The sequence below is a fragment of the Dermochelys coriacea genome, chromosome 7 (assembly GCF_009764565.3).
Source record: "Dermochelys coriacea isolate rDerCor1 chromosome 7, rDerCor1.pri.v4, whole genome shotgun sequence".
Classification (NCBI taxonomy): domain Eukaryota; kingdom Metazoa; phylum Chordata; order Testudines; family Dermochelyidae; genus Dermochelys; species Dermochelys coriacea.
Window position 1 is genome coordinate 79447020 of NC_050074.1, and position 72089 is coordinate 79519108.

The 72089-nt window shown below is 40.3% G+C and overlaps 2 long non-coding RNA genes across 2 annotated transcripts; one reads left to right on the plus strand and one right to left on the minus strand.

Annotated features, from left to right (window-relative positions):
* Window positions 1-4496: 4496 nt before the first annotated feature.
* On the minus strand, window positions 4497-16814 carry LOC122460896. Its single transcript, XR_006282505.1, has 3 exons — window positions 16698-16814; window positions 5575-5712; window positions 4497-4747 (listed from the first exon to the last, which is right to left on the minus strand). It is a non-coding gene; the product is annotated as an uncharacterized LOC122460896 (long non-coding RNA).
* A 5496-nt stretch (window positions 16815-22310) lies between these two features.
* Window positions 22311-52655, plus strand: LOC119859475. The gene is made up of 3 exons (XR_005294226.2): window positions 22311-22891; window positions 51228-51340; window positions 52056-52655. It is a non-coding gene; the product is annotated as an uncharacterized LOC119859475 (long non-coding RNA).
* Window positions 52656-72089: the final 19434 nt, after the last annotated feature.

Genomic DNA, 72089 nt, shown 5'->3' on the forward strand with positions numbered 1-72089 from the left:
TATTCCCTCTCTCTGATATATGGATCCTACAATATCCTTTAGAGGTCAAATAACTTGAACTATGGACTATTTACATAGGCCTCAATCCTGCAAAGCCTTACACGTGTGCTTAATTTTATGCATGGTGAGTAGTTCCAATAAAGTCAATTGTCTATTTTTAAATTTAATAGGATTATTTCTTGATGAATGAAGTTAGGTATGAGTGTAAGGCTTTGCAGGATTGGGAAGGTGCATTATAGACCATAATATTTATTAAATCCTGAGTTAAATTTACAGCTGGACTTTTATGTATATTCCAAACATGGGGGAATGATGATACTTGATAACAGCCCATTTTATCATTTATTTTTATTACTATAAAAACTTGTTAGTTTTTGTGTGTTTGAGGAGGATCTTTCTTACTCAAAAGACATGTGATTAGGAAAGAAAGTAAATCATGAAATGCATATTAAATTGCATTGTTTTATTTCTAAGATTTCGACCCAACTCTTGCATCCTTATTCAGGTCATAAGGTTTGCCTGAATAAGGAGATTAATAATCAAGAAATGACCTTTGCTACCCTTTTTGGCTACTCTTTTTGGTAGAAGTCCATGTTACTACCCTGAATACCATGTATATATTTGGTATTAGAAAGTGAGCTGTTGTATGGTGAATTCAGCGGTGGCCTCTGCACATATGTGTAAGGGTTGAGAGATGATACAGGGCACTCTGCCCCCATTGCCCCTAGTACATCTGTGCAAGAAGCAGCTAAAGTCTTGGTACTTGTACTCCATGCAGTGGTGCTACACATGCCAAAGGGGTCATGGCTACAGTCAGATTCAGTGTACCAATCTTAGGCTGGTGTTGGAGGGAGAACTCATTGCATCTCCAAAAGGAGCACAGGAACTATTCCTCCCAGCATCTTTGGAGGAGTTCTGCCTGCATCTGACTATTTGTCCTCCATTTGTCCTCCGCTGTTGCAATGTACCCAGAGGTGAAAGTAAGCCAGTATGGTCTGGTACAGCATACCAGCAAGAGCCAGTATGCCGTGCCAGACCAGACCAGCTTCCCCAGGCTGGCGATTTAAAGGGCCTGGGGCACCCTGCAGCGGTTGGAGCCCCTGGCCCTTTAAATCACAGCCGGAGCCCTGCCTCCGCTACCCCAGGGCTCTGGCAGCAGGGCTCAGGTGGCGCTTTAAAGGGCCCGGGGTAGCGGTGGCAAGGCTCCGGCGGCGCTTTAAAGGGCCAGGGGCTCCAGCCATTGTGGGGAGCACCAGGCCCTTTAAAGCACCCCCCCGAGCTCCCCTGCTGGAGCCCCGGGTTCCCCACAGTGGCTGGAGCCCTGGGCCCTTTAAAGCGCTCCCTGCCAGAGCCCAGTGGTAGTGGTGACAGGGCTCCGGCAATGATTTAAAGGGCCCAGAGCTCCACTGCGGTAGCGGCAGCCGGAGCCTGGAGCCCTTTAAATCTCCCCTGAGCCCTGAGGCTCCCAGCTGCCTCTGCAGCTGGTAGCTCCAGGGGTGATTTAAAGGGCCCAGGTATTTAAAGGCACTGCCTCTTCTGGTTGAGGCCCCGCCTCTTCCGGTTGAGGCCATGCCCCCTGCACAGGACTCTCGGGTACCAGTAAGTCCTTTAAGTTACTTTCACCCCTGAATGTACCTCCAACACCTCCCCAAATTGGCTGTGATTCCTGGAGCCACAATATAGTCCAGACTATATGATTTTACTGAATGAAAATCATACCTGTAATTCTGTATTTCTTGTGCTAAATGACAATTTAATTTTATCAAGGTGTATTATTTTGTCACACTAGTAGCCTTTACTAGAGAACATGGTTAGCAGGCTTTTTTATTTAGATCAAGTACTTTAGACATTTTATAAAGGCTTTTTTCTTTAAAAAGTTACATCAGTGACTGCAGTGTTATTAATAATTCAGAACTTTGCATGGGAAATGAAAATAGACAGGCAATGCTTTGGTTGTGTTTACATTTTGCTGACCAATGAGTTTTCATGTGAAATGCTTTCTCATCAACTGACAAAAATGCTAATGTCTGTAGTATCTATGTGGTACATCCACTCATTTCACTTAGGGAATGATATGAAATCAATTTAATTATGCCCCTGAGAAGCATAATAAAACTGGTATTTGTTCTATGTATGCTAATATAAAGTATATGCATTTTAATTAGGGCTGTCAAGAAATTAAAGAAATTAATCATGATTAATCATGCGATTAAAAAACCCCCAATTAATCGCACTGTTAATAATAGAATACCATTTATTTAAATATTTTTGGATGTTTTCTACATTTTTCAAATATACTTATTTCAATTACAACACAGAATATAAAGTATACAGTGCTCATTTTGTTTATTTTTGATTACAAGTATTTGCACTGAAAAAAACCAAAAGAAATAGTATTTTTTAATTAACCTAAGTACTGTAGTGCAATCTCTTTATCGTGAAAGTTGAACTTACAAATGTAGAATTATGTAAAAAAAACTGCATTCAAAAATAAAACTATGTAAAATTTTAGAGCCTGCAAGTCCACTCAGTCCTAATTCTTGTTCAGCCAATCACTCAGACTAACAAGTTTGTTTACATTTGCAGGAGATAATGCTGCCCACTTCTTGTTTACAATGTCACTGAAAGTGAGAACAGGCGTTCACATGGCACTGTTGTAACCGACGTCGCAATTTACTTGCCAGATATGCTAAACGTTCGTATGCCCCTTCATGCTTCAAACACAGTCCAGGGGGCATGCGTCCATGCTGATGATGGTTTCTGCTCGATAACAATCCAAAGCAGTGCAAATTGATGCATGTTCATTTCATCCTCTGAGTCAGCTGAAGGTTGATTTTCTTTTTTGGTGGTTTGGGTTCTGTAGAGCAGAGCAGGGGACATACAATTCTCCCACAAGAAGTTCAGTCACAAATTTAATTAAGGCACTATTTTTTGAACGAGTGTCATCAGAATGGAAGCATGTCCTCTGGAATGGTCGTCGAAGCATGAAGGGGCATACGAACGTTTAGCATATCTGGCACGTAAATACCTTGCAATGCCAGCTACAAAAGTGCCATACAAATGCCTGTTCTCCCTTTTTGGTGACATTGTAAATAAGAAGAGGGAAGCATTATCTCCTGTAAATGTAAATAAACTTGTTTGTCTTAGCAATTGGCTGAACAAGAAATAGGACTGAGTGGACTTGTAGGCTCTGAAGTATTACATTGTTTTGTTTTTGAGTGCAGTTATGTACCAAAAAAAAATCTACATTTATAAGTTGCACTTTCATGATAGAGACAGTACTTGTATGAGGTGAATTGAAAAATACTATTTCTTTTGTTTATCATTTTTACAGTGAAAATATTTGTAATAAAAAATAACATACACTGATTTCAATTACAACAGAGAATACAATATATATGAAAATTTAGAAAAACATCCAAAATATTTAATAAATTTCAATTGGTATTCTATTGTTTAACAGTGCAATTAAAACTGTGACTAATTGCAATTAATTTTTTTGAGTTAATCGTGTGAGTTAACTACAATTAATCGACAGCCCTAATTTTAATTTTGTTTTTATCCTGTTCCCTCTCTTATAATCTTCCCAATTCACCTTTACATATTTGGAGTTAAGAACACAGGATGTTGACCTCTGTTTAAAACATTTTAAATGTTCTATCTGTGAGCTAGCTATAGGGCACTGCTATGACTATATTGCTCTCTCTCACTTTTACATTATGGTAGTTCATCTGGCACTGAGTGGAGCTACACCTTTACACTGACGTAAGCAAGATCAGAATCTGAACCTGAGTACATCATTTCTGTGAGTTTTCTGATCTCTGGTCCTGATTAAAGGTGAGGAGGAAGCAGATGTTGGAGTAGTGCAGGTCATCCTCAGAACTGCAGTTAATTTTGGCCAGAGACAATTTATAAAATATTCTAACTAACATTGGCAACTGTGAATAATGAAGGGACTTTAAGGAAACAAAATTTCCCTGGCATCACATACTTAGCAGAATCCTTCTTTCTTCATTTGAAATCCTGTTTTGCTGCTCTGTACAGTAAGAGAAACCCTTCTGTTCCAAAAGAGGGAAGTTCATTAGAGAAGGTGGAAGGTTCACTCACCTTAGGAATAAGTTTAGAAAAAAATGGTTCTGGTCATTGTAGGTAACTGCTGTAGGGAACTATTGTTCTACCTATGGTTATTTATTGATGGCTGTGGAAAGACTGAATAAAGTGTGGCCTATAGCAAATGACCTTAGTTACCTGTCCTATTGGGGTCACATGCTTGTTCAGTCATTCACATTTGAAAATGATCATCCTGCTAGACTGGAAAGGGGAGCAGTGGTGGTGTGAATGTGCTGGGGGTCAGGGGGTGTGGCAGGGGAAAATGCCATGATTTACTCACTCCCAAGTACGGTCTACAAATAGTGCCTCTTCTGTGCAATACACAGTCCAGCTTCCTGGGGGTTGTCTTCAGGCTGATTTAGATGAGAAGCCCAGGGAGGAATGGGTTTGGGGCCAGTGGATCCTTGATTATGGAGCTCCACAGCCCTTTTCCCAACCCAAGTGTGTGTGTGGTGGTGGGTGGGGGAGGTGGAGATTTGGAGGCACAACACAGTTGACTGCAGTTTATTGATCTTGCACTAGCATTTGCAGAGCAGCCCTGGAGGAAATTCTCCATGCTCTGGAGAAAAATTTCTTCCTATCTCAGATTCCAGCTTCCCCGTCCATATAGAGCCAGTTGTTCTCCCTCCTTCCCCATCTATAGAGAAAGAAAACGGGTAGGATGGTCAGCTGTGAGCACCACATTTTGCTTTGGTTTCTTCATAGAATTTCACTGAACACATTGTTAATTTGTTTGGGTTTTTTTCATGCACATTCAATTCTGATTATAATAATCTGAGTTTTGGCAAGAACTGACTGAACTCAGACTCTGCAATAAATATTTGTATCACACACCAATAAAAATCCACTGAAATGGCATTGATTACATTGGCATTCTAGATGTCATCAGTTTAGAATCCCCAGATGATGCATAAATTAGAGAACTGAAATTGAAAATTAAATATACTATGAGAGATGTTAAATTTTAATAGAAATACTTCCTGTTTGAATACATCTTTTATTTTACCTCCAAAGTAAAAGGTAGAAAAAGATAGATCAATAATTCATTACTGGTATGTTCAGTATAACATTTCATAAATTGCCTTTGTTGACCTGGGCAATATATGAGGAGTCTGATCAGATTAAGTGCAGTAAATTAGATGCTTCTAGTTCAAATCATAGTGAACTTTATTTTACATTATAATAAAAATAAAAGATTGATCCAATTGGCAATTCTATATTTAAAAAGGATTCTACAGTGGAATAAGCAGACCAGTGAGACAGAAATAAACTTCTCTCTAACTGACAAGTGGCTTTTATAGTAATAGCAAGTAATTTAACACTTTTATATAAGTAGTTTACCTAGTAGGAGAATTGGATAGAAGTGTAACATTGTTAAATTAACTTATTTATCATTAATATAGTTCTATCTTTTTTATTCTTATGGATTTTGTTGTGATAAAGCTTCTTCTGAATGTCACTCACCTGGCACTGCTGTTGCTGCTGATTGCTGTATTCTAGTTCATACCATATGGTCAGTGATGGATGAGTTGTCAAACACATCAGAGCTTTCTAACTGGCTGTCAAAGTAGTTGGTTATAAACTTGCTTGAGTAGTGCTGACCTGCAAGGACAGAATACCTCAGCCATCAAAACCTAAGTACAGTTTTAGGGAAAAAAAGAAATGGTATCCCATTTTAAATAAAAAAAAACTCATGCTAAAAAGGTCAAGTTATTGATTACACTTAGTCAAATAATTTATTCAAGGAATTTTGTGATGTTTCTCAAATTGATAGTTTCCTTCCACTATTATTCGCTCATCTTATACACTCCAATTCAGCGTGGTATTTAACCACAAGTCTAACTTGAAGCATGTATTTCAAGGAATCCCTGTTGAGGTTACAGGGACAAACCATCCCGATGAGTCGAAAGAATAGTAAATATGGCAGGCGACCAGCTTGGCTTAATGGTGAAATCCTAGCGGATCTTAAACATAAAAAAGAAGCTTACAAGAAGTGGAAGGTTGGACATATGACCAGGGAAGAGTATAAAAATATTGCTCGGGCATGTAGGAAAGATATCAGGAGGGCCAAATCGCACCTGGAGCTGCAGCTAGCAAGAGATGTCAAGAGTAACAAGAAGGGTTTCTTCAGGTATGTTGGCAACAAGAAGAAAGCCAAGGAAAGTGTGGGCCCCTTACTGAATGAGGGAGGCAAGCTAGTGACAGAGGATGTGGAAAAAGCTAATGTACTCAATGCTTTTTTTGCCTCTGTTTTCACTAACAAGGTCAGCTCCCAGACTGCTGTGCTGGGCATCACAAAATGGGGAAGAGATGGCCAGCCCTCTGTAGAGATAGAGGTGGTTAGGGACTATTTAGAAAAGCTGGACGTGCACAAGTCCATGGGGCCGGACGAATTGCATCCGAGAGTGCTGAGGGAATTGGCGGCTGTGATTGCAGAGCCCTTGGCCATTATCTTTGAAAACTCGTGGCGAACGGGGGAAGTCCCGGATGACTGGAAAAAGGCTAATGTAGTGCCCATCTTTAAAAAAGGGAAGAAGGAGGATCCTGGGAACTACAGGCCGGTCAGCCTCACCTCAGTCCCTGGAAAAATCATGGAGCAGGTCCTCAAAGAATCAATCCTGAAGCACTTAGAGGAGAGGAAAGTGATCAGGAACAGTCAGCATGGATTCACCAAGGGAAGGTCATGCCTGATTAATCTAATCGCCTTTTATGATGAGATTACTGGTTCTGTGGATGAAGGGAAAGCAGTGCATGTATTGTTTCTTGACTTTAGCAAAGCTTTTGACACGGTCTCCCACAGCATTCTTGTCAGCAAGTTAAGGAAGTATGGGCTGGATGAATGCACTATAAGGTGGGTAGAAAGCTGGCTAGATTGTCGGGCTCAACGGGTAGTGATCAATGGCTCCATGTCTAGTTGGCAGCCGGTGTCAAGTGGAGTGCCCCAGGGGTCGGTCCTGGGGCCCGTTTTGTTCAATATCTTCATAAATGATCTGGAGGATGGTGTGGATTGCACTCTCAGCAAATTTGCGGATGATACTAAACTGGGAGGAGTGGTAGATACGCTGGAGGGGAGGGATAGGATACAGAAGGACCTAGACAAATTGGAGGATTGGGCCAAAAGAAATCTAATGAGGTTCAATAAGGATAAGTGCAGGACCCTGCACTTAGGATGGAAGAATCCAATGCACCGCTACAGACTAGGGACCGAATGGCTCGGCAGCAGTTCTGCGGAAAAGGACCTAGGGGTGACAGTGGACGAGAAGCTGGATATGAGTCAGCAGTGTGCCCTTGTTGCCAAGAAGGCCAATGGCATTTTGGGTTGTATAAGTAGGGGCATAGCGAGCAGATCGAGGGACGTGATCGTTCCCCTCTATTCGACACTGGTGAGGCCTCATCTGGAGTACTGTGTCCAGTTTTGGGCCCCACACTACAGGAAGGATGTGGATAAATTGGAAAGAGTACAACGAAGGGCAACAAAAATGATTAGGGGTCTAGAGCACATGACTTATGAGGAGAGGCTGAGGGAGCTGGGATTGTTTAGTCTGCAGAAGAGAAGAATGAGGGGGGATTTGATAGCTGCTTTCAACTACCTGAAAGGGGGTTTCAAAGAGGATGGCTCTAGACTGTTCTCAATGGTAGCAGATGACAGAACGAGGAGTAATGGTCTCAAGTTGCAATGGGGGAGGTTTAGATTGGATATTAGGAAAAACTTTTTCACTAAGAGGGTGGTGAAACACTGGAATGCGTTACCTAGGGAGGTGGTAGAATCTCCTTCCTTAGAGGTTTTTAAGGTCAGGCTCGACAAAGCCCTGGCTGGGATGATTTAACTGGGACTTGGTCCTGCTTTGAGCAGGGGGTTGGACTAGATGACCTTCTGGGGTCCCTTCCAACCCTGATATTCTATGATTCTATGATTCTATGTGATTAGTCCTACTAACATCCACGTGACTACTCATGGGCTTCTAGTTAGGCGTGTGTTTAAATATCCTGTTGAATTAGGCCCAGAGAAAGGCAAAGTAAATCACAATTATATTAGTCAAAGAACATATTTTATGAGTTTTGTGATTCTTTAAATAGGATAGTCAACAACTGCTTCTTTTTTCCTCAGTTTCAATACTGCTATTCCAAGCAGCATTAACTTGTGATTGGCAGAAATGTATACTGTGGTGTAGTAAATTTTAAATATTTCCATAGATGTTTAACCATACAAGCACACGCTATAAATATTGGGGGTGCATAGCATTCATCTCATTCTTCAAGGGCACAGGAAAAGTTTGCTATATTTTCATAAATAGCAGGACTTCTGTATACCATACTGCGTACCACAGATGCTGCCATATGCATGGGGTGTAGTGCTGTATCTCTACCCAGCACAGTGCCTTTGGTGAGTCTAGGCATGGCAACAGAAATAGGGCTTTTTCTTGACGAAGAGATACAGGAACGGATACTAACTAGCATGATGGGTATTAATAATAAGTAATTCTTATATCATGCTTTTCATCTCTACAGCTTAAAGACCTTTGCTTAAAGAGGCTAAATATCTCCATTTTACAAATTGAGAAACAAAGGCACATGTGATAAAGAGACTTGCTCAAGGTCACATAGAAGGTTGATGGAAGAGTTAGGAATAGAATTTAGGTCTCCAGATTCTCACATCATTATTCCTCATGTGACCATACAACCTCTGCTTGATGCAATTTATTTGGCGTAGTAAAGTCAGTTCGTTAGCCTTTTCTGTGCCTATTTCTTTCTTTTTACCAAAGGAGCATATGGCTCTTTGCAATGTAAGTGGTTCAGGCTCTCACATATTTGATATTACAGCTAACTTTCTAACTGTGGAACATCGGCAATTTTCTGAAATCACATGGATGCCTTGTCTTTCCATATTACAGTCTAAGTTCAGGAGACCTGCAGACAAATGGTTATGGAAAAAGACCTTTGTGGCATAGGAATCCCTTTGGCATTTATTGAATGAGCACAAAAGTACCTAGGCATAAAGAAAAGCATCTTTTAATTTTTTAACTTGATTGACTTAAAACCTAATGAGGTGAATTTAATATATTTGGCTACTGGCAACAGTATTTAAATGAAGCACATAATTTGTTAAATACTAACAAATATGCTTCAGGCTGTAAAGCTAATACAATTTTTTGCTTCACTGGTAGCCTTGGAGGTATTAGATTTTCCCCTACCCAAACTTCAACTTTTGCTGTAAGCAGGCCACAGTGGCAGATTTCATCAAGGTTGTCTAATTTATCATTTTTTAAAATACACAATTTTAATTTCTTTTTGCATGTTGGCCACTTTTTTCAGCTAATCCCTGGGTTCTATGTGTCTGTGCTATTTCTAATGCACCTATCAGTCTAGGACCTTAGCTAAGAGCTATGGCCTCAAGCCCCATTTTTGCAGTCCTCTCTCATGCAAACTTCCCATTGAATTCAACACAATCCTGATACACTTTAACCATTTACACTGTTTTTGCATTCCATTCAGCTTGGACAATGAAAGTTAAGGAGTCAGTTTCAGTAAGTTTCACTGTCCAGTTGTCATTCACTCTGACACAATACTATCGTCTTTAGCTTTTTAACAGTTTTTCATCGAAAATAATTTTTCAAATGTCAGGAAAATATTTGTTTATATTGGGTTTTTCAAAACACCTAAGGACCTGTCTCTGCAATTCAGCGGGTGTGAGGGAGGAATACTATCAAAACCATACAGCAGAATCTTAGGGCTTGTGATACATCAACCAACCTCCTTGAGCGACATAAGTTACATCGACTTAAAGCGGTGTCTACACCACACTATGTAGGTGGGAGACACTCTCCCACTGACACAGCTTCCGCCGCTCACTGAGGTGGAGTAATTATATTGAATGGAGAGCACTCTCCCGTCGACATAGCATGTCTTCACCAGACACACTACATCAGCTTAGTTGCATTGATGTAGCGCTGTAGTGAAGACAAATCCTAAGACGCTCTATTGCTGCTGCTCCAAACTGCTGTTCTCACATGCAACTGGATTACTTTCCAGTATCCCTTTTAGATGTTCTTCTTCTCTGTTCACAGTTAGGACATACAATATTTTATTGTGTAGGTAGACCCTGGAAACAGCAATTATATATGATTCATTTTTTAGGAGTGTTTTATGAATATTCGGTTGGTTTTTTTTTTACAAATTGCATGATTCATAGTGCTCCAGACAACTCACTTTAATCATACTAAATAAATAAAATTGTAGTATGAGGAAGGTTGAGCGGTGGATTTTATTTTGCAGGGAGTTGAGGGATTTTCTTTTCCTGTTAAATATTGGTATCTTTTTATAAGGACTGTAAGGTGCATACAGTTTTTCACATGCACTTTTTAATACATTGAAGTAAACAACTAGTGTAAGAAAAGATGAAACTTATTAAAATATTTGTGCATCTGTGGGTATCTTGATAGCTGTTATTAAGAAACAGGACTCGTTCACATGCACTGCTAGTGAATGACCATTGAAACAGTATCTCCAGTGAATATGTGCTTGTTTTAAAAAAAAATTACAAAATGTTGACCAGTTCCTATGAATTTCAAACATTTTTGCAGCCAACATTTTGCTAGGGAAAAATGGAAAATATCATATTGTTCCAGCCAATACAAATGTAAAGACATTGACATACAAGACATCAACAATTACAACTTTATTCTCTCTCAAATACACAGAATAAACTGTTCTTTCAAGACCCTTTTAATAAATTCTTTGACTTCTGCCATGGAAGCACCACTGCACAAGGGCGCCCTAATTTAAAAGGATGCCATCAGGTAGGCAGGTTTTGTTCACAGTTGTCATTTTGTGTGTCTCTACAGAGCCAGGTTATCATTGATCCCTCTGCTATGCCTATGTGTTCTCCCCTTTCCAAGCTTCTGGTCCAAAGCCCATAGACGTCAATAGGACTCTTTTAATCAGCATCAAAGGGCTTTGGATCAGGCACTGAGGAGGTAGTGCAGATCAGAAGCCAATGCTGATCTGAGCTGCATTCACTTCCTCACTTTTGTGCAAACACCTGTCTTAAGGGCTTGTCTACACTGGCAACGTTAAAGCACTTTAACATGGCTTGTGTAGTCACAGCAGAACATTGGGAGAGAGCTCTCCCAGCATTCTAAAAACCCACCTCCAGAAGGGGCGTACCTGGTGCACTGGCTACTCTGGCGCTTTACAGCGCTGAAACTTGCTGTGCTCAGGGGGATGTTTAATTTCAGAGGGGAACGTGCCATATAGAGCAACTGCTCCCTGGTTTCGCCTCTCAGGCAGACTCTGAACCTGAAGGGGGCTCAGCCTCTGGCCTCTGGGGGCGGAAGGGACCATACAATGTTGCATTCATACTCCCACTTCTGACAATTCTGACTCCGGTCCCTAGAATTTCCTCTCCTTTCCTGTCTTCATACCATACAGCAGAAAGAAATGGCTGGTCCTTTAATACTTAGATTCATGTTAGTCTACTCTCTAGTGGATATTTGTTACCATGAAAGTGAATGTGTTCATGACATACTCATGCACACAGAGCATTCAGCTATTCTTTCAGAATTTTGTTTGATTCGAAAATAAAGACTCGCAGAAATGGTAAGGTGTGGGGCAGAATGGATGGTAACGTGCTACCAGTGCAGATGAGGTGGGGAGTGGATTTGGGGTGCTGGGGAAATGGTGCCCTGCACCCAGAATATCTGATGCATCATACCAAAATATTTAGGGCCAAGGCTAGGAATTGCATCAAAGTTTGGACAAACCAATTTGAATGAAAAAATAGTGCACAAAAATGTAAGAGAAACACTAAGATTTCCCAGAGAGATTTAAATAGCCATTACAGGGAACCTGAAGTGAAGCCAAACACTTTATAATGGCAGGTTAGCAGTTTTGAGTTTTTCAATAATTAAAATAAGCAACAAGTCAATTTTGGAAATAGAATCCTGCTATCTTCTGGGTGGAATAAAATCTCTCCTTCTTTCAATCCCTAGAACTCTCATGACCTTCCTATAGCACAAACATTCAGCTCCAGGCAGAATTTTGCAGAACAAAGTTCCCATAATCATATTCTGTCCTCTTGCAGGCTGAAGAAAAATCTGATTTTTAGTAAAACATTTCCTGGGGAAATGTGCGTAGTGATGATCTCAGACCTCCCTCCTGTCCTCTCACCTTTTCCCCTGACACCAAAATTACTTTTCCTTGGGGAACACGTAAATATGCATTTCATAAAGCCTCGCTATAGCTCTCAGTTGGAGTGGAGCTGGAGAAAGGAAACATCCTGATCAGTATTTGGAGTGACGTGAACTTTTTTGAATTGCTGCTGTAATGTAGGATCTGTCCAACTGTTAAATTTTATCATCTAACATGCCTCTTTACTAACAACAACAACAACAGATAAAAAAAGCACAAATGATTTTAAAAAAATCAATATACAGAGATATTTGAAGGAAACCCCAGGGAGGAACTGAAGGATTGACAGAGAAACTGCAAATAGAAGATTAAACACTGCTTCAGAGCTTTGCACAAACATTTCTTGTGAACCCAAAGTGCACTCTGAATTTTGGATGTTAAAGCAATGCAGGACTTGGGGTTATGTACAATGTATTACTTCTGATGCCATTTGTTAATGGTGAACTCTCAAATCTATTGCAGATATGCAACCAGATCAGAAAATAGGTAAGAGCCTAGGGAGGGACAAGACTGATGTTTGCCTGAGTAATGAAAATGGATCACAAATTGCTTGAGTACTGGTTAATAAAAGCATTGCTAAGATTGTAGTATTTTCCCAACAAGCAAATGGGAAACAGCCTGTAACTGTAGCAGTTTGAAGATATTACATTTCATAGTGGCAAACTCATTAGAAAAACTGAGTTGGCATTGTCCAACCCTGCAGACCCTGTTCCATAACTCCTTTGAACAGAGCTATGGGTTCAGATTAAACAAGAACAGGCCAATGGTCAAATTTACTGGAAATTTGTGTGACACTGAAAAGGTAAAAACAAAAAAAAAACACTGACACTTTTTTTTTGGCTTTATCAGTGTGGGATCCTTGACTGTGAAATACACTTTCTGCTTTAGCTGGGAATTCAGGTCAGACCTGCAAGGTCTAGTTCTCCCAAGGGTCATTTTGACAGCTGGGAAGAGCTGGATCATAGACAACCTTTGTCCAAGCCTCTTTTTCCTGCTTATGCCATTTATACTAATGGCTGTAAGGGGAAGAGGATGGTTTAGATCTGCTATATTTGCTCTAAACCACAATGAGGAAATTCTTTACAATGAGGAAATTCTCCCAGCTGGCCAAATCTGCTGAACTTCTGCCTCCTTGCATGCCAATTCCTTCCTAGTTTTCCTGTGCAAGTGGTGCCTCCAAATTCCTCTTTTTACATACTATCTCCTTACATAGAAGAGGGGCACCAACTCTGGAGAGAGACTCCAGGGTCTCTCTCTCTCCTCACTGGTAGAAATAAAATTAGGGAAGGTGTCTACTCTGCCTAAGATGAATCAAGGGACAGTTCCTCTTCTTTCACTTTTGGGGGTTGCACTGCTCCAAATGTTCCCCCAGACTGGGCGCGTTTTGTTGCAGTGTTTTGATCCCAAACACTGCAGAAAATACTTAATTTACTTTTAGAGTTGCTACCAAAACAGACAAAAATTGTAATTTTCAAGAGGGAAATGTAAGTTAAATAGCATGCTGTTTAAAGTAGAAAAGCCCTTACACAAAAGCTTGGGGAAAATTTCTCTTTAGAAAAGAAGGGTGCTGGACAAATCTACCAGAGGTATCTGGGAACTGAGATGCATACAAGGAGGCTCAGAGAAATTTCATTTTTGGTCCGGTATGAGCAGAGAAGAAAAAAGCAATCTTATTTCCAAATATGAGATATTGAAATTTCATGGGAAAGACAATAGAAAGAACCATTGACTAATTATCTAGCACTGGTAAAGAAAACAAGTGCACAAGCTTCTTAAGCATATTTGAATTTCATAAATAGGATTATATTCCTTTGTGGCACTCTAACTCAGAGTTTCCTGAAGTATCTGTATAAGAAGATACAGGCCTGCAGTAATAATTTAATTGATAAGATGAAACAATATTTTGAAATCCTGATATTCTTTTTTAAAAAAAGGTGTGTGTGTGTGTGTGTGTGTGTGTGTGTGGGGAAGTTCTAGTAGTATGTCTTAGCATAACATACTAGAATTTGTTAAAAAGACTACAGGTTGATTTTCCAGTGCCTCACACCTTGTGTGTTGATTTACATCACCGTAAGATGGGTGTGAATGGAGAATTCCAATCTGGTAGTATTTCATTCCTGCCTTGCAAAAAGAAAAGGAGTACTTGTGGCACCTTAGAGACTAACAAATTTATTAGAGCATAAGCTTTCGTGAGCTACAGCTCACTTCATCGGATGCATTTGGTGGAAAAAACAGAGGAGAGATTTATATACACACACACAGAGAACATGAAACAATGGGTTTATCATACACACTGTAAGGAGAGTGATCACTTAAGATAAGCCATCACCAACAGCAGGGGGGGGAAGGAGGAAAACCTTTCATGGTGACAAGCAGGTAGGCTAATTCCAGCAGTTAACAAGAATATCAGAGGAACAGTGGGGGGTGGGGTGGGGGGGAGAAATACCATGGGGAAATAGTTTTACTTTGTGTAATGACTCATCCATTCCCAGTCTCTATTCAAGCCTAAGTTAATTGTATCCAGTTTGCAAATTAATTCCAATTCAGCAGTCTCTCCTTGGAGTCTGTTTTTGAAGCTTTTTTGTTGAAGTATAGCCTTCTTAGGTCTGTGATCGAGTGACCAGAGAGATTGAAGTGTTCTCCAACTGGTTTTTGAATGTTATAATTCTTGACGTCTGATTTGTGTCCATTCATTCTTTTACGTAGAGACTGTCCCGTTTGGCCAATGTACATGGCAGAGGGGCATTGCTGGCACATGATGGCATATATCACATTGGTAGATGCGCAGGTGAACAAGCCTCTGATAGTGTGGCTGATGTGATTAGGCCCTATGATGGTATCCCCTAAATAGATATGTGGACAGAGTTGGCAACGGGCTTTGTTGCAAAGATAGCTTCCTGGGTTAGTGGTTCTGTTGTGTGGTTGCTGGTGAGTATTTGCTTCAGATTGGGGGGCTGTCTGTAAGCAAGGACTGGTCTGTCTCCCAAGATCTCAGAGAGCGATGGCTCGTCCTTCAGGATAGGTTGTAGATCCTTGATGATGCGTTGGAGAGGTTTTAGTTGGGGGCTGAAGGTGATGGCTAGTGGCGTTCTGTTGTTTTCTTTGTTGGGCCTGTCCTGTAGTAGGTGACTTCTGGGTACTCTTCTGGCTCTGTCAATCTGTTTCTTCACTTCAGCAGGTGGGTATTGTAGTTGTAGGAATGCATGATAGAGATCTTGTAGGTGTTTGTCTCTGTCTGAGGGGTTGGAGCAAATGCGGTTATATCGTAGCGCTTGGCTGTAGACAATGGATCGAGTGGTATGATCTGGATGAAAGCTAGAGGCACGTAGGTAGGAATAGCGGTCAGTAGGTTTCCGATATAGGGTGGTGTTTATGTGACCATCGCTTATTAGCACCGTAGTGTCCAGGAAGTGGATCTCTTGTGTGGACTGGTCCAGGCTGAGGTTGATGGTGGGATGGAAATTGTTGAAATCATGGTGGAATTCCTCAAGAGCTTCTTTTCCATGGGTTCAGATGATGAAGATGTCATCAATGTAGCGCAAGTAGAGGACCAGTTGGAGAACACTTCAATCTCTCTGGTCACTCGATCACAGACCTAAGAAGGCTATACTTCAACAAAAAAGCTTCAAAAACAGACTCCAAGGAGAGACTGCTGAATTGGAATTAATTTGCAAACTGGATACAATTAACTTAGGCTTGAATAGAGACTGGGAATGGATGAGTCATTACACAAAGTAAAACTATTTCCCCATGGTATTTCTCCCTCCCACCCCCCCACCCCCACTGTTCCTCTGATATTCTTGTTAACTGCTGGAATTAGCCTACCTGCTTGTCACCATGAAAGGTTTTCCTCCTTCCCCCCCCTGCTGTTGGTGATGGCTTATCTTAAGTGATCACTCTCCTTACAGTGTGTATGATAAACCCATTGTTTCATGTTCTCTGTGTGTGTGTATATAAATCTCTCCTCTGTTTTTTCCACCAAATACATCCGATGAAGTGAGCTGTAGCTCACGAAAGCTTATGCTCTAATAAATTTGTTAGTCTCTAAGGTGCCACAAGTACTCCTTTTCTTTTTGCGAATACAGACTAACACGGCTGCTACTCTGAAACCTGTGATTCCTGCCTTGTGAGCCCTGTGAGTTAAAATAAAACATGAGGATAGCCACTGAATGAGTGGGCTATGAGGAGAAGCAGGTAAAGTTGGCCCCCCTTTGGCTGTGATAGATTTCAGAAATTAATTGATGTGAGTAAATATCTTGCTATCTTAACTCAGGGCCTGATTCAGCTCCTTTTGATGTCAATGGTAAAAATCCCATTGACTTCAACAGAAACATGATAGCATCCTCAGTTCTCATGCAAGAAAAATCTTCTGTTAAAGGGCCAGATTCTGTCATGCTCACCTATGCTGAGAAGTGATGTCAATGGCTCTTTTTGGGTTGTTGATATCTGATTGGATCAGCACTCTATCTATTCCAGCCTTCTGTCTCTGGCAGTAGTCGGGATCAAATGCTGCAGAAGAAAAAAAAAACAATAATTATGGTAAATTCTTTCTAACACGCTCCTCCAAATAGTGGGTGCATTATATATTGAAGCCATGAGGGTTTATATCCCCTTTAGAGATGTTTTTTATACTGTCTAATTTAACTGTGGCTGGCATCATCCATATAAATACACCTTTTTTAAAATTCTTCTGAGTACTTGGCTTCATTGATATCCTGTGACAATGAGTTCCACAGGTAAGTCACTTTTATTGTGATTAGAACTTGATAGAAAAGTTCATATTCATTTTTATGATGGGAATTTACTTTTAGAATACCTTCACTGCATTTTTATATAGTCTTACCTTTTGTCATGTCCCTTACTATTACCTGCCCATAATTCTTTGGAACATACACTCCAATGAAATGATTGATAGCTTTTTGGAGAGATTTTTGAAGGTAAATTTAAATGATTATAAAGAGAGACTTCCTCAGAAAGGAAAAGATTTGTTTTATATGATATTAGTTGTATGTGGATCTACATGTGATGCTTCAAGAAATGATTTGGTATGGCTGTCATCCGAGTTCCCAGAGATGTTATTGGTTCAGCAGATCCAGGAACATCAGGGACACTAATATCAGAAACAATATGTCTTCCTCCCAGTCCAAGGAAGATCATAGATTTCATTTATATTTCATTGTGGGTTTTTCCCTCTATATTGCTATCATTGATACAATGATTTCCAAAATGTTGTAGGTACTACTTTGCTAAACTTTATTTTTGATTTATAGTCACCCTGTAATATGTTTCTTACCTCTGTCAGCTCTCTTACAAACAATATAATCCCATTTACCTTCATTCTCACAGCTGATTTGAGCTATCATTTATGTTAAGCCTTCCAGTTAATCAAATTTTATATTTAATACTTTACTTTAATATCTGTAAGCAAAAGGTTTACTTTTATTTTAATGTCAAAATGTCTGGCTTATGTAAGTCTTTTGAAGGATATACACCACCTCCTACCAAGCATATAGAACAGAAATAATAAGTGTAATAAAATAATAATTAATAATTAATAATAACAAATCCAGTACCATTGATGGAAATTTCCAGCTGTTTTCAATAAAATTATCAAATATAATAAAGGATTTTGAAAGGTTTAAACAAAAAAGATTACCTAATTAGCTGAATAGATGTGAAATTGTACTATCAGGTTTGCAGATATGAGGCAAACATATAGGCCATTTTGTACTAGAATGGAATTATATGAGTATTGTAATTTACTATGTAATATTTTAGTGGGGGCTCAGTGAAAGCCATCTGCAAATGTTTTAATATATCAATAGAAGAGAAAGAATGAGTGCTAGTTATACACTTCTTTAATACACTAATGGAATACTCAAAAAGAAAAGGAGTACTTGTGGCACCTTAGAGAGTAACAAATTTATTAGAGCATAAGCTTTCGTGAGCTACAGCTCACTTCATCGGATGCATTTACGAAAGCTTATGCTCTAATTTGTTAGTCTCTAAGGTGCCACAAGTACTCCTTTTCTTTTTGCGAATACAGACTGACACTGCTGCTACTCTGAAACCTGTCATAATGGAATACTGTGGCAGAAAAAACACAAAAAGTCATTTTTGGAGGGAAAAAGATTATTTGGGGAATTTGGAAGTTACTGAGATAAGTCATTCCTAACTTTCAGTAAGAGGTATAATAGCACAAAACTTAACAAATCCTCAGAGCTGAGACGTCAGTTCAAAAGGTCTCAGAAAACTTTTAAAAAATCAGTGAATAGGTACATGGAACACAAAGAGCAGGAAATGGGAGTGCTAGTTATTGTGCTTAAAATAAACAAAGATTAAGAATCAGCATTGATTAGGTCTCCAAAGAACCCCTGCCATTTTTTAAAAGTTTCGCTGTGAATACTGTTAAGTAGGGGAGCATGAACTCTGTTAGATTTTTTACATGTTCATACTGTGTGTTCAGACTCACTATTCAATTAAGTGTGAAGGTTTAAGATTTTCCCTCTCCAAATGGGGAACAATAAGAGGGTTGTACCACTTTACTGATACCAGTAGAAAATACTTGTATAGTTATACTGGTATAGTTAACGTTGCAATTTTTGTGTGTAGACAAACTCATAGAGGCACAGCACAGAACTCACAGCCAAGTGAGATTGGGGAGGTGGGCACGGGAGGCCACAGGCTAAGGTGACTTTAAGCCACCTTTGTGCCCTCCCAATGCTAGGCTACTCCTTGGCCTAATGTAGATAGCCCATGGCGCTTGTCTAAGTTGCCCCAGATGTCTATGGATCACAGCGCTGCATGCTGCTTCCCCACTCCTGCTCTATCCTAGGCATGCCCCCTATACCAGGGCTTACAAGGGGGTCTTAGGAAGTCAGGCTGTCAGCTGTCTTCCTCAATTCCTGCAGAGGGTGGGATAACCCCTCCTGGCTGGATCTGGGGCTTGTAGATCCTCTTTAAGCTGCTCTGGCCCTTTTAGCTGGCCTAAAGAAGCCATCGTGGTGGTAAGGATCTCACCCACAGCTTCAGTCAAGAAGTAAAATAGAAATTTAAGATTAAACATTTAAAAATGGATACTGTGCTACAAGCTGCCGAGAGTAGGTGACAGACAGCAGTTACTAATATTCATATTTACAATATCGCCTATTGTCACTGCAACAAACTATATCGCTACAGCAAACTTATATTTCTCAAGGCAATGCTGAGGAATAAAATGAAAAGCAAAAAATAAAACCTGCCTTGATCACAGGTATAGGTATCAACAGAAACATTATTCCAGGTTTCAGAGTAGCAGCCGTGTTAGTCTGTATCTGCAAAAAGAAAAGGAGTACTTGTGTCACCTTAGAGACTAACAAATTTATTTGAGCATAAGCTTTTGTGAGCTACAAAAAGTTCATGAAAGCTTATGCTCAAATAAATTTGTTAGTCTCTAAGGTGCCACAAGCACTCCTTTTCTTTTTGCAGAAACATTTATTCAAACTCATGGGATTCACCAATATGCTTCTTCCTATATACAGTGTTGTGTGATAAAACTAAGATTTTAGGAGAGCACACTGCTCCCTCATAACAAACACTTATATACTTGCTTCCTCCTCATTACCAATTCTATCATTTGTGTTAGCAAATTTGGCTGCAGAAGCATAGTCCAGAATATAAGGGTCTTGCTGTCATGAGTTTACACCTAGTTTAGCTGGGAATAATATAGCTTCAGCTGAATAGATTTGTAACTATTCAGCCACATCCTGCTTCCACTGAGGTCTGTGATAAAGCTGCCAAAGAGTCTAGCTACAGCAAAACTACACAACTGGCATCAATGCAATGATGATCAGGCCTATTTCCTGTATTTATGTCCCTAGATCACCAACTTGCCCTTTGGCAATGTGTGCCCCACTTAATGTCTCCCAGTGAGCATATTGCAGTGCCATTTACTGTGAAATTAGTGAAGTCACATTTTTTTTCCTTAAAGGAGAATGTCTTTTTATAAAAGTTAATAGTAAACATATCAATGTGGCCCACTTATGTTCATGACAAGCTATGTCCTTTTGTCCTTTCTCAGCTGAAACTCTGAGTGAAGTAAATACCAGAGGATCAGACTGCAAATCAGTGCTAGATCCCTCCTATTGTCTGAGACTTCAATAGCTTTAAAACCTTTTTATCCATACATTGATAATCAGCACCCATAATACAAAATCAATAATATCACCACCATTTTGCACTTAATGCCTTTTGCAAAAAGGCCAAAGGAACAGATTAGATGTCTGTGTGAGATTTCCCTTTGTAGAGCTTGCTGAGAAGCATCCCACCAGGCAGTATGGGGTTGGGGACTGAGGAGCTGGCACAGGCATGAAACTTCCCAATCCCGTGGCTCCAGGGGATACAGGGAAGGAGGACACATCCTACATGGATGATTGCACCCCTGCACCATTCTGCTGGTATCCCTGCCTCTGCAAGAGCCTTGCAACCATTGGATGAGTCACCCTTCAGTGGACTCTACATGTTGTTTCAAACAGCCACATGGTCTAGGCCTCCTTCATAGAAGGGAGGTTCTCTTTTCTCTAGCTCTCCAGCATCTGTAGGGTTTCTAGTGGGTGCAGCCTTATACTAGAGGGACAGTAGAGAAAAATATCTGCAAGGGGACCCTGGCAGGGCATCTATCACCTCCTTCCCCTTTATTCTCCTGCTGTGAGGCTTTCCTTGGATGGAAATTATATGACTCAGAGGCTTAATATTAAGTTAGAATAAAGGGGTTTAGCAATTATTAAATTAAGCAGCAATCTGTGTATATCCCTATTGTTTTTTAATTCATTTAGTGGCATTATTTTCTATTGCTCTAAAAATATGGAGGAGAAATGGCTTTGTTGATACATTTTAAATAAGGTAAACAGCTAAATCTGATTTTGGCTATGAAATACTACTGAACTGATGCTTCTAATCGCTTTTCTGAAACCGTTGCAAAAAAAAAAAAGGTAAGTGAGAGGACAAATTCTGAACAGTTTTCGAATTGATTTTTGTATCATCTTCTAGAAGTACCCAATAGCATCACTGTGATAATGGATCACTTTCATTATTATCATAGTTACACGCAGATGCTCCAGTCAAGATCAAATCTCATTGTGTCAGATGCTGAGTAAACATAGGTTCTGGTTATGCAAAATATTGCATGTGTTTAACTTCATGCATATCAGTAGTCCTTTTAAAGTGTTTGTAGGATTGGATGTCACGCCTGATCAGGCCAGCAATTATTACTGAGTGTACTATTTGCTATCATGAGTAATCAAGTAGAAGCCAGTGGAGTTTTCAAATGACTGAAGATACTCAGATCTGTAATAGTTTTCAGGATCAGGTTACAAAATACAACAGTCTCTGTCCCAAACAGCTTATAAATGCTTGACAAAGCCCTGGCTAGGATGATTTAGTTGGGGATTGGTCCTGCTTTGAGCAGGGCATTGGACTAGATGACCTCCTGAGGTTTCTTCCAACCCTAATCTTCTATGATTCTATGATAAATAGATCTATAACATCCACTAGAAACCTCATGTTACAAGGTTTTATATCATGGCTCATAAGGTTGATGCATATAACTCCTGTGGTTAGCCTGCCTTTTAAAATTTTGCTTAGTAGCTTTTGATTTAAAAATCACCGTGGTTTTGTTTTGTTTTATTTTATTTAAATATTTTTGATTCTTCAAGCAAATCTTAAAAACAGAGCCAACATTTTCAGCAAAGACCTAGTGATTTTGGGTGCTCAAACTGAGATATCTTCAAGGTGGCTGATTTTCAGAAAATACCTCTGAAAATCAGGCTCTCTTAGGATATCCCAAATGGGGCATCCAAAAGGAGTATTTTCTTCTGAACATATAAGGTAATGGTCATAATTACTGGAAAAATAAGTTTTAATTTTTTGAAAATAAGCATAGTAGGTCATTTGCAGTGACCATAATAAGAATTAAAAATATTTGATTTTGTTACAAATGATATTTAGAAATAGCTTCCTGTGATGGGGTGTCTGAAGCCTGAAAGGGTGAATTAGGCCAACTAATCTATAGGCTGCACCTGGAGGAAAGCCAGGGAATGCTGAAGTCTCATTTGCTGATGAAGCTGGCAATGAGGGAGGGGCTTCTGGGAAGTAGGTTGTAGTCTTTCCCTGGAGAAGGGAGGTGTGTTTGAGGCTATAGGATTGAGTAATCTGAGGTTCTTCCCTGGAAGGAGCGAGTTTGAGCTGGTACACCCAGAGAGGGAGGAACCAGAAGCTGTAGGAAGGAGCAACAAGGGCTGAGAGAAAGCAGGCCAGGTAACAGGGTTCCTGGACTGGAACCTGGAGTAGTAGGCAGGCCCAGGTTCCCCCACTGGAGAAGTGGCACCATCAGGGAGAAGACTGCCTGAGACTGTTAGTGTGGAAGAACTTTGGATAACTCCCAGAAGGGGAAACCATGTAGTGACCTGGCCAGAGAACAGTCACAAAGAGGAGGCTGCAGTTCCTGGTGCCAGAGGGGCCACAGGGTGAGACAAGAGGAGTGAAGACTCTATCAGAGGAGGGTGCAATGCCTGACAGAGCTAATCCCCAGGACAGAGGGGAGGAGTCGCCACCTGTGGTGAGTGGACCCTGTGACGCTTCCATTTTAAAAATCTGAACTGGATGAATGCCAGGCTTTTGCTTTGAGAATTTTTTCTTTAAATTAAAATCTCCCATGAAAATTTCTAAAAATAAATAAAAATAATCAGCTATATCCTAAGCTGATTTGAACTGTTGTAGTTTCATTGAAGTCATTTTACATGAGCCCATCTGTGTTACCAAGTACAAAAGAAATAGGCATTATTTTGCAAAATTCATTCATTTTATGGAATGTGATTAACAGAATGCAGAAAAGAGAAATTTCCCCCTCAGTCTTAATAACTTAATAGAGTTTAAGGTCAGAAGCACCCATTAGATCATCTAGTTTGACCTCTGGTATATCTCAGGCTGCTAAATGTCACCCAGTTACCCAATGTACTGAGCCCAATAATTTGTTTTTGGCTAACCTGTACTTACAGAAAGGCTTAATCCCTCAGGTTAATAATCAGATCCTCTGGCACAGTGAGGCTGGGATTTGGATTCTGAACTTTTGACATGGCAGGCAAGGATCTTACCTCTATACCAAAAAGCCATCTCATAACTAATATGGAGGAAAAAAAACTTCAGACAATAGGTGAAGAGCAAGTTTTTGTTATATGGAATGTGGGATTTTAAGATGTATTCTTACTCCAATTGAAGTCAGTAGCAAAAATCAGCAGTGCTGGATTGGGCCTTAAAGAGAAGGCATTAGTATTTACTATATACTAGCAGTGAAATGATGGAGGGTGCTCCCTTCATTAGTGCTGTTGAACAAGCAGAAGAGGGAACAGCACTTACAGAAATTCTTTGGTTTTACAAGATGGAAATCCTGATATGTGTCCTGCTTCTGGGAGGGGTGAACATGCTGAGCTTCTGCCACATCCCTCCTTTGCTTTCCAACTTCTTCACACCAGAGGTTTTCCTAGCTTTTGCTCTCCTGAGTGTTTGGCTCATGAGGAGGACTATGATAATCCCAAGAAGACAAAGAGGCCTATTGAGATCTATGGAGAAAAAGCACTATATAAGAGCTAAGCATAATAATTATTGCTTATTAGGTCAAGAGTAGAATATTTTCAGTAGCCTGTGGGCCAGTGGATAGAGAACTGGAAACTCCATTACCAGCTTTGCCACTGATATGCTATGTGACCTTGGCCAAGATTATATCTCCTCTTTGTACCTCTGCTTCCTCTTCCACCCTTTGGCTGTCTTGTTTGGATAGTAAGCTGTTTGGAGCAGGGACTGTTTTACTATGTGGCATTGAATATATGCTGGGCTAATATATGTCACATTCTCAATAACAATACGTATTATTCACACTACATATTATTAATAAGCATTAAGAATACAGTATAAATTATAGTGTGTCTATATATGTCTAGAAGTTACGTCTTTCTATATTCTGGTTCACTTATGCTAAGTACTCCACAACACTTGACAAAGCTGAAGTCAGCTTTGGCATTAGAAAATAAGCAACTTGTACTGGGGCAGAACATTAATTATTTGCCTTTGACAAGCTGGGAGGTACTTTCCTGGCCTAATACCTGGAATCCATGTGTCCTGAACAAAAAGATAAGGGGCAACTCTGGTATCAGAAAAACAAGGTAGAAAGAGATTTAATCAGTCATAACCTCAAAGGATGCATGTGGTACCTTTTTATTTGTAAGAAGGATAGCTTTAGGGACTTTGGAAGCATACCTTCTCTGTAACATGAGTTTAACAACACTGTACAATACTTCTTGGAAACAGGCATTGTATCAAACGGGCATTGTAATGGGCCATGTATTGTATTTTCTACTATACTCTTACTGATTTTTAGCAATAAACCTGACTGATATTGGTTATTTGGTCTTTTGAATATATTTCATACCGAACCAAAGTGTGATTAAAGAATGGACACTAACATTTAGCAACTGTGTTTTATACAGTGCCTGGCCAAGATTTTTCAAAAGTGACTAATGGTTTTGCATGTCCAACTGGAGACACCTTTAAAGGGGCCTGATTTTAAGAAAGTGTTGTGCATTCACTTCTGAAAAGCAAGACTCTTATAAGGTATCTCAAATTTGGCACCCAAAGTCATCAGTCACAAATCTTTGCCCCTATCTCAGTGGTGGCCTCTAGGTGCTATACAAACACTAACAGGCTGTCATGTCTTGAATTCACTCCTGTTTGAACTAGGGGTAAACCCTAGCCTGACCTAGTTTAGGTTGTATTATATAGCACAGCTCTCTGCTCAGGCTGTGTGTTTAAATGCAGCTTGTGGAATCTCTGATATTCAAGTAGCTGCCAACATTTCTTAATTTCAGTCTTTTAAAGTTGTGATGCTGTGGGGATGGGTGGGGATTCTATTTGCTCCCTGTATTTGGAAAATGTTACAGCTCCTATCTGGGTATGGTTTCAATTATTATGATAAGTGCCTTTTGAACTGTATGTGATGACCTTGAGCGGGTCATTGCAGACTACGTGGCTCTGGGAAGAAGGATAAAGGAAATTGAGGCGCAAGTCATGTTCTGTTCCATCCTCCCTGTTGAAGGAAAAGGCCCAGGTAGGGACCGCTGAATTATGGAGGTGAATGCATGGTTACGCAGGTGGTGTCAGAGAGAGGGCTTTAGATTCTTCGACCATGGGATGTTGTTCCGGGAAGAAGGATTGCTAGGAAGAGATGGGATCCACCTAACAAAGAGAGGGAAGAGCATCTTTGCAGGCAGGCTTGCTAACCTATTGAGGAGGGCTTTAAACTAGGTTAGCTGGGGGATGGTGACCTAATCCCAGAGGTAAGTGGGATACTGGGAGGAAACACAAGGAGGAGGGTACAAGATGGGAAGCCTCCTGATTCATACTGAGAAAGTAGGGCAATCGGCTAGTTATCTTGGGTACATGTACACAAATTCAATAAGCCTGGGAAACAAGCAGGAAGAATTGGAAGTCCTGGCACAATCAAGGAACTAGGATGTGATTGGAATAACAGAAACTTGCGGGGGCAGTTCACATGTCTGGAGCGCTGTCATGGATGGGCATAAACTGTTCAGGAAGGACAGGTATGTTGAGTTCAGGATCCTGACAAAAGGAAGAAAGAGTAGCAGGACTTCAGAAAAGCAGACTTAGACTCCCTTAGGGAACTGATGGGCAGGATCCCCTAGGAGGCTAATATGAGTGGGAAAGGAGTCCAGGAAAGCTGGCTGTATTTTGAAGAAGCCTTATTGAGGGCGCAGGAACAAACCATCCCGATGTGCAGAAAGAATAGCAAATATGGCAGGCAACCAGTTTGGCTTAACAGTGAAATCTTCGGTGAGCTTAAACTCAAAAGGAAGCTTACAAGAAGTGGAAATTTGGACAGATGACTAGGGAGGAGTATAAAAATGTTGCTAGAGCATGCAGGGGTGTAATCAGGAAGGCCAAGGCACAATTAGAGTTGCAGCTAGCAACTCTAGGATGTGAAGGGTAACAAGAACGGTTTTTACAGGTATGTTAGCAACAAGAAGAAGGTATGTTAGTCACAGCTTCACCCTGTCAAATTATTGAGAAAGGCACACACACCAAGTTGGGTTTTAAGGTATTGTTTATTAGGTGGCCATCTTGGTCTGGTGACCTCCATGTTGTGACAGGTTCTTGTTTCCCTATGCTGAGCAAAAGCTGGGAAAGTAGAAAGAATGGGAATCTGTTGTTGCTAAGCAGCCAGTTCCTATAAAGGTAAATGAGGGGAGAGGCCAGAAGCTCTTGAGACTTTGGGAGCTCAGGTGTCCAATGCTCTCTTTCTCTCACATCCTTTCACACTGGATACTGGTCTGCAGTAGCCACTCACTAAACAGAACTGTCATTTTGGGGTTTGTTTGTTTTTCTTTTGGGAAGTAGACCTGCATGCGTGGAGTCAATCCGATTAGTTAATTCAGACTTACGACCATAGATGATGGAGCGAGGAATTGGAGGGGGGTCTGAGATAGGGTCACATACCTGTCTTCTACACTTGTGATCCACCATTGGTGTCCATTGCTGACTTCACCGATCTGGATTCTTCAGCCTCTCCATCAGCAGCATCTGAAGAATGTAGAAGAACACCTTTGTCTTATTGAGTGTGTATGCATGTGTGTGTGTTTCTATTCCAAATTTCCAGAGTCCTTAATCCATCCCCCTTCTCTTCCTTCTCTCTCCTTTAGTAAATAAAGTGTTGGGAATTTACATCCATGTAGTGGTTTCTTTTGTTCAAGCTCTGATAGATGGGCTGAAGGAGGGACCTAGATAGGCCCCCTAAAAATCCTTACAGGTCAGGGAAAGTGTGGGACCCTTACTGAATGGGGAGGCAACCTAGTGACAGATGATGTGGAAAAAGCTGAAGTACTCAATGCTTTTTTTGCCTCAGTCTTCACAGACAAGGTCAGCCCCCAGACTGCTGCAGTGGGCAACATAGTATGGGGAGGAGGTGAGCAGCCCTCAGTGGTGAAAGAACAGTTTAAGGACTATTTAGAAAAGCTGGACATGCACAAGTCCATGGGTCCAGATCTAACCAAGGGTTCTGAGGGAGTTAGCTGATGTGATTTCAGAATCGTTGGCCATTATCTTTGAAAATTCGTGGCGATCGGGAAGGTCCCAGACAATTGGAAAAAGGCAAATATAATGCCCATATTTTAAAAAGGGAAGAAAGAGAACCCAGGGAACTACAGACTAGTCAGCCTCACTTCAGTCCCTGGCAAAATCATGGAGCAGGTCCTCAGGAAATCCATTTTGAAGCACTTGGAGGAGAGGAAGGTGATCAGGAATGGTCAACATGGATTCACCAAGGGCAAGTCATGCCTGACCAACCTGATTGCATTCTATAATGAGATAATTGGCTCTGTGGATATGGGGAAAGTGGTGGATGTGATATATCTTGACTTTAGCAAAGCTTTTGATACAGTCTCCCACGGTATTCTTGCCAGCAAGTTAAAGAAGTATGGATTAGATGAATGGACTATAAGGTGAATAGAAAGCTGGCTAGATTGTCAGGCTCAAGGAGTCTTGATGGCTCGATGTCTAGTTAGAAGCTGGTATCAAGCGGAGTGCCCCAGGGGTCGGTCTTGGGGCCGGTTTTGTTCAACATCTTTATTAATGAGCTGGATGATGGGATGAATTGCAGCCTCAGCAAGTTTGCAGATTACACAAAGCTGGGGGGAGAGGTAGATATGCTGGAGGGTAGGATTAGGGTCCAGAGGGACCTAGACAAATTGGAGGATTGGGCCAAAAGAAATCAGATGAGGTTCAACAAGGACAAGTGCAGAGTCCTGCACTTAAGAAGGAAGAATCCCATGCACCACTACAGGCTAGGGACCTACTGGCTAAGCAGCAGTTCTGCAGAAAAGGACCTGGGGATTACAGTGGATGAGAAGCTGGATATGAGTCAACAGCATGCCCTTGTTGCCAAGAAGGCCAATGGCATATTGGGCTGTGTTAGTAGGAGCTTTGCCAGGAGATCTAGGGAAGTGATTATTCGGCACTGGTGAGGTCACACCTGGAGTATTGTGTCCAGTTTTGTCCATTACAGACGGGATGTAGACAAATTGGAGAGAATCCAGTGGAGGGCAACAAAAATAATCACGGGGCTGGGGCACAAGACTTATGAGGAGAGGCTGAGGGAACTGGGGTTATTTAGGCTGCAGAAGAGAAGAGTGAGGTGGAATTTGATAGTAGCCTTCAACTACCTGAAGGGGGTTCCAAAGAGGATGGAGCTAGGCTGTTCTCAGTGGTGGCAGATGACAGAACAAGAAGCAATGGTCTCAAGTTGCAGTGGGGGAGGTCTAGGTTGGATATTAGGAAACACTGTTTCACTAGGAGGGTGGTGAAACACTGGAATGGGTTACCTAGGGAAGTGGTGGAATCTCCATCCTTAGAGGTTTTTAAGGCCTGGCTTGATAAAGCCCTGGCTGGGATGATTTAGTTGGGGATTGGTCCTGCTTTGAGCAGGGAATTGGACTAATGACCTCCTGAAGTCTCTTCCAACCCTGATATTCTATGATAAGGTGCCTAAATATTAACTGAATTCCAAGAAATTATAATGTACAAAAGCGATTAAATTGATTATTCTATATAGATATGTTTATGAAAAATTGACAATTTGCAGTATAGAGGCATTTAAGTGTCTCTTCAGTGTAATTTTAAAAAGCTAAAATCTTCATGATTTAAGGCATGACCAAGCATGGATTCAGCACTGAAGAATAAATGTTCACACTTGACACTATGGACTGGCTGGACTAAGTAAATTTTAAAAACTACCTCTAAACTACTCGAGAGAAAAAACAAACTAGCAACACTACTTAAGTGCTCCTTTATTTCTATACCATGGCTGCAATATTGTTTTTTTTCTGAATTTGCTCAGTCTTTTTGGATAGAGTTTTCATTGCTGACATTTATGCTGCACATCATTATCATACTTCGCTAATTCATACTAAGGACTGGGAGATCCATTGGGAATTACTGAATTTTTCAAATTAGTGAGTGAACAAACAGCATAAAAAATAAGCACAATTCATTACTAAATGTTCTAAGCTCAGTCATTTTGACAATTGCAATTTAGTTAGATTTTTATAAAACATATTACTGTACATTTAGTAACATATTATGGATAATAGTAACGTTATCATAAATACTGAGTCCTCACTCCAGCATTCTGTATTAACTCTTTGCTGAGAAACAAGGAAAGAATGAGACTGTGATTTTTGTGTGTGTGTGTGGGGGGTGAGCGATGAAGTATATGGATAGTTAACTACAGATGAATGAGGTTCTATTAATAGATTAAAGTCTCACAATAGGATTTAGGATGATATCCAGACAGGACACTTCGAACTTGTCTATTCTAAAACGTTAGGTCGACCCAGCTGTGTTGCTCAGGAGTGTGAAAAATCCAAACTCTTGAGTGACGCAGTTAAGTAGACCTAACCCCGGTGTAGACAGCACTATTTTACAGAAGAATTCTTCTGTCAACCTAGTTACCGACACCGAGGGAGGTGGATTACCTACACTGACAGGAGAACCCGTCCCGCTGGCATAGGTAGAGTCCATACCGAAGTGCTGCAGTGGAACAGTGTGGCAGACAAGCCCTTAGAAGAGGCACAGCATTAATACCAAGAAAATCTCATAGAGGTTATCCTTGGAGTCCTGGTTATGACCGACTCTATGTAAATTTCACTCCTAAGCAGAGGGTTAGCACTTGGCCTGTGCACCACTTAAATTCCACTTCAGCCTTATTTTGAGGGTGTAAGCGAGAAGTGGCACATAGGTCTTATGCTGGCTTTCTGAATGGGAGTAAATTTTGATCCTTTGTTAATAAAACAGGTTCTAAAGTCTAAGACAGGGCTCTATGGTTGGTATTGCTTACTCTCAAACAGATTTTCAACATAGGATTTGCATGTACACTCACATACGTGCCCATGCATTGGACGGCTTAAACAGAATAACTGATTAGTTGAGGTGTCCCAGAAAGCAGCTGTGGATACTTGGAGCTGGAGACTGAATTTTCTGGTACATGAATGGATCCTCTACTTGGTGTTGCACAAGCCTGAAAACCTAGGCAGGAAGCTTAGGGTGATTAATAAAACACCAGCAGATGATGAGGATCTGCTCACCATATAGACAACCCCTCACCTGAGACTTCACCACGACCAGGAATGAGAATTCTCATGACACCTCATTCTGTGTTGTGATCTGCAGGGCCTCAGTCCTTGCATTGCAATGTGATTTGACAGTGTAGAGACCATCAGGTCAGTCAAAAACTAAGAGTGACTGGAAGTGTCTGTGAGTATGTCTATGCTGAAAGGTGGGGGTATAATTCCTAGCTCGAGGAAGTACAGTCACGCTAGCTCTGACTACACTAGCATGCTGAGAATAGAAATGTAAGCACAATCGCATGAGGGGCTGGCTGCCTCAAGTATGTACTTAACATCTGCTATGATGTTATGATGGGGCGAACTGGGGGGAGAGATAGATACGCTGGAGGGTAGCGATAGGGTCCAGAGTGACCTAGACAAATTGGAGGATTGGGCCAAAAGAAATCTGATGAGGTTCAACAAGGACAAGTGGAGAGTCCTGCACTTAGGATGGAAGAATCCCATGCATTGCTACAGGCTGGGAACCGACTGATTAAATGACAGTTCTGCTGGGGATTACAGTGATGAGAAGCTCGATATGGGTCAACAGTATGCCCTTGTTGCCAAGAAGGCTAACAGCATATTGGGCTGTATTAGCAGGAGCGTTGCCAGCAGATCGAGGGAAGTGATTATTCCCCTCTATTCAGCAATGGTTAGGCCACATCTGGAGTACTGTGTCCAGTTTTGGGCCCCCCACTACAGAAAGGACATGGACAAATTGGAGCGAGTCCAGTGGAGGGCAATGGAAATGATTAGGAGGCTGGGGAACATGACTTATGAGGAGAGGCTGAGGGAACTGGGGTTATTTAGTCTGCAGAAGAGAGGAGTGAGGGGGGATTTGATAGCAGCCTTCAACTACCTGAAGGGGGTTCCAAAGAGGATGGAGCTAGGCTGTTCTCAGTGGTGGCAGATGACAGAACAAGAAGCAATGATCTCAGGTTGCAGTGGGAGAGGTCTAGGTTGGATATTAGGAAACACTATTTCACTAGGAGGGTGGTGAAGCACTGGAATGGGTTACCTAGGGAGGTGGTGGAATCTCCCTCCTTAGAGGTTTTTAAGGCCTGGCTTGACAAATCCCTGGCTGGGATGATTTAGTTGGTGTTGGCCCTGCTTTGAGCAGGGGATTGGACTAGATGACCTCCTGAGGTCTCTTCCAACCCTAATCTTCTATGATCCTATGATAATTGGGCCTGCAAATTTACCTTAATTGTGAGCTCCTTTTTCCCAGTCTCTCATTATACTCCCCTGAGGAGAAGCAGGAAAGCCTTCTTAACTGGTCTGCTGGCTCCTGGTTGGTTAGTGACCTCTTCTGGCCCTCTTAGGACTTTGGAAGACTAAGTCTTGTTAATAGCCCAGTGTGAGTGGCTTTTCCTTGAGCAGGGGGATGTCAAGACACCGATGACTCCAGCAGGGGGCAGAGAAGGCCAGATAGTCCCCATCATACCTCTTTACTCCTATTCAAGATTTCTCTGTTTAAACATCAAGGATAGTATTAGCCCTGAGACTGATCACATTGCTTAAAGTGAAGCAAATGTGTAAGTCTTGGCAGGGTTTTAGTGTAAGGGATCAATTAAGTATAGGTTAGGGTTGGCTTGTCCTGTGGATAGTTTTTAGCTAGTACTTCTCATGTACTTTTCACAGCAGATAAGATAGTCTCAATAAAGGACTACTTCAAAATAGAGTCAATTACTTGTGAACCTGGTTTTTGGTTTGGTCCATGAGAGGGGATGAGGCCAGCTAAGAAGTTTGATACAGCCTTCACTAAAGCGCCACAAGGCGTTCTCATCTGTTCTTTCAGTTTTTGCCCATAACTAGTTATTGTTAATTTGAAGGTGAAATATGAAAAGAAGCTGCAGCAGTTTGTCTCCTATCAACCAGCAGCACTTCTTTAGAGATGAAATCTATTATTTGGTTCTCTTGTCTGGGTTAATAATCTTGTAGTTGAGGCTTGTATAGATAGTATGCAGACACTGATGATTTCACTGAAAGCAGACCTTTTTCTGTGATCAAGACCTTGGGGGAAAAAAACCTGGAAACTAAAATAGATTACAGTATCTGAATTGTGATTTACCAGTGAGGAAAAAAGGAATGTGAGTTCTGAGGACAATTTATGGTCAGTAATAAAGTCTTACTCTGTGAAAACTATATAAAGAGCTTAGATAAAAGAAGACTTAATCAACAGAAATGCAGAAATTATAGAAAGCATCTGAAGGGAAATATGTGAATGAAAACACTGATTTGGTTTTGTAGTATAGTATAGTTAAGTATAAATACAAAGTCTGTGCCAGCCATGTGGATAGCAAAGGTATACTGTCCGCCACTTCTTCCTAATTACTTAGGAAACTCTATTAAACAAGCTTTACTGAATGCAGAGACCCCTGGGACTATTATTAAATTATTTTCTTCAATTGAAGAACATGATGACTTTCTTTCAGAGATAAGAAACAAAAAGTGGATTTTCCATTTGGGAAGACAATATACATGTTCTTAGCTGTGTCTTTAAATACTTTAAAAGTGAAATTGGTTTGTTTAGGAGTTTTTAGAAAAGTGAAGACAAGCTTTATATTCAGCTAAACTCCATTTGCTTATGAAAGGAGAAAAGAATATGGGTTGGAGGCTTTTTTATTATAATGACATCGAGAAATTACTGAAAGATAAAATGGCTGTTTCAAATGCTGACAGAGTTAGATGAAATAGAAGAATGAGTTAAAAATTATATTAATACCATAATCTCTTATTGGTTAGAATTTAAGTATCATATTGAAAATTATATATACTGATTATGAATATATAAAAGTGTGTGTGTAAGGATAATGAAACAGCAAAAAACATCATGAGGAAAAGTGCACACATTAAAAAGAACTCCATAGAAATGAAAGGATTGCAAAAAAGAAAACCAGAATGATGGGTTGTTTTGTGCCATTGATTCTTAGGCAAAACTCCAACCTGGGCGTATGGTAATTGATGGTGCAATGTAGCCCAAAGTTAGGAAGACAGAAAAGAGCAATGCATGTCTGGAATCCTATAAAAGTGCTATTTGGTTATTTAAAAACTGAAAGAGATTTTAAAAAGTGCCTTTTGGGATTAATTTAAAATTATTCCTCTTCCTTCAAGAATCTTGCATTGAATTCTTACGAATGCCAAAGAGCCATGGAGGCCACCAAAATATAAAAGAGCAGATTAGAAAAAAACACAGCCATGTCAATGGAGCCATCCATTGGATGGGAAAGTGCTCACTAGACCATTTAGAGAGATTTTAATAACATTTTGGGAACTTGATCATAGAACTGCCCAAGTTCTTTTAGCATTCAAGGGAGATAATCCAGCTATTTGTGGATTAACTTGTGAACTCCCCAGTAAATATCACAATGGTCCAGACACGTGTAAGCAAAGAAAATGATTTATATGGGATGACTGACCTTTATGTTGAGAAGGTCAGTGAGCAACTGAGTTGAGATTGGTGGCTTACATGGCTTTGTGTGGTGTGAAATGTCAAAGAATCAATATTGAGCATAGTCCATTATTTATTAGGTGAATATATATCTCCCTCAATCTTCTACATGTATTATATGTGCAGCTTTTTATTTATTTAAGATACTACATTGTTTCTGAGATTCTTAAAGGTAAATTGTGAAGCAAAATAAAGTACTTTTTTTACTTTGCTCTCTATATGCCTGATTCAGAGCCCAATGAATGGAAAAAATCCCATTGACTTCAGTGAGCTTTGGATCAGGTCAGATTGCTCTTTTTTGTAATGTTAAAGTGGTGTCACAGTTACCAGGTAAGCTGCACTTTGATACCCTCTTCAGATTCTCCCAAGTGTACCCTTTCAAGTGATAGGCTGTCACAGGGCTGGCCCCCTAGGGTATGTCTACACTGCAGCTGGGACCAAGCCTCCCAGCCCGATTGACAGACTCATGCTAGTGGGGCTTGAGCTAATGAGCTAACAATAGCAGTATGGATGGGGTTTCTTAAACTCTTAAGCCCACCTAATTCCCTACGCTTGAGAGCTGAGCCCCAACCACCAAACTGATACTTTTAGCGCATTAGCTCGAGCTGAACTAGCTCAAATCTGTCTACCTGTGCTGGGAAGCTCGCTTCCAGCTGCAGTGTACGCATACCCTAAAGGGGAGTCAGGGACCAGCGTACCTGTGACAGGATCCTGTAAGCAAGAATGAATCAACTCAGACTTAATTGGCAGCAACTAAATCTCTAGGCATCTGGTTGGTAGTTGTTTAGCTAATAAGCCCAATAATGGGTTACTAAGACTCGGGTGGGCTCTGAGAAATAGGAAGTGTCTGAGGAGAGCAGCCCTCAGGTGAGCTCACCAGAATATGGAACCTGGATGGCGTGCTCCCAGAAGGATGAGCTCTAGCACCACAGCTGCAGCACCATGACAACAACAGAAGCCTAAGGGCTGCAGCTGGCTGGAGAAAAGTGCTGCAGCAGATAAAGGTAGAGACTGAGCTGGACCCAAAGAACCACAGGCCCGCAAGGAAGAGGGCTGTGCAAACCCTGAGCTCAAGGAGAGAAACTGATTACTTCACATTTATTTGGATTTGATAAAGTAGAACCCCAACAGGAGAATTTTGTTTTATACCCTTTTGGACTGAGTGGAGTACTTATTATGGAAACTGAGACAGAGAACACCTATAGAACCAGGCTCAGCCAGGAGGGGATACTACAGGGCAGCCATCACTCCATTGCACAGGCTCTGCACCTTCACTCTTTTCAGAGTGGATTCCTGTGATGGATCAGCTCCCCAGGCTTACAGCCCTCTTGTTTGTCAATGGGGTTTCCTCAGCAAGTCCAACTAGGTTTTGGGAGCTCTGACCAGTAGGTAAATGCAGTGACTCAGAATCACTTCTTTTGAAGTACTATTTATTTATGCATAGGAATATAGGTTTTAGAGAAAAGGTTTAAAACACACATGTAGGCCTTTTGTTATGTCTGTTATCAACCTTAGCATTTCCATCAGAGCTTAAGAAGGCCCAGCTTATCTCAGGTATCCCTATATCTGGGGACTGGGGTCCAGTCTGCTTCCCTGAAGTCACTGATTGTCCACTCCCCTGAGCTTATCTATTTGATCTACTTCAGAGTTCTTTATTTCAGCTTTTGTGCCTGAAAGGCTCTCTCCTCTGTCCCAAGCCATTGGTGTTGGGGCAAGCTTGGTCAGAGGTCAAAGTTCAAAGGTGTTGACCCTTGTCAATTAAGTACCAGTGACTGGGTTATCTAAACCCATTGTCTGCCTTCCTGTGGGCATGCAGTGAGGTCCTGCAAGAGTTAACCCTTAGAACCTATGTAGGAAACAGCATAATAACAATACAATAAACAGATATACCCAATATTCATAAAAAATACACATCTTCCACATTCTCCACAGATGGCCTCATAAACACATTGGAAAACACCAACAATTTTATTTCTCATTGATATGCTTCAATTTCCTCTCTTTGTTCCTTTCCGGCAAACTGTGCTGTGCTTGGAGGTCCTGAGTAGTGCTATCACACAAGCCAGCAGCCTAAGCTGAGTTCTTACTTCCTCAAGTTTAATGGGAAAGGGAGGCACTCGTGTATCAGCTAAAAATCAGCATCTCCTTCAGGTAGAGGGAAGGATTGCTGCATCCATCATGGGAAACAGCCAGGTATGACATCACCATTCTGATCCAAAAATGCCAGCCCCCAGCAAAAATGTGGAAGTGAGTACTTGACAATACTTAAAGTGTGAGCAGAATGTACAAAGCTTTGTTTTAAATGTTTGAAGGCTTGATGAAGAATGACCCTCACAAGGAATATTTTGATTTGCCCTTCTTTTTAAGGGCTTTTGAAACCTTATTCTAAATGCAGATTATCTAAGTAGCAGTTGATTTCAAAATATTTGGATAACTAATTAGCTAAGTTAGGATGTTTTTAAGCTTTTAAAATTTCTGTTGTCCCTTGAATCTGATAAACCATGAAATCATACATAAGTCACCAATAAAACTCATCCAGTTTTTAATGGGTAAAAGATCAGATACATTTGAAACTCATTCAAGCCAATTATGTTTTCCCCAAACAAATGAACTGAAACTATTAATGGATCTTGACTTTGCCTTAGGCTCTTAGCTACTAATTCATTCTCCTTTGCTTGAAACTACGTATTCAGTAGATTTTTACAGTATTTTACCATTGCTATTATCGTGCTCTGTTAGACCATGCTACATGTTACAAGGGAAATGTTGCTTAATGTTGTAACACTGAGTAGTATTTTAATGGAAGACACAAAATAACCAGTCAGTCTTTCAGAGTTCTTTGGGTCTTTCCTATGGTAATAGTTAGAGACAGGGACACTCAAGTAAGCATGTAGATTCACAGGTCCAAAAAGGGGCTATTTGTCAAGCTAAAACTGTTTTCAGAATTGTTTAGATGGATGGTAACTGTGTAGGGAGCCGCTCAAATCGATTCAAACTTGTTGCTGCCATCTGATGGAGGGGAGCAGGAGGAGGCTGGAAACTTAGAGGTATCCCTGGCCACCACCACCCAAAAAGTAAAAAAACAAAACCAAAACCTTTGGAATTGGTTCAGTCTGAGGACCTTTTGGTCTTGTTTCTTATGTTGGCTTAATTTTGCATCCAGATTCTAATCAGAATAGATACTGAAGTCTTGAATACTGAGTTTCAGCCTGGAGCTAACGTTTATGTTTGAGATAAAACTCTTTGAAAATAGGGTAATATAATCTTAACTGTAGAGGAACTAATAGTGCTACTATAATTACCCTGATAGGGAGATAACAATCATTCACAAATGTGCATTTTGGATATTTTTTTTTTGAAAACTTTTTTTAGGGGTAGGTTAGCAAATTCAGCTGTCAGAAATATCATGCTATTTATAAATTGTATAACTGGAAAAATGCGAAGTCAATTATGGTACTTAATATATTATGGTTCTAAGAGTTATACTACTGGAATAACTGTTGTTTCATGATAGACAGAGCATTGTAAATCTAGAAGGTTGTTCCTTGACAATGAAGCCTTTTCAAGTTAATTGATTTGACTAAATATCAACAAATTAATTCCTACAAGAGACACAGATACATGTCCTTCTACAACAAGATCTTCACTTTAGAAATGTGTGACTGAAATACAAATTGATGGAGGTAATATATCAAAAATATTGACATTGTTTATGCATTTAACTGGAGTACTAATGAAAAAAATTAATTTGCTTGCAAATGCTGGGGGTTTCTATCTGGATCAAATAGCCCACTGTTCAATAAATGATCAAATTCTGCCCTTATATATGAATGTGTACAGATCTTATTTACTTTTGTGGTAATGTCAGTTCTAAGATTTCAAGATTCCAAGACCATCAAAAGGAATAGCAAGAGGTACTGCTGACCCATCTTTGTCCTGTTAGGATTCAAGGAAATTGAGCTAAAATGGTTATGCTCTTTCCTTTCTAACAGAAAACCTGCCCATTATGATTAATTGGTATCTTCCTAATAAACTGTATGGAAGGGTTATATCACTGCTGTCTATCTCCCAGAGGTCTTATGTATGTAGTTCCACAAGGTTCAATTTTGTACTTGTTCTCATTCTAAATCTAGGTTCAACCACTAAACATTTTATAATAAGAGGGCTAGGTATATGCCAATGATCTCTTTGTTTCCTAGCACAGTCAATTCCATCTCCCACTTTTCACAGTGCATGAAGCAGCCTGGAGCCTAGATGAAGTACAGCTAGATGAATCCAGAAGTGACTGAAGTGATGCTAGTTATAAGAGGGAAACTTTTTTTCCAAGAAACACCTCCTGGATGTTTAGCCTTAATATGCTTGCCTGTCTTGAAGTTATGTTGGAGTGAATTATTGACCGTGGACACTCAGATAACAGTAGTACCTTAAGGTTTCAGAGTAGCAGCCGTGTTGGTGTGTATCCGCAAAAAGAAAAGGAGTACTTGTGGCACCTTAGAGATTAACAAATTTATTTGAGCATAAGCTTTCGTGAGCTACAGCTCACTTCATCGGATGCATTCCGTGGAAAATACAGTGGGGAGATTTATATACACAGAGAACATGAGACAATGGGTGTTACCATACGTAAGGAGAGTGATCAAGTAAGGTGAGCTATTACCAGCAGGGGGGTGGAGGTGGGGGGAACCTTTTGTGGTGATAATCAAGGTGGACCATTTCCAGCAGTTGACAAGAATGTCTGAGGAACAGCGGGGGGGGGGGGGGCAATAAACATGGGGAAATAGTTTTCTTTGGGAGTGGATTGGTCATTACACAGTCTTTATTCAAGCCTAAGTTAATTGTATCCAGTATGCAAATTAATTCCAATTCAGCAGTCTCTCATTGGAGTCTGTTTTTGAAGGTTTTTTTGTTGGAGAATTGCAACTTTTAGGTCTGTAATCGAATGACCAAAGAGATTGAAGTGTTCTCCAACTGGTTTTTGAATGTTATAATTCTTGACGTCTGATTTGTGTCCATTTATTCTTTTACATAGAGACTGTCCAGTTTGACCAATGTACATGGCAGAGGGGCATTGCTGGCACATGATAGCATATATCACATTGGGAGATGTGCAGGTGAATGAGCCTCTGATAGTGTGGCTGATGTGATTAGGCCCTATGATGGTGTCCCCTGAATAGATACGTGGACAGAGTTGGCAACGGGCTTTGTTGCAAGGATAGGTTCCTGGGCTAGTGGTTCTGTTGTGTGGTTGCTGGTAAGTATTTGCATCAGGTTGGGGGGCTGTCTGTAAGCATGGACTGGTCAATCGGTCAGAGTGATGGGTCATCCTTCAGGATAGGTTGTAGACCCTTGATGATGTGCTGGAGAGGTTTTAGTTGGGGGCTGAAGGTGATGGCTAGTGGCTTTCTGTTATTTTCTTTGTTGGGCCTGTCCTGTAATAGGTGTTGAATCATTGTTGAAATCATGGTGGAATTCCTTCCATCTTCTGATACCAGAAAAACTGTCCATTAGTCTCGGTCAATGCTTTGGCCATGTGTTTGTGATCTCCATGCAAGACTATTTAAATTCATTCTATTAAGGCCTAGGCATGAAGGTCAGAAAGAACCACAGTTTATGCATGGTGTGGCAGCCTACATCCTAAGGCATATGAGTTGCAGAGAGCACATTATACTGGTGCTCCACGGACTTCACTGGCTCCCTATTGGCTACCAGATCTGTATCAAGTTTCTGTAATACTGAGTTACTAAACCTTCAGTGGGATTGACCCACTCTATCTCAGAAACTGTCCTTTCCTCCAACCCCAGAACCCTATATGACAGCTGTGGTAATCTGGCACATTACCTTAACCTTGAAGAGAAACCAGTGTACTGGAGGCAAAGTGTTCATCTTCAAGCCCCAGGCTCTGGAAATCCCTCTGAAGGGACACCAAGAAAAATCCAGTCCTTGACTCTATGCTGTAAATTCCATCTCTTTACCACTGCGTTCCCCAAAGGATCAGAGTAGAAGCAACCCTAGCAGCATGCTCAAAGTAAACCTGGTTTCATAGTAGCAGCCGTGTTAGTCTATATTCGCAAAAAGAAAAGGAGTACTTGTGGCACCTTGGAGACTAACAAATTTATTAGCGCATAAGCTTTCGTGAGCTACAGCTCATCCGATGAAGTGAGCCTGGCAACACTAGGAGACCTGACTGCTTTATTGGTGAGTTCACTGATTTCTATAATCCCTGAACAATGTCTAGCTACTGCAGTACTTTAAAAGTGGTTGACAGATTATTAATAGGAGCATCAAAAGGTTCAGAGGCTGGATAAAAACTCAAAAGCCTGGTTCTTATCTGAAACTCACCCAAGTCCCTTGAGTCTGTGTAACTGAACAAGGAACATTTAAGGACAGGCTGAGATTTCTGGTACATAGAGCAGGGCCAAGAATGCAACCTCTTACCATGCACTGTTTTAGGTGTATATGATGTCACCCAGTGCAGGAACAACACATGACCTTGACAGGTAAGCAACTTTTGAATTAATCTTTATCAAGCAGAAACAGATGATTGTATAAGACTTACATAAAAGCGAGAACAAGAAGATCAGATAACAAGGAGAGTATACTGAGTGTTTGTACTGGGGATGTTTTGCATGGTTGGCTTCTGCAGTTTGTCTTGATTATGAGTATTTTCTAGTTCCAGCTTTTTGCCTGTAATCCCCAATTCCCTGGGTTATGTTCAGAATTTGAAGTTATAACAAAGGATTTTTATAGTACTCTTTCTCCACATGGATGCTGGAAAACTTTATTTTAACTGTACTGCACACCACCTTCTTCAGTAGGAATGAAATATAGATGCTATATTGCCAACATATATTTTCATTTAAACTATGTGCAATTCAGCTGATATTGGATGAGCTACCCTTTGGCCTTTCATTGGATTAATCAGTAATGGATAGATGAGTTATTTCTTAGTTTATTTTACAGAGCAAATCCATAGTTGAAAAATACCCCAACAAACAGCTTTCAGAAAAGACATTTTGGATGCTCCTGAATTGTGAGTTAACACCTGTCATAATAAGAAAAGGAGTACTTGTGGCACCTTAGAGACTAACAAATTTATTAGAGCATTAGCTTTCGTGAGCTACAGCTCATTTACATGCATCCGATGAAGTGAGCTGTAGCTCTCGAAAGCTTATGCGCTAATAAATTTGTTAGTCTCTAAGGTGCCACAAGTACTCCTTTTCTTTTTGCGAATACAGACTAACACGGCTGCTACTATGAAACCTGTCACCTGTCATAATGAAACCTTTATAGCCTGCCAGCCCAGCCAGAATGCGGATCCCACCTGATTGCTGTGTTGAAGTGTTAATTTGTTTCTTCTGTTTCTTGCTGTCCTGAGCATGCCAGTGACTGTTGCCATGCCACTCCATCCAAAATGCTGCATTGGTGTGTTGTCAAATGATGCTCTCCAGATGCCTACACGTGTACAGTGAAGTTGCAGTATTACCTAACTAATCCCAACTCTAGTACTTCTCTAATGATAAAATCTAATAATGTGTGATCTGGATATAATCAGAAAAGTCTCTATGGTAATCATCAGTCAGTTAGATACTACTAGCATAATAATAACCCCTGCACTGTTTATTCTAGAGACCTGTATGTCCAGAACCATCTACCACCTTATCACATGACTCTTTTAATAAAATAACCCCTGTGCTGAGATCACCTATATTGATATACTTATTCACTTTGAGAAGTTTCATTGCTTTCATTATTATGCCCAAGAGCAATCCATTCCTAGCCTTGAAGAAATGACTGAATGTGATTGCTAATCAAGCTGAGAGGTTTCTGTGGGCAAGTACTTACCTGGAGCCTTGCTGGAAAGGGCCCACTTTGCATGCAAAAACACAGAATCTCAGAATATTTTGGTCTATACTGCATTGGTTCTACCTCATTTACACACAGACCAGAGTTTACCATTTAATTTTAATGCTTCCATTGATCATGCTTGAGTTTTTTCCCCCCCTTGAATTGCTACACAACTACCTATATGCATGCTTTCTCTCTTGAGGTTTACAGCTGTTATATTGTTTAATACATTTGGGATGTTTCTAAGATCATAGAGGGAAATAATTTTTAGTAACTGTACCTTATGCGTCTAACTTGGAGAAAAAAAGCCCCAAACACCATTAAGGAGCTTGCATTTCTGATGATAAAGTTATATATTTTTAATAGGGATGGCTCAGATTTCACCCAATGGTTTAAAAAATGTGCATCCAATTTTCTGTAAATGTTGGTAATTTAAAGAAATAATGAGTCAGATCCTCCACTGAAATCAGTGTAGCTAGGTTGACTTTCATCAACAGAGAATCTGGCCCATTAGTCCTTGTGCACCTAATACATCCATTAAAGTCAAGGAAAAGATAACGAGCTTTTCAGTTGCATAGGTAACACAGTGTCAGGCACTTAAGGTTCTTTGACAAAAAGTATTCCAGGACCTGGAAAATGTTGTAGTCTCTATCTGTTTGCATATGATATTTTAAAAATAAGCTATCAGTTAACATATGGATCGATATTTGAACTTTTTGAAATTGAAAAATTATAACGTCCCTTGAAATTATATGTCCATATTTAAGAAAGACACTATTTTTAATAGATTCCTTGTTTTTTATATACATTGGGTGCCATTGTAAAGCAATTCAAGAAGATGACAAGGAAACTATAAACACCATCAGAATATTAAGATGAAGTTCCTGAAGAACTAATGACTATGTAATTGGAAGCACAAATTTGCATACAAATATGAACTTGATATTTCAAAGCTTGCAAACATCGAAGTGGATTAAAATGACAAGCTATCCATGCTGATGTATAGTTTTTAGAACAATTGGCTGAAAAAATAAAATATAAAGGCTTTAGTTTTGAGATTACTAATTATATCAAATTGCTTCAGGCAAATGCAACATCATGCCATTGTGACATGCATTAACTTTCCATTTTCCATGTTGTTGTTTGCAATACTGCACACCTTATTGTGTCAGTGCAGAGAAACAGGGTCAAAAAAGTATCAAAAAAATGGGTCAAATTCACCAAGACTAGTAGTTATATATGTGTACCAGAAGACCAAATGTGGTCCAATGTGTTTCTCCACTAGAACTGCTTCTTTCCATCCCACCATCAACCTCAGCCTGGACCAGTCCACACAAGAGATCCACTTCCTGGACACTATGGTGCTAATAAGCGATGGTCACATAAACATCACCCTATACTGGAAACCTACTGACCGCGATTCCTACCTACATGCCTCCAGCTTTCACCCAGATCACACCACACGATCCATTGTCTACAGCCAAGCTTGACAATATAACCTCATTTGCTCCAACCCCTCAGACAGAGACAAACACCTACAAGATCTCTATCATGCATTCCTACAACTACAATACCCACCTGCTGAAGTGAAGAAACAGATTGACAGAGCCAGAAGAGTACCCAGAAGTCACCTACTACAGGACAGGCCCAACAAAGAAAACAACAGAAAGCCACTAGCCATCACCTTCAGCCCCCAACTAAAACCTCTCCAACACATCATCAAGGATCTACAACCTATCCTGATGGATGACTCATCACTCTCACAGATCTTGGGAGACAGGCCAGTCCTTGCTTACAGACAAGCCCACCAACCTGAAGCAAATACTCATCAGCAACCACACACCACACAACAGAACCACTAACCCAGGAACCTATCCTTGCAACAAAGCCCGTTGCCAACTCTGTCCACATATCTATTCAGGGGACACCATCATAGGGCCTAATCACATCAGCCACGCTATCGGAGGCTTATTCACCTGCGCATCTCCCAATGTGATATATGCCATCATGTGCCAGCAATGCCCCTCTGCCATGTACATTGGCCAAACTGGACAGTCTCTACGTAAAAGAATGAATGGACACAAATCAGACGTCAAGAATTATAACATTCAAAAACCAGTTGGAGAACACTTCCATCTCTCTGGTCACTCGATTACAGACCTGAGAGTGGCAATTCTTCAACAAAAAAACTTCAAAAACAGAATCCAACGAGAGACTGCTGAATTGGAATTAATTTGCAAACTGGATACAATTAACTTAGGCTTGAATAGAGACTGGGAGTGGATGGGTTATTACACAAAGTAAAACTATTTCCCTACCCCCCCCCACTGTTCCTCAGACATTCTTGTCAACTGCTGGAAATGGCCCACCTTGATTATCACCACAAAAGGTTTTCTTCCTTCCCCCCACCCTCCCTACCTGCTGGTAATAGCTCATCTTACCTGATCACTCTCCTTACAGTGTGTATGGTAATACCCATTGTTTCATGTTCTTTGTGTGTGTAGATAAATCTCCCCACTGTATTTTCCACTGAATGCATCCGATGAAGTGAGCTGTAGCTCACGAAAGCTTATGCTCAAATAAATTTGTTAATCTCTAAGGTGCCACAAGTACTCCTTTTCTTTTTGTGCTTGTAGGCTAACATTCATGGTCATTTTTTTGATGTTGGGGCTGGTATTCATATCTGAATGTGAATATTAGAGCTGGAGAAATATGGGAAATTGTTTTTCTGCAAATATTTTTTGAATGAATTTGTTTTGAACATGTATGGCTCTTGCTTTTGTTCTCTGAAAACACTCTTCTGATTTGAGCTTCCCCAGCATGAATGTTTTTAGAAACCATATTTCCAGTTTGCACTGATAAGTAGTTGAGTCAGAAGTGCTTGAATGCTTATCCAGTCAGCGACCAGAAACAATACTGAGTGACTTATATGACCAGTCTTAATGAACTGACAAAAAAATCAGTGTTTGTCAAAGTTTGAATTGCACTTTGCTTGTGGATATTTTGTGAGCCCTCTGCCCCAAATAGGCTACATTCAGTGGGAGGTTATTTGTTGTGAGCTATTTATGTAGCACTATTGAATATTACACAGCCTGAGGGAGGGAGGCTTTAAACTTTCTTTGTTGCTTCCTTGGTTCTGCTTGCTCTCTGTGCCAGCATGGCCATTGGCATAAGGTAGAATAGAGCAACCACAGGGACGACTCTAATTTACAGCAGCCTCCTTACAGTCACTTATCAGCTGCTCTTCAGCCCACAATAGCTGGGTATAGGGAGCTCTGCCTTTCACCTTTCCATGCCCAGCACACACCAATACCAGGTGTCACAAGGGGCAGAAGTAGGAGTGGTGTAGGGTCAGTAAATGCACCAAGGGAATTCACCTTGGGCCTGTTGTCATGGCCCCAGCAGGCTGCTGTACTAGTGTTCTTGGGCCAGAATCTGTATTTCACTCTTACAAGTCTTGATCGATCTCTCTGTCTCTGCTTTTGTCTACAGGAAGACATGAATGTCTTCTGTCTTCTTTTAATTTTCAGTCACCAAGCCAAGTAGAATCTTGCTAATTTGCACTTTATTAAATTGCAAATTCCAGAGTGAACATTGAACATAAATTTCAGGATCTGCAGTTTTCTGCACCAACAGTTGGTGGGCTTCTGTTGCTGTGATGAAATGGAGGTAGTGTAGTTGACATCACACTGGCCATGAGTGTGGGGAAGATCCCTCATCATCTGCTAGCCTTTCTCCTGGTGCTTAACTCCCTGAAATCAGATTTACTCATCTAGTGTGGCAGCTCCTTCCTTCTCCTGCTGTTCCTACTGCAGAAGAGGGTCTGGCCCAGGCTCTCACTGCTTTGGCATCAGCTCTGAGTGTCCATTACACCATCTAATGCCAGAGAAGAACTCCCCTTATGCTAAATAGAACAACCCTGAATAGTGGATGGAATTGGGAGGAAGGTATTTTTTTATGTTTTTAGTGGAGCAGTGCTTTAGATTTCTGCACCACACTCAAGAGATGAGAAATGGAAGCTTCATTTAAAAATGGATTTTTTTTGAAGGCACCAAATGATAAGCATTCTCATCAATGAGTGAATTTTTTGCAATTTCAAATACAAAGTTCAGCAAGTCCACTGATGTGATGAATTGCAGCAATTTAACATAACTGTTCGGAAAGAGCGGATTGGTGCTTCTTTCTAGATTTAAATTGCAGACAGAAACATGTCAGAGAAATTCAATACTAATCAAGCAGGAATTCTACATATTGATTTGATATGACTTTCAGGATGACAAAGTGACAAATGGGGTTTTGCAGGAGAGATAGTATATACATGAGCTGACACACAGCACTAGGCTCTCTAGGGAATGGCTTGTGTGACATCTGTTCATGGCTAGCTCTCCTCCCCATCCCACCCACCATGTGATGACAACATAAAAGTAGAGCTGAATGATATAGTCATTGCAAAAGTTATTTCAACAGAACGGACCAGTTTTCAGCTGTGCAAAGGAACTGCAAATCCAACTTAACAAGCCTTTTCAGGCTTTCCTCCTGTAAAAAGGAAATCTTGGAGTGGCATAGTGGCTTTGCACTACTGTCCATTCATAGCCTCTGCTGTAGGAGGCCCAGGCAGGGACAAAGAGTTGAGGTTGGAAGTACTGCTGCATTCTGGCAATCCTTGCCTGCTAAAACAGCACCATGGGGCTATAGGCAGCCAGACAAAATTTAGAGCACTCTTTAAGCTGCCTAGAGTTTTCAGGGTCTGAATTGCCCTCTCTTTGGTGCTGTGATAGTTACAGCTTGGTCAGACTAGAGAATCCGAGCCTCCGTATCTCAGTTTCCCAGTTGGTAAAATGAAGCTCTAACTATTACATCCTGAATATTTTCACTTACCATATGACAAAGAGCATTGTCCCAATTGAAGAGATGGAGAAACTGAGCCTCAAAGAGGTTAAGCAACTTGTGCAGACTAATATTAGATAAGGAATAGAAAACAAGTCTCCTAGTTTTATGTTCAGTCCACTAAAGCACCACGATAATTTGGAAGTCACTAAACTTTGTGAGCCTTAGTTTTTCCTGTCTGCCAAAGGACAGGAATATTAGAGTATGTCTACACTGCAATTAAAAACCTGTGACTGGCCTGTGCCAGATGACTTGGGCTGACAGGACCTTTTAATTGTGGTATAGACATTCTAGCTCAGTCTATGCCTGCCCCACCCCCCATCATAGTGCTGTACAAGATTGTAAGAGCCAGGGAGGGCAGCCCAAGGTGCATTTACCTTTATTCTGTTAACTTTCCAGTAGCCCATGTTTAAAATGGTGTCTTGTGAGTCCCACAGCCACAAGTAGGTACAAGATTTTGCAACATATAAGGCAGAGTCATATTTAGTAGTCACTTTTATATAGAGAATTAGTGTAGTGTTTTATAAGGCCAAATGCTGCCTTCCTGCAGTAAGACCATGGGACAGGGAGCCCAAGAAGTTCCGTGAGGTTTACCCTGCATGATATCCTTAACAATTTCCTTCCCTCAGTGGGGAGACGTGTTCGGAGGGCAATGGAGGATTGAGAGGTTGCATATCACATGGATCTCTTGGGAAAGGAAACTGCAGTCCTGTGGAGAATTGACTCCTTTGCAAAGTAGTTGCTACCTCTCCATGGCTACAATTTCCTTGTACATAGTTCCAGTTCTTTTCTTATTTAATACATCATAAACAATCAAAGCCACCAAAGGACATTCTGTGCTTTTCTCTCTGATTGGCTTATTTCTCAACACTCATCAGAAACTCTACTGAACCATGCTTAATGGTGGAGCCAAGTTGTGCTACTGCCTATTTTTAACTGTTGTATGCTAAAAGAAGATGGACACAGTGTTACTTTAAAAAAAGAAAAGGAGTACTTGTGGCACCTTAGAGACTAACAAATTTATTTGAGCATAAGCTTTCGTGAGCTACAGCTCACTTCATCAGATGCATTTGGTGGAATGCATCCGATGAAGTGAGCTGTAGCTCACGAAAGCTTATGCTCTAATAAATTTGTTAGTCTCTAAGGTGCCACAAGTTCTCCTTTTCTTTTTGCGAATACAGACTAACACGGCTGCTACTCTGAAACCTGTCAGTGTTACTTTAGTATTTCCATAGAATTAATTTGAACTTTTGCCTAAATTATACACCCAAACTGAGTGGAATTGTTTCTTTTTAATAATTTTCAAGGTTTCTTGGAGGGACTTAAGGAAGATGAAAAGGGGGGGGGACAAACAAAACAGTGTCCTTGTAAAGGTTTGTCTGAGATTTACAGCCAGAGTGTAAATTTTAAGGGCAGTGTAATTACTATATGCAGTTGCCAACTGGAATGAAATTGCTTGCTGTGTAATAAGCCTGCCACTGAATGACCTCAGAAAGAGCAAAAACAAATAACTGAGTCCAGGTTAAAAGTACCTATCAACTTTTTTCAAAAACATTTTTTTTTTAAGTTTGCAGACTTCATGCAGAAAGCTAGAGTCAGAGAAATTCCCTGCATGCAGTTTGTACATTGCAGAACAAGGCCCTGATCATGGAATAAATAGTACACGTGTACACCCATGCTTTTGCACAGTCAGTTGCAGGATTGGGTCTCAAGTCATTAAACAGAAAGAATGGGATCTACGTTATTATTAATTACTAGTATTACAGTAACAACTAGAGAGCCAAACTGACATTCCATGATCCCATTGTGCTAGGCACTTTAGAAACACATAATAAGTTGTAGTCTAAACAGACAGATTACAAACATACAAATTAATAACGGACAAAGGGAAGGAAGCGGGAAAAGAGGTGCAGAGAAATGACATACCAGCAGGTGAGTAGCAGGGCTGGTAATAGACCCAGCTCTTCTAACCCCAAGTCCAGTGCCCTATACATTAGACAACATTAGATGCTTTCTAGTGCCACTCATCTATCATCTTACATGACAATGCATCTTCAGTCAGTATACAGTCGAGAGGCTTGTAATTTAATAATCATGAGAAACAATGAAATTATTTTTCAGATTCTTGGATGAATTTCCTTTCAGTGTTTTTGTCTGCATTTGTAGTATTTATTTCTTCATATTTCAAAGAATGATGATTGCACCTGGAATAAGTTGTTGGCCTGCTGTCTACATCTATCTGCAGACAGGAAGGAGGAAATGGATTTTGAAATTCTGCTTCTTTGTATAAACTAAATGAAACTAGCAGTAACTAGATTTTTCCACATGAAACATCTTAAAATGCATTTGAAGATAAATTCTTTAAGTGCTTGAGTTGAAATTCTCTGAAGGTCTGACTACTATAGTTCATTTCATTGCTTTATGCAACAGTCAAACAATAGCATCACTCATGCAACTGGATGTGAATCATCTCTGCAGATGATCCAGTCCTGCAGATCTTCCTTGGACAAAACTCCCAGGCGTAGATTCTCATCTGATGTACATTGTCATTGTTCCACTGTCTTCAGTGGAGCTGTGATATTTTACACTAGCCAAGAATTTGCCTCCCAGTGACATAAATGGGAGTTTACCTGAGGAAGTCGTATAGATTCTAACACAGATTCTGTAAGCTCATGTACCTATATTATTAATTGAAATATTTTCCTTCAAAATATTTTAATATGTATTTACCAGAAGCTACTCCTATGTTCAGAAGATTCAGTTGTCAATACACTGTAGAGTGCAGAGTATGAGTTACTATTGGTGTACATAGGTGTTATAAATAATTCCCTCCACACAATCATTGTGTTCAGTCCCTATATCATTTTGTTGACTAATTAGCAGGTTAACATAAACAAAAATCCAGCATCTGAAAATAACTGAGACCTATCACCAGTGAGTATGTCTAGTTTGTTTGCATCCCAAATGAGCAGAATGTAATGTGCTTCTTGCATCCAAGTTACTAATTGATTTGTTTGTTCTTTATTTTTTGGTAAGAAAAAGAGGTTGGTAAGATTACCTCCCACAAAGCAGCGATACAACCTTGAAGGAAAGCTGAGTATTACCTATAGCTAATTTTTTCCCTTTTTTATGACACTTTTATGTGGATGGCTAATGAAGATAATGAGTCTTCTCCTTTGTGGATAGCTACTGTCACATACTTTAAAAAACGGTAATTAGGATAATGTCTTTCAAAGTGCAAAATGTAAGGGATGCTTCTCAATAAGTCAGCCACCTGTGAGAATCATTTTAAAACGAATGGCCCAGAAACAAATTAGCCAAAATGTCAAACCCATGCCATAATCCTGGAAAATGTTCCTAGATGTTTAATATTGCACTACTCATGAGCCCCAATCACTTATCCACTCAGTTTGCTGTGGCCTTCTGTTATGAATGAAATATTCATCTTGTGAAGGTATCTTCATGGCCATGCATATGTAAGCATGAAGGAAGGCTCCTGTGGCATGAAATGAGACTACTTTTGTCCAAATAAATCTTCTATTTGGTTTATGATTGCTTTTGCCATTTTCGATATTCAGCATATGTAGTAACCCAGTGTAGAGGAGCAGCTGTTATATGTTAGAGCTGTATGGCAAGGGAGGCTGAACTTGTTCCTTCTCCAACTTCACGTGTTAAATTCATACTATTTTCATAAAGAAATCAACTCACTTTAATAGATTTATTTTAAAAAGTTGCTATTTTTGCCCTAGGTCCGTGGTTCTCAACCTGGGGTATGTGTACCCCTGGGGATACACAGAGGTCTTCCAGGGGTACATCATCTTATCTAGATGTGTTGTTTTACAACAAATGACATAAAAAGCACCAGTGAAATCAGTACAAACTAAAATTTCATACAGACAATACCTTGTTTATACTGCTGTATATACTATACACTGAAATGTAAGTACAGTATTTATATTCCCATTGATTTTTATAGTTGTATGGTAAAATAAGAAAGTAAGCAATTGTTTTTAGTAATAGTGTGCTGTGACACATCTGTATTTTTATGTCTGATTTATGTGAGCAAGGAGTTTTTAAGTGAGGTGAAACTTGAGGTAGGCAAGGCAAATCAGACTCCTGAAAGTGGTACAGTAGTCGGAAAGACTGAGAGCCACTGCCTGAGGTAAATATATATGGTTACCTCAGTATTTGCATTAGCTCTAGTTATTCTTTAAGACAATACTGTAAGAAATCCCTGGCCTGAGGGCAAACACTGAGGTTATATATTTAGTTATCTGTGTCACATCTCTTAAGGATGATCACTGTATTTTTTTTCTCATCCTTTGCACACACAGCACCTTTCAGCCAACAGACTCAAATTGCTTTACCATGCTAAGCAAGTGTCACGAATAACAGCAGGCAAACTATTTGTAGCATGCAGTTTATCTGTTGGATTTAGACCTTTTTACCTTATGTAAATTGGTCACTAACAATCTTTGATTTTTTTCAGATTTGTTTTTTCAAAGTTATGGAACAAATTTCTGATATGCAGTCCTCTTCCCTAGGCAGGAGGCTGGTCAAAGCAAGGACCGATGATGAGTCCTCCACCAACAAGATACTTTGGAGGAAACACCTCAAGCTGAACTTCTGGTTCTTGGCTCTCTCATGGATTATTCCTGTGGGTGGAATATATGTTGGGCTAGATCACTCCTTTCTGTGGTAAAACTCATGGGAGGCAGGTGTTTAGGGGAGAAATTCTCCATCAAGGTGTTCCTGTGGAGATCCCCAATCTTGTCCCATCAGGAGGTGGAGTCTGCATTCCCCTATTGAAAGAGCTGTGGGGCCTGCTGTCAAATGTAGTGCAGCGGTTCTCAAATTTAATTGTACCGCATCTCCCTTCTGACAACAAAAATTACTACCCAACCCCAGGAGAGGGGACCGAAGCCTGAGCCCACCCGAGCCCACTGCCCTGGCTGGGAAGGCCAAAACCAAAGCCCAAGCCCCACCACCCTGAGTGGAATGGGGGGGCACCAAAGCCCAAGACCAAGGGCTTCAGTTTCGGCCCCAGGTGGTGGGGCTCAGGCTTTGGCCCCGGTTTGTGGAGCTCGGGCTTTGGATTTGGCCCCAGGCTCCAGCAAGTCTAGTGCCAGCCTTGATGACCCCATTAAAATGGGGTCACAACTCGCTTTGGGGTCCCGACCCACAGTTTGAGAACCATTGGTTTAGTGCGTCCTCAGGGATTTCTCTGCCCCTCTGTATGTGGCTCTGGTTCCCAGTACTCCCGACTCTGTTCACCACTGAAGCCAGGTATGGCCCAGCAGCCCAGAGGCAGGCTGTGTGTAAGAGATAATGTAGCCCAAACTATATGATGCATTTCTTCTGCTTCTCCGCAGCCCATGCCATCCTTTATCACTTTCCCCAGGGAACACCCAAGGTCTGTGGACAGCCTCCAAGAGATCTGAAGGAGGAAGGGTGGGCCACACTGCCATGAAGATAGCTGAACCCAATTCTGCATTTGGAAAGTCCCCTCCCTGCACAGAGCTAGAAGTAGATGGTCCAGATCTTAATTATTTGTAGAAGGAGCCTTTGATTCCCTAAGTCTTATTGTTGTTTTCTTGGTGGACAACTAATTGGAATCTGCTACAAAAAACATTCACACAAATATATTTGTAAATGTTTTATCTATGCTATGTGATCCAATGTTACAAAGAAATGAATTCTTTAAAAAAACAGATAAAGGGGTTTGCCTATGAATACAGAAATTGTCATAAGAATTATTATTAATTCCATACAAATGCATAATTACATTAACATTTGCTTTTGAATTATGCCAAGTCATTTTTTGCAGTATTTGATACCTTTACTTTCTAATAATCAATTTATTCTTTCTTGCAGAAAATTGCTTTAAAAATTATGTTTATAGTTGAAAGGCTTTCTAGGACTAATTATTAGTAGGTTGTTGAGGATTCACTTTGCCTTTATAAATGAGTTTATGGCTCAATGTAAGTTATTCCAATTTATATTGTTATACATGAAACATATGTTATTTCATTAAACATTAATGTAAATTTTATTGTACTTCAGAACAGGGTACCAAATACCTGTTTACCCTGGACTCCAGATAAGCTGAATTTTTGTTGTCATTCGCCCTTAAGAAATCTATTAGGAAAATAATCATGAAAAATAAAAAAAAAAATGAACAGGATATAGTAATTCTAAATGTGAACAATAGCAGTTGCAACATAGAAAGTTTTGGCTGGAGAATTAAGTACTCTGTTGGATTGGAGCCAGCACATTGCAGGATTGAACCCTTTAAAGCCAAAGCAGATCAAAGGTGGTAGAAAAAGGTAACCAGGACAATGATAGCCACATTTATTGTAATGAGACTGGAAACAAATCTGTACAACAAAACCTCACTCATACACTCACCAGGATTATAATATTGAATTAGGAATGGTAAAATATCTGACAAATTAATGGATGATGAATGCTGTTGATTAGCTAATCAGATAGATGGTCATTCATATTTAAAATAGTAGCTAAACATTTCCCAGCTATGCTCCATTCTGTCTGAGCACTGTAACCAGACTAGCTGACATAGCGTTGATCTGTAATTGAGATAAAGAAGTCTATTAGCTGATTAGGCTGTTGGAAGCTAAGGGGGAAAACAAGTGTGGCTAAATGGACTGAACACAGGTTTCAGGGTCTGAAAGAAAAATGTGTATGCAGCAAGTTTGATTTTTAGACTATTTACAGATGATAACAATTATAGTAAAGATTAAAATAAGAATCTAACCACCAGGTGTTCTTGGAAGGGATCGAAACCCTCATGCTTCAGGATAGTAATAGGGTTAAGAAGAAACTTTTCCTACAGGCAGATTATCACATATCTGCCTACTACAAAGATCTTGCATCTTCCAGTGAAGCATTTGGTGGTGACCACTGTTAGAGATAGGCTAGTTTCATCCAGTAAGGCAATTCCTGTATTACTAAACATGTAAATATTTAGTTTGGGTTGACATCCAAGAGGAGGTCCGTCACTTATCGACCAAATGGGGTTCAGAAAATTCCTACCCTTTCATTCCGGAACTTATCTCCTTCATACCAATCCACTTTCATTTAGAGCTTGCTAAAATAATGGAGCTCGCAACTTCTTCTGAGTCAAATGTCAGTCCTACTCTATGGATGAGCCAGAGGAAATTGCTTCCCCACTTTGGATCCCAAGAGCATTTGGCCTGGGCACCACTGAACTGTAGAATGAGAGGTCTGAGGCCACTCCTGAACTTGTCTCATGAGCCACTTCACTGACTCTTTACAAATCCCTGATGAGTACTCTGTACGCTTCTGGTTTTATCAGCTGCAGATGGGTTATGCAAACACTCCATTCCCACTCCAAAAAGGTATGTGCTACATTCTGAGGAGACTGAAGTATTAAAACTTACAAAATGAGTGTGGAGTTTTAAAAATTACCTCCACTTAAAGAAAGCCCAGCCTGATTCTGTGACTTTCTGCTGTTCTGGAATTGGTATTTGTTGCCATGGGAATTAAACCTATACTTGGTGTTTTGTTTTTAAATGTCCAAGAAATAATCATTTTCATTTAAGGAGAAGATTGTGAATCTTTTATCAGCTCTCTCTCTCTGTGTTAGGGTGCAGAATGTAACCCTATCAAAAACATTGCCTTTCCCTCAGAAGCCATTTCTTTCCCCAAGAATATTCAAAACATTTTTGGTAAGAAACTATAAATATTTTTCTTTCAATCTTAGGAAGCTCATTTTTTCTTTCTTTGCATATTTTTGGATAAGTTAGAGTTTAAAAAAATTCAGTGAACAACTCATCAAGCCAAATCCTGTGCTATCTTCACTCACTCAATGAATATTATCTAACTTCAGGGTTGGTTCCATTGACGTTAATATGTTCATTTACATGGGAAGGTACTTCAGGGTGTATGAGTATCGAAAATCCCACTCTGAGTCTTTTGACTCAGTGAGAACTGCAGGTTTTGGTCCCTGGTTATGAATATTTAACACTATTGTAATAACCTTTGTACAAAATACGCCTTATGAGATATCCTCTGAAAACTAATAGCTCACTGATCATTAATATTCTTGTGATATATGTATGCAGTGGGCATTACAAGTTATGGATATATGCTAGAATTTATGACTAAAATCAATTTAAACCAGGCATGTCGGGGGGAGTTGGTTAGAAGGTCAGTCTGCCTTAGAAAAAGGATTCGTATTTGTATTTGATTGTCTGACCCAGTCCGATCTTCATGCAAAGACAATGAAGGCCCATATGTGCATATAAGCAATAAACAGGACCATCAAGACAGCAGGGAGAGGAGATGGCAGGAATTTGCATTTAAGCTAACAAATGGTGGAAGAAGGAGCATGGAGCTTCCTTCAGCACCAGACTCTAGCAGCTTGAATACACTTTTTATTTTGAGAGGTCATCTTCAGAAGAACCAATTTCAAAGTTTTACTGATCTATAAAGACAGGGGGTCTGAACCTCAAGTGATAAGCAACTACATATTGCATGCCATATTTCTGTGTTAGAGGTCTTTTCTAAAAGGTAATAACGTGCTGGTGACTAATATTGTGAAATGTATGTATTAACACTAAATGAGGAAATACGGGTATTTAATGACATTATGTTTTAAAGTCTGTAGCCAAACAGAAAGAAACAGGTTCCCTCCCAGACAGGAGACAAGGAGATAAGTAAATAGGTGCCTTTGTAAATTAAGCATGGTGAAATCAGAAGAGTGGAAGCCCCATTTACATACTGAGAGATGGGAAGCCCACAGGAAGGGAAAAACAGTATGAGGTCATCCTGCCGCTTGAAAGAAAGTCATTGAACTTTGGAAGATAGAAGCAAGGAGAGAGGACATCTCTGGCATCCATCACTAGACAGAAACAAAGGAATAGAGCTCTTGCAAGCTGCGAAGGATAGGCCCTTCAATTAAGAGGGGGCTGAAGTCTCTGGAAACTGAATATAGGTCAGAAACCTACTTAGACAAAGATTGTACCTTGCTAGATTAAGTTTTAAACTTTTAGATGCATATTTTCACTTTTATTTGCTTGTAACCCTTTCTAACTTTATTCTTTTTTACTTGGCATCACTTAACCTATGTCCAATTGTTAATAACTTCATTTTATTTTTACTATAAACCAACTCAGTGCTGTGTTTAAGGGGAAAAGTGTACTTACCCCTGTTAAGTTAATTGGCTATTATGTGCTTTTGTGACTTTAGAGAAGGGGTGGGGGACCTTTTTTCTGTCAGGGGCCATTGACCCACATTAAAAATCAATCACAGGCCACCCACAAGTAAAAAGCAAGGGTCTGATCCCAAGCCCATGCCATTGACTATTCCAGTCTTTGGATCAGATACCGTAATATGGTTCTCAACGAAAATCAGCCATACTATCCATTGGTGCTGTCGTGTGGTTCTTCTCTGAATTCCCCTGGTTTGTCAGTATAATTCTCGGGAGCCCAGAGCCAAGTGTAGGATCCCTGGGAGGGTGGAGGGGATCCTCCCCAGAACTGGACCAAGAGGGGCTGTCCTCCCCTCCCTCCCTGGGATGCGCAGCCCAGTGGCAGAGCCAGGATGGGACACTTGTGTGGGCCCTGACTTCGGATGGGTGGGCAATGAAGGGAGTGGGGGATGGGGGAAAAGAGGGATTGGGGCCACCTCTCCCCACCCCATCCAGCTGGCCTTGCAGGGGGAGATGGACACTCTGACCAGGGCCCCCCCGGAGCCCCAGTTGCGAACCCAGCTCCCAGAGAAGAGGCCACTTTCCAGGGGCAAGGCTCCCATCCCACCACCCCAGGCCGGGCCTGGCTCCCCAGGTGGCAGGCATACCTTTTTTTGAGCATTCTTCTGCTGCTGCTGGGCCGTCTGCTCATCCATCCTCCTCCCAGTGGTGGATTAGCCACTGGGCCAAAGGGGTGTGCCCAGGAGCCCCAGCCTGGTCTGACCCCCCCACCCATACTCCTGCTGGGGAACGGGGTCAGGGTACAGGGGATTGCCCCACTCCGCCTGCTCTGCGGCTGGAGCGTTGGTCAGGCAGAATGGGGCAAGCCCCCAACCCCGCTCCCTGGCTGAAGCGCCAGGCAGGCAGAGCGGGGCAAGCCCCCAATCTCGCTCTGTGGTCTAGATGAAATTAAGCAACGGGTCATAGGTTCCCCACCCCTGCTTAGAGAAACAAACAGACTTTATTATTTCTCTGAACTGACCAGGAGAGGGCTGGACATTACAGAGCATATGACGCTGGGAAAATTTTAGACTGGGAGTGTGATGGGGTCGCCTTGCTGTTTGTAGTCAAGGTGGGTGGAAGCTGGGGTGAGACTATGGGGCTGTAGACAGGGCTGTCTAACTCATGGACACTTCAGGGTGTGACCTGTAGGCTGGTAGAGTGGTTGTGAGCATCTCAGGCTGCGGGCTACAGCAGGAAAATATAAAGCACCCACGGTTGCAGGACAAATGGTGACACAACCCATCAGTGGTCTGGATTTCACCCCGCATCACCATCACAAAACATTTCTATTGTCCTAACTTGCCTTTTAATGGTGGCCAAAACTCAGTGTTATAAGAGCAATATTTTTAAAATAAATAAATAACTAAAACATTCCCCAGTTTTAAATGGACTCGCTGTATTTTAATTGGGGAGAAATATCAGCTCCTTCCTTCCACTTCACCTTTACATCATATTAATGTTCTGTCTGGTCTAGTCAATATAATAAGCTACTTTATGTAAAGAAACTTTTTGCTTTGTATGTTAGGAAAAATTTAAGTAATAACCCTAATTTTTTTAAAAAATACCAAGCACAGTGCAGATCACATTTCTCCTTGATTTGTGACAAGCCTGAAAGAACTGGTTTTGAAATAACAAAATTGGATTTTTGAAAATTATATACTGAGCAAAATAGAATGTGTTTAGTTTACAAAAAGATTTAAGCACAGACCAAATGTACTACTCTGAACATTTTTACTGGGGTCAGTCTGCTTGGTGGGCTGACTGGCTATTCATTTCCTCGGGCTCCTGGCTACCCAGATGGCTATCTCCCTGGCTAGTTGCTTCTTGGGCTCCCTTTGCTGTCTGACTTTCTGGTTGCCTTATGGGGGTGTGGTTTCTCAGCTGGCTGGCTCTCTAGCTAGCTGGTTCCTGGCCTAGCCAGTTCCCTGGGCCAGGTCCTCAGGTTGTCCAGCCTAGCTATCTTGCTGGCTTGCCACTTGGCCAACTCTCTGCCTGGAATTTTCAAAAAGTTCTTTTTGGTTCCAGTAAAATGGAATTTTTGTTTGAAAGTTTCCATTCTGCTGAAAATTTTGCATTTTTGACTTGGTATTCCAATTTGGAATGAAAAAATAATTGAAAAGGTGATGGCAATTCTGGTTTCTGCATAGTAGTAGGTATGAGGAGCTTGCTTATTTCAGAACCTGTAGACCTTTTTTGGGGTATAATGCAACATGTTTGTAGTTCTCCTCTAAAACTCATTACCATATGCACATAGTGTCCTGACTTGGGAAAGCACTTAAGCATGTGCACAAAGTGTTGTTGAATACACACAACAAACCAGTTTTAAAAAAAGAGATTTTTCTCCTCTATTCTATTAATTTGATGGTCACTGTAAGAAGAGTAAGTAAATTTGCAGAGGGAAATGTGGTTATTGAGTTGACTGTGTCTCTTCAGCATTGTATACTCATAATTTCATGCTCATTGAAACCCAACCCGAGAGGGCCTTCCCTGTGTCAACAGTGACTAACATGAACTCCCACTGTATATGCTGAAAAGTAGCCCTCTGATGATGCCAGGAATGCCCAATATGAATTGAAATTAATTCCTCCTCCACAGGCCCCTATGCCCAGGACTACCCAGTTTGCACTGCAGATGTCAAGCAGCAAGAAAAGAGAAGATGTTCAGTCTTTTACATTTACTTTGCTGAAGTACAAAAAAAAATCATCTAAATTAGGCAGAAAATAGCCCAACCATGGTATAGATCCGTGGGCCACATCTGGCCCGCGGGACCGTCCTGCCCGGCCCTTGAGCTCCGGGCTGGGAAGACTAGTCCCTGCCCCTCCCCTGCTGTCCCCCTTCCCCCGCAGCCTCGCCTCACCACGCCCCCGCCGCCGGTGCTCTGGCCCACCGCTCTTGCTGGGCAGTGCGGCGGTATGGCTGGCTCCGGCCAGGCGACGGGGCTGTGAGCTCCTGCTGTTCTGAGTGGCATGGTAAGGGGGTGGTGAGCGGGGCGAGGGAGGGTTGGATATTGCAACATGTGTTGTACAGATTTTATAGTTATAGCTGCAGACACCTGTGAAATGCAGGTATCACCTTTGTGAGGGGAGTTCTCTGATTTTTATAACCACACTTAACTTACTTTGTTTTGATGATTGTAACCAGACAAATTCCTAGAATATTTACATTCAAGTCAGGGTGTACACAGAGTGATCATGTAATTGCAAGCTACAGTTTCTAACCAGAATGAAATTGCTTACTGTGAAACAGTTTTGATGTAGAAGGTAAAGATTTTCTATTCTAACCTATAACCTAAACAAAGTCTTTAATATGAACTTCTATGTTTTATATCTCCTAGAGGAAATATAATTAAACTGCCAAAATTATAAGAAACAAATACAAGTCTTGGTTAGAAATATAGGAATTAAAATATCTGTTATCTATTTCTGTCCACTACTTGATTTGGACATGAAATTCTACTAGCCATTTGGTAGATTCAGAAAATTAGCACTATAATTTTCATAAGGAGTTGGCCTTAACAAATGTGTGATTTTCCCCCCTCCCCATATACACTACTTAGTGAAATAAAGCTTTAGGAAAAAAGTGGCCAATAAAAGTCTTTGACAGGTCTATAATTCAGCTAGGAAGAGGAGTAAGAGGAATTTTTATACGTGTGGTTAAGGCACTAGACTAGCATACAGGGACAAAACCTTTCCCAGGTCAAACCTCTCCCTAGAGATGACAGCTGATTCTCCCTGACTAAGGGGTTTATCCAACTTCTGCTGAAGTCAGGGGGTATGTAGAGGAGGAGGGACAAGGGAGCCAGTCAAGAGCAGTTGGAGGTACTACTCTTTTTATATGATGGGCAGGGGAATGAAGAGCTGAATAGCCCAGCCAGATGGAGGAGGAACTAGGAAGCAAGGAGCTTGCTATTGTCTCGCATGACCCCTTTGGAACTTCACTGAGGGATGGCGGGGTGGTCTGAGGTACTAGGTGGAAGGGTGTTCAGAAACCCCAGATTCAGCTCAGGACCAGTGCTGCCTCCTACATTGGGCTGAGTGCAGCCTGTGCTCTGGGCTGGCCCTACCTAGACCAGAGCTATGACCCTAAGCATCTCAGCAGTGGGATCCACAAATACCTGCTTGTGCTTCCTGCTGCTTCTAAAAAAACTTAGTGGTTTGTTTGTTTTACTTTCTAAAATATTCTCTAACTTTTTTTCATAACCACCTCTGGTGACCATCCCAGGACTGCTACGCTACTTAGTCCTTTGCTTAGGTTCCTGCTACACATTTAGGATGAGATCCAATGGTAAGCTCCAGTTGTTTTTCGCTATTAGTTTCTCTAACATTATTTATACATGTTTACCTTAACCAGCCAATTACAATGGGGTTGCGGTTGCTTTCCGTCAGTGGAGTGAGACAAACCATCCAGGATAGTAATAGCTCTGGCCTGGGGATTCATTCTGATCACAATTACACCAGTATAAATTAAGAGTAATTTCAGTGAAGCAAAAGGAATTATACTGGTATAAGTAGGAGCCAAATCAGGTCCCGTCTCCTCACCATCTCTAGTTTTGGGAGTTTGCATTGCTTTTTTTTCTATGATTAATTTAGAAAGAGATTAGAGCTTTTTTGGGGGTTATTATGCTCCGCTTCCTCATTATTTGCTTTATCTTCCTGTGCTGTCCGTACATTCTGTTTTGTTTTTTATTCATCTGCTGGCTTGGTAAATTTTAGTTTAAAATTTTAATCCGATCACAGCAACTCCTTGGCAAAGAAAAAGCTTGAAATGAACTGACCTTGGACTCTGCATACGTATGGAGGCAAATATATCCTTTCATATGAGAAAATAGTAGATGCAGAATAATATTTATCTCTTGAATTTTGCAACATACAAAACAGGAACAAAATAATTTTTAAAGTGTGCTGATTTATCTCACTTGCACCACATGTAGATTATTTTGGTGACAACGTTCAGATAACCGCTTGCTGCAAAACTACGCATGTTACAGAAAAACATAGGAAGATAATACCTAACAGACTGCCTCAATCATTATTGTCCATATGGCAATGCAAAAATGAATAAGTTGAGGTCTCACTCTTCATCACTGAGTCACTGGCCTATTAGAGAGACAGAGATGGAGATAAAACATTATTAGAATTTTAACTACATTTCTATCTTTTTTTTTTTTTGGTCCAGACTGTGTTTAAAATAGAAGAATACAACGACTTGAAAAATTCTGTAAGTAGAAGTGTTTAGCATATGCTTTTCACTTTTGTTCTTCAAGCTGCTCTTTTATAATTATTGTATTTTAGGAAGAGGATGGCAAAAATTCAGAAATGAGGTGGTCATCCAAATTTCTGAGCAGAGTATTACAGAGCTTAGTGGTAATATCATTACAGTTGATTTTACATCTGTGGCATTGTGGTTCTGAGAACCTGAAGATCTGCTTGAATAAGTCTTGTCTGGAACTAGTTATTAACCATTGATTTCTGGAACATATGGACTCAGTGGTCTATCTGCCCATAGTTATCAAAACAAGCTGGAACTAAAGCTAATGGCTTCAATATCATCAGCCTTCCAAATGCTGTCTCTTTGTGGTGTTATTTTATTTGGCCAAAATTATAGAATTTCCATTGGTATATTAATTAGCATGCTAAGTATCTCCAGGATTATACTGTAAAGAAGATGTACTGTATTTGGAAAATACCATCATTAGTTTGCATCAAAAGGAAATTTTAGCTCCTCCTAAAATGCCCCAGCTAAACTTTTCTGTTGTTTGGGAATGGTCTGTATACACTAATGTCCCTTATTTCTGCTTTTCCTGTGCTTTTGTCTGCAGTCCAAATTCATCATTGCAATATTTTGAATATTCAAAACCCCACATAAATGGAGATAGTGCAGCATCTTCCTTTGTACATATTTTGTCTTAGTTAGCAGGTGCTTCTTGCAAGGTGTCTTTGAAGAGCAGCCTTCATCCCAGCCCTTCCCACCAAACTATGCCTCCATACCCATAGATACCCAACCCTATTATCTATCCATTAAGAGGCTTCCAGGGAGTTGAGGAGAGGCAGGAGTATATCAGAGAGCCAGTGTTGTGTTCTTTATATGGCCCCCCTACATTAGTGACCCTTTTGAGTTCTCTGCACCCCAGCCAGCCTTGGCATTTTGGGTGCCAGAGTCACCCTCCCCAGAATTATTTGGGATCAGTATGGCAATTCTTTGGGCCTACAGCTATGTCTACACTACAGCAGCTACAGCAGTGTAACTGCATGCAGCTGTTGCACTTCTGGGGAAGATGCTCTAAGCCGATGAGAAAGAGCTCTCTTGTCCACTTAATAACTTCTGCCTCTGTGAGAGGCAGTAATTATGTCAGTGGGAGGAGCTCTCCCACCAACATAGCATTGTCCACACTGGCACTTAGGTCAGTGTAACTTACATCACTCAGGTGTGGATCATTCACACCCCTGAGTGACATAAGTTATACTGATGTAATTTGTAGTGTAGACATAGCCTAAATGTCGCCTTTTATATAAAAGATCATTATGCTTCCACCAGCCTTCTGAGCTGCAGTAATGGAGCTCACCTGCTTGAGCTGTAATGTATGCATAATTTCCTATGTTATAAAGTTTAAAGGACTAATTATCCAATTCAGCCTTAGTCTAGGGGTCTAGCAGTCTCTTTCCACTGAAGTATTGTGTCTGCATTTTGGTAAGTGTTAAGTGATTTTTCTTTCTTCTTTTCCTCCATGATTTAACTAGAAAAAGTATCTTAGCTCATATTAACATAACATATTATGTTCATAATAGCCATCCTATCCAGTTCCCAAATGTACAGAGATAGTGTGCATCTCCCAGGGAAGCACAATAACATATAGGAACATATGTACATTACTACAATATGTTAACTTAAAAGCTTTGTCTCTTTTGCTAATTACTTTATTCCATTTCAGTCTTTCCTCCCATGTCAGTCCTAATCTCAATTCTGTTCTATTTTCTCTTTTGTAGTCTCGCTTTCTCTCTTTCCCCCCGCCCCAAAAGTAGCAACAGCCCCCTCATCTTTCTTTCAGGTTCATCTCATCTTCTCTTTTCCATGTCTTCCAAGAGACTTATCTGACTCTCCAAGAATCAGCATCAGTCACATACACAATTCTCAGAACTTACATACTGCATGTTAATTTGCCAAAGCAACTGCATAATTGTATTGTTGTTATGTGTGTCCTCCTCCAACTGTCTGCAATTACCACTCACTGAGTTTTGTCTAAATTTAGATTGTAAGCTTTTGTAGAAAAGAGCCAGATCCTTCACCGGTGTAAATCAGAGGTCCTAGGATTTCTAAGGAGCTATGCTGATTTACACTAGCTGAAGAGCTGGGCCCTGGTCTTTAACATCTTGCATCTCACTTATGGGGGTGAGATACAAAGATTAAGACAGCAGAATATTTTAATAGGAAGTAGAGATAGGAGAGCTCTCCCTGCAATCACTTGTTTTGTCCTGCAAGTCTTTTAGCCAATGCTTCCTAACCTGGGAGTGGAGGGTTGGCAAGGAAAAGATTGTAAAGAGTCCCACAACACCTAGTATGTCTGCTAATTCTCATTTTGATCCACTCCGACACCTGTGCTGCCTGTCTGCTGAGTGAGGAAGATTCAATACTTTCACTCTGAACACTGTTTTTACTCCTGTAGGGATCTGAAGTGGACTGCCTGCCTGCCCACCCTTCCCGTCACAGTCAGGATGGATGACCTATGCATAGGAGTGACCTATGATAGGAGATGACCTATGCTAGCCTCATCTGGAAGGCAGATACTGCTGGCAGTCTATTTCTTGTACTCACCAGGTTGTAAGTGATGATATCACAATGACATCATCATGTGATTCTCAGAACCTGTAACTTGAGGTGCAGGCATATTGAGCGTAGCATTGATTCTACAAGGCAAAATAGAGCGTCTAAAATCCTGTTTCCTGAGAGTCTTCACTATATTCTGTTACAATAGTGATAAGTCTTGATAGCTATTTTGTGTCAACAAGAACTTGGTGCATTTGAATATTTAAGACAAAATAACTCTGCTTAGAGAAGTGGGCAGCCATAGTGTGAGTGGTACTCATCAGCGACAATGCAGTTCAGTACTGAGCTGCAACACCTCTTACCTTCAAGTATCACCTTCTCTTGACTGAAGATTACCACATTACAAAATTACCAGGTCATTTCTCTTACTGTCAAAAAATCAAGTAGGGATAAAGTTGCACTCAGCAATCTCATTTAAATGAGAGTCTAGTAAACTGGTGACCACACTGTTCAGTCCTCATTTAACTGATTATATAATTCAGCTGGCCCTAAGTTAACCCCACTGTGACTCTGCATCTACAATAATTTCCTTTTTTGAAGCACTTTCAATTATTGCCACATCAAGCTATAGGAGAAATGAAATTACTTCCAACATTTTGGAATTTCTGATCCCTTCACTTACACAACTCAAAGTGAGTAGGATTTGGACCTTCAGTATTAATTGCAAGAGGGCTGAACAGTGTGGTCACCAGTTTACTAGAGTCTCATTTAGAATTCAAGACTGGCAACTCATTCAGTCAAATTTAGTGAAAAGAAAAGGAGTACTTGCGGCACCTTAGAGACTAACAAATTTATTTGAGCATAAGCTTTCGTGAGCTACAGCTCACTTCATCGTAGCTCACGAAAGCTTATGCTCAAATAAATTTGTTAGTCTCTAAGGTGCCACAAGTACTCCTTTTCTTTTTGCGAATACAGACTAACAAGGCTGCTACTCTGAAACCTGTCAAATTTAGTGGTAAACTGTGCTGTACATGAAACCACCTTCTTCTTGCATCCTTGTCACAAACTAGATGTTTTTCCAGAACCGTGCACAAGCAATGGCTTTTTTCATCTCTGTAGTGAGGTTCTCCTTTGTACAAGTCTCCCCAAAGAGTTGGCCAATGAGCAGGAGCTCCATAGTCTGCACCTCACTGCACTTGCATACTGTATATTCATGTCATTAGAATAATCCCATTTGATTATATTAGACTTTAATCTGCCAGTCTGCATACGCAGGTGGTTTAGGCATCACCATATTGACCAGTCTGTATCAGCCTCTCTGGGAAGGTCCTCCTGGTGGTTCCATATCTATTTCAGTGTGTGTCCAACTGCACGTAGTCTTTTATTCTGTAACCTCAGTCGTGCTTTGACAGCTGTCGTATCCAAAGGCACAATACTGATTATAAAACTTTCGCGATTGAAACTTTAATAATAATAACAACCTGAAAATTATTTTACATTCACTTGCCTAGCATATTTAAGTAACAATTAGTAAAAGGAAATTAGATGAAATTAATTAATTATACTCAGTTACAAACTCCTTGTTCCAGGGTTAGGAACAAAAACCAGTAGTTCATTTTACTCTGAACGAAAGCTCTATTGTACTCATGTTTTTTTATATGGCAAAAGTGTCCTACATGTAATGGAAAAGCACTTGATTCATTAGGATATTTCAGGCAAACAAGTCAAGTCTACTAAATATAAGCAGCAAAATTAATTGCCTTCTGCTCTATTCATTGAAACCAGAGATGTGTCATAACAGTAAAACATTTGCATTTAAATCAATCTACCTAGTTTTGTAAAAAAAGACAACTTTTTTTTTTTTTTTACAAATATTGTTCAATATTTTACTAACCAATTTGTTGCTCTGGACTGTTTGCCTTCAGTTTTGTCAATTTAGTTAACATATATTGAAAGTACTGTAAATATAGTGTTTTGCTTGAGTTACTTTCACAGAGTTCCATTATGTCTACAACTAGAGGATGAAATTAATCTGGAATTAATAATGTAGAGCACTGCAAGTGAACCAGCAATTCTGCCACAGAAGCTCTATAAATTCTTACCCCTAACTAAACTTAATTTTTAAAAACATACTACTCCAAAAGAGCAACTAAACATTCAAGAAATGTAAAAATGTAAAAAAGCTGCAAAAATGTAGACAGCTAAAGGCTGTCAATGGGGAGTATTGTCATAACACTAAGAACGTGTTATTTAGTGCCTAAACACTGAACATTGTGTAAACAATCATAGGATAGAAACCACTGAAAATCAATAGCATTTGAGTTGCATTTACAGGCCTGGACTGATCAAAAAGTTTCTATGCTTACTGCTTATGATGGATAAATCTTGTTAACCCTTTTTTGACACAATGTGTCAACACCTGAAACATCTGCATCATATTGATGGTCCTAGGGTCTTCCTTTCAGAGGGAGAGTGAATACAAATCTTTATTTTTCTATAGTAGACAAAAGTAGCCAGAAGAACTATGTGAAAAGATCATAGCTCATATGCATGAGTATATAAAATCACTGTCTGCACTTTACAAACCTTGATTAATTTATCCTACCCTAATTTACCCTGCGAGTTACAGAAGAATTAATATTCCTATTTACTGATGGGGAACTGCAGCACAATGGCATAGGAGTTCTGCTGTTAAGTGAAATGGGAAGAGAACCAGGCACTCAGGGTATGTCTACACTGTAATAAAAGACCCAGGGCACAGGCTCAGTGAGGTTTAAATATTGCAGTGCAAATGCTTGGGCTTGGGCTGGAGCCTGGGCTCCAGCCTGAGACCAAACTTTATGCTGTAATTTTTAGTCCCACAGCCCGAGCCCCACAACCCTGAGTGAACTGACCCAGGCTCTAGACTTGGTGCCGCTGGTTTTTTAAACCCTTAGTGATTTGCCCAGGGTCATACAAGAGGACTATGGCAGAGCCATGAACAGAATGCAAATCTTCTGAGACAAGTCCAATGCCTTAACCACAACAGCATCCTTTCTCTAAGTGATCACGTGTTCTGATGCTCAGCCAGCCCTTCCGTAAATTAACTGGACCTGAGTCTCAGAATTCTGAGCCAGATCCAAACGTTCCTGAAGCTTTAATATCTGTGGTTCTGGGGCTTTGGTTCAGCCTATTGTAAAAAAAGAAGTTGGTCATGATGCTCAGCTCTGGATTAAGATCCAAGCTTCTGCAAATATGGGTGGTAATTTGATCCTGGATTGTAGAATAGGCTCATATCTGAGCTACCTGTGCTACTAGGGCCTGCAATGTTGGGTTAGAAATCCTGCTGAATCAGGCTTCAACTAGCTTATATTTCTAGTCAGACTAAAACTATTACAAGTAAAGGTGTTCTGATGGCATTTCTTCTTCTAGTCCTAACTGGCTCCAGGCAGGGCAAGGAGTGTGATGATTAACATTTTTGTAAAATAATGAACTGAATATTTTTGACTTTTGGAAAAAGATTGAGTTGTTTTGACTAGGTTTTTACATGAGGTTTGTGTAGGTTCTTATTCTGTCCACAAGGGGTCAACCATCTAATAAGGGGTCTGATTCAGCCCCCCACTGAAATCAATGAATTTTGTCTTTGACATCAACAGGAGTAGGGTTAGGTTTATTTACACAGAGAGGGATTTATGAAGGTACTCAGTTGGTCTAACTCTCTGCTTCCATTGCAGTCAATAGAAGATTTCCCATGGACTTCAGTGAAAACAGTTAGGCCAATGCTGAGCAGTTTTGAAATCCCATTTTACATGGAAAATATTCTTAGTATATACTTGGATACTAAATTTTATCTTTCCTGATTGTGTTAAATGGTTTAACAACAAAGCATTACCCTTTTGCTCTGGGCAAAGGCTCTCTACAATTTGATACATCTCTCACTTCTCATAGAAATTAGTAAGTAAACTACTCTATCACAATCTTATTTGCAACTCAAGGAAAGTTGAATCTCTCTTCATTTTGGCTAAAGTGTTCTCCAAGGCATGATAGATATATCTCCAATTAACATTTCTCTACAGCTATTTCTAAAATGCATTCATCAGTTTCTGGGAAATTAATTGATCCTGAAGAAATGAGCTAATGTTCCCAACTTTGTGTTTTTTATAAAAGGCTTTGGTCCTTCCTGAATGACAGTGTGTTTCAATAGCAAAGTACAAATGGGATACATACAGAGTAATACAACCTGACCTTCTTAACTTCCCAGCTTGATTAAAAAGCTTGTAAGACACATTGTTAAAATACAAACTGACTATTACACCACCAAGGGCAGCATTAAATACACTAACATTTCTATAAGTAAATTTTTTTCTGATACAGAAAAGATCATTTGCAAGCTGATAATTTGGTATGGTATTGCACTAACAGGCTGAGCAAGCAGTCTCTGTGTGTGCTCTTATCCCTGGCCCACCAGTACAGTTTGTCTATATATTGGTCAGGCAAAATGTATTCAGAAATACTTTTTTTTTTTTTTGAGGGAGTAAATGTTTGCTACATTTTTGAAAGATTCTGTCCCTTCACATTTCTTTCAGGAATTACCAGTGGCTCTCATGGATGTTTGGGGAGGTTAAAGGCTACTGTAAACTCTGTACAATGCTTAACTCAGTATCATTATCATCCCATTATGCTTTACAATACTCACCAAAGCTTCATTGCAATAAAAAAATTACTGACTCTACTGGGTCACCATTACTGGAAATTACACCATCCCTGAGTCTTATTGGGATAAAGGCATGGGCCACCAGTAAATGAGCTTTGAGTTCTACAGCTTGGATAGGGTAAAATTCTGCTCTTCCTGAACAAGGCCAGAGTAAGTTGGGGAGACTAGAGGAAGAGATGAGTAAGTGTTTGATGAACAACATGGATTGAATCACCCCAGTTCATACAATGCAACTCTTCCTATTGACTGAAAAAGATGGACGCTGTCCTTCCATGCCTGCAGGATGGGGGTTCACAGTCACTGGAGACACAAATATATATTCACTTACCTTTCTCACTGCCTGCTCCCAAAATTGGCCTTTTTGTATCTGAGCAGAGAGACTTGCACTTTCCGGATCTCTACCTGTCCTACTACTTCTGTGGGGTCAGGGTTTGTCTGGGGTCTGCACAAGAGGGGTGTGTGTTTGTGGGGTGAGGGAGCAAGTGTTTGGATTTCAGCCAGAGTGCAGTTAGTATCAGGTTGCAAGTTAGGCCAGGGATTGTGCTTCAACACCTGCTTATTTGCTTTTTATAGACTTCTACTATGTTTGCTTGTCAATCTCATTTTATAGCACAAGGAGAATTGATTTGTCACTTAATATTTTTTATACTTTTCTTATTGCGCTGTGCTTCTCACTAACATAGGCCACACGATGATAGCACGAAGAAAGAGCAGTCTACAGTCATATCAAAGTGACAGCTTCGTTCTCTTTTTCACTGTCGGGCAATCACATGCCTGATTTTAAATAGAGTGATTTAAAAAACAAAATGAACAGCAACATCTGCTGCAAGACAGCAGCAACAGACAAGCAGTGAAAACAACAAAGTAAAACATGCTTTGAGGAGTTGGTTTCTGGTATGTTCCTCTTCAAATACAGATCCTTTTTTAAAAACCACAAAACAATGAATAGGGTTGCAGGACTAGAAAGAAAATTCCATATCTAGGCTTCTGCTTCATTTTCATGCAAAAGGATTCTCACTTTTGTATATGTGATCCCAGTGCAAATCACTGCTGTCGTGTGGCTGGGACCTTGAAAACGAAGAGTGGGAATCCTACACTGATGGTTTCTTTAAAGATGGAATATTAAGATAAATGGTCTGTAATAAAGGTCCAGTAGTGAAGCGACACAGATGGCTTCTTCTGTAATAACTGGCTCTCGGTAAGTTGACTCTATAGGAGGGCCACCAGCATGCGGGTTTGAGAAATTAAAATTAAGGCCTGCCATTACTGTAACTGCTAGCAAACACTGACTGTATCTTCTTTCTATTGTCTGATCAGAATCAGTGTCTTAGGCTGAGAATGGAGAATAGCAATTTTGTTTAGCAATTATGGAGGCTTTTGTCCTAGCAGTTACTTCCATTGCTACTACCATGTATATAAGGTCATCAGATACTAACAGCACATACAGAATAATAATAATAAAAACCCCCTAAGCATGAATCCCCTGGCATCAGACCACCACTTAACCGCTCCTGGTTTTCTGCTTAGGCGATGGCTAAGTACTCAGCCAGTATTCGCAGAAGCTGCATTTTTTTGTTGTTTTACAAAAAAAGGCTTATTGGGTTTCTTCTTCTTCTTCTTCTCCAGTAGCTGTTTTTGTAGAGGGGATAATGGTGATGGATGGATCTGCAATTTTCACATTCACTATAGTATCTTTAAATTGGTTTCCTCATGTACTCAGCAGGGAGGATGTGGAGAACAGGTGTGTACTTTGATAGACGGTAGAATTTATGTGGTGATTTGGGAAGTGTTAGGTTTGCATTTTCTACTTTGTCTTACGATCAGTCTTTTTCTTCTCTTCCACTGCCTTTTATTTCATTTTTAATACCAGTTTGTTTCAATTTGTTTGTGCGTTTGTTTCTTAAATTCAGTTCATTTTAACATTTCTTCCCTGTGATGTTGTTTAGTCATTTATGTATATGTTAGACATTTGAGGACTGATTTTTCAAAATTATTCACAATTGGGGCAGATATGCCTGTGAGAAGGTTCAGTGAGTGTCACCTTCACATCTGCTCCTTGGTCTTTGAGTTTCTTCCTGGTATGCATCTGCCACAGCTATTTGTATTATGCCTTAATGGGAGAGCACAGTTCTTGTCCATGCCCCATCTTTCTTAGACTATGTGTAGCATGGTAGGCTCCAGAAATACATATCCCTTCATCAGCTCTCTCTCAGAGGCTGAGGGATTCTCAGCTCATTCAGGGCAGTCTATGTGAAGTTACCCAATACAACAATAGCCTTCTTAACAATAAGATTTAAAAACAGAGAAAATGGTAGTAAAATAAAAAAATGTTTTGCACAACATATCACATCGGAATGGTTTGCAAAGCCCAATGAGATGGGTTCCCATTAGCTTAGTTACAGAGAAAATCAAATCAAATCTTACATTTCTGGATGCTGGATGTTTCCAATATCTATCTTAGCTGATGAAAGAGGTAGCATAGATTTATCAGTATTCCCTTGCTGTGACATAGGAATTATTGACAGAACCCCGTCCCTCTGTTACAGCAAGGACCACGAAAAGGCTATATCGTAAAGCGTAGATAGAGATACTTGCAGGATGTATGTGTGCATTTTGTACCAATCACAAGTCCTAAATTTAGAACTGGTAGCAAGTGTTAAACACAGTAGATATCATTTGCTTAAGTGCTTTACTGAATCAGGGGCCAAGGCAAATGACCTATTAGTGGAGTTAAGGTGCAATTGAAGAGTACACCTTCATATATGTAATCCAGCACGTTGATTTATTTATTAAGTAGGAAGTTCATTTTACTTTCCTGTCTCCTATTTTCATAAACAAAACAATGGCCATATAATAGAAGAAAAATGAAATCTATGAAGAGGTGAATTAAAAATCAAGACAAAAAGCCATATACTAGTCATGCCTTGACGATTAACTAATAATCTTACACTCTCTGAATCACAAACAAAAGTAGAATTCCCAGTGCCCTCTTTGTGCAAGACATGAGCAAATTTACGCACTGTGGTACTGTTTATGTGAGTAAAGTAACACACATGCTTAAGCATTACACAGGATTGAGGCATAAATAATGAATATTTTATGAACCTACAAACCTTTAGATATAAAATCAGTTCTAAAACTTTCATTTGCAAAATGGAATGGTTAGCCACTTCATAGAGTACAAATATAAAAAAGTCCATCTATTTTCTCATTATCTGCTTTTCACAGTTGCATAATTAAAACAGTAATGAAATAAATTTTAGGCACAAAGGAATTGTTTTAATAACAACTGAGTTAAAAAGCAATGAAAGGAAACTAAGTTATATGTCAAAGAAATCTCTTCAGATATTAAGTTAACAATATTGAAAATCCTGTAGGTCACATTTCTGTATATAAAATCACTATGCAAAAACATCAGTAGGCAAATTATAAAATGCATAATTGAAGCAAGTTAAATGATATGAAGAATGCCTTGAACAAATAGCTGTGGGGGACATGTACTTATACATAACCATTAGAGTGAATCCATAAGTCTACCTAATTAGACTTAATTACAATATATTAGATGTCAACAAAGAGGCTGTGGGATGTGAAAAGAGACATTTTACATATTGCTATAGGGATCATGTATTTATGCAACCCATTGACATGGCTTTACTCTAAAGGGCTAATTGAATGAATTGGTTTTGACTGTGCCAGTAATTTGGAAAGAGAGAA